The 72,089-nt window shown below is 38.7% G+C and overlaps 1 pseudogene; it reads right to left on the minus strand.

The window, feature by feature from the left end:
- Positions 1-20,686: 20,686 nt before the first annotated feature.
- LOC126011889 (centromere protein H-like) lies at positions 20,687-42,272 on the minus strand (annotated as a pseudogene).
- Between the last annotated feature and the right edge of the window lie 29,817 nt (positions 42,273-72,089).

Consider the following 72,089-nt stretch of genomic DNA (forward strand, 5'->3'; position numbering starts at 1 on the left):
CTTATTTATCATTTATTAATTTTTTTTGTTTTGGGGATACAACCAACAGTGCTCAGGGCTTACACCTGTGCCCAAAGATTACTCCTGGCATTGTTCAGGGGACCATATGTGGTGCCAGGGACCTGAAAGGCACATGACCAACTTGTTGAACTACCATTCTGGTCTCTACATCAATACTTTTTAATGACATTATTAACATTTTGGGATGAGATTGTTGGGGGCAGGTACAGAAGCAGAACTGCTCTGGGCTTTGTAGAATGTTAGCAGCATCCATGGTCTCTAACTACAGTTGCCAATAACATCTCTGTTAAATGAATTAAACATGGAGGTCACTAGGCTGAGGTGGTTCTAATGGCCTGGCAACCTTTATATAGCTAGGCAAATCAAGGATTAGTTTTTATAAATTATCAAGTTAAGAAATCAAAACCAAAGGATGATTGATTAAAATAGTCAATTAAGTGGTTGTCTTAAAAATCTAGAACCGATCACATCATTTCCCTGCACAGCTTCTTTGTCTTTTTTACAAAAGTTTTGCCTCTAGCTTTTGTTGGTAAATTCTCCTAACTACTTATAATTTCATACAACCCAATTCAGATAGATTTTTTTTTTTGATGTGTATTTGAGGGCATGCCTAGCAATGCTCAGGGCTTACTCATGGCTCTACTCCCAGGGATCACTCTTGGCTGGCTCTGGGGACCATCTGGAGTAACTGGGATTGAAGCCAGGTCTGCTAAATGCAAGGCAGGTGCTTTTCCTGCCTTACTATTGCTCCAGCTCCATACTATAAAATAGACTTTGAACATAAATATATATATCAGTTTGAAGGGGCTGGAGAAATAGTATAGAGGTTAAAGTGCTTAATATGCCCTCAGCTGACCCTTGGTTCATCCCTGAGTGATCCTTGTTGCTCCCTGAGTGATCCCTGAGCACAGAAACTTGAGAATCATTAGGTATAGCCGTCAAAGAAAAATAAAATAATTAAAAAATGATTGTTTGGGGCTGGAGCTGTGGTGCAAGCAGTAGGGCATTGGCCTTGTATGCTCTGATCTAGGATGAGCCACGGTTCCATCCCCTGGCGTCTCATATAATTTCCCAAGCCAGAAACAATTTCTGAGCATATAGCCAGGAGTAACCCCTGAGCATCACCTGGTGTGACCCAAAAAACAAATATATATATGTATATATGTATATGATTTTTTATCTTTTAGGTACTCCCACATTGTGACAATCAAAACATTCCTACTCATTGACCAATGCATTTGGCACAGTGTTGTCTGTGAGACTTAGCAAAGAAAAATATAGGATACCTAATTAAGAGTCTCAAGGAAACAGTGAATAATTTTTAGAATGTGTAGATTTTACTATATTTATTTTGGCAGCCTACTTAGGAGACAAAATCTGCTCCTAGTTTAGAACCATTCTTTCAGACACAAATTTGCTCACACCAGCAACACCTCATCCTTCTATTCTGCCCATACCACTTTTGTTTCCCATCTCTCTGCACAATTATAGTTCATATGATAAAAGATAAAACAGATGACATTGTGGATTTCCCCACAAGTTGTTGCTGGCATTAGACAAGAGAGCAAGTTGAGGGGAGGAGAGCTGCACTGCAGCTGTTATATATACAGTGATAAAAAGGGAGTGAGTCAGAAAACAAAAGGTTAAGGCAATTCAAAATGGTTCCATTTCAAACAAAATCTCTCCATTCCAGTGGTACAGGACTTACTCAGATAGGCCTTTGAGGAAAAGACACTATGTGCTTCTGGCAGACTCTTTGAAAGTCAAGTCCAGAACATTGTGTTTTTCTTTTTTGAGAAAGGTCAGAATCAACCAGGTGCAATGTGGCATGCAAATAAGGAGAAGGCACAGATTGTGCTGGTGGGTAAGAAGCAGGTTGTCCTTCCTTGGAGAGATTCTTGCTGATAACAGGTAGCAATTCTCAGGGCCTAATCAGGGTGCAGATGATAAGGAATACAGAAAGCCAGTAACAGATTGGGGGCTGGGGAGGCTTTTGTGTTATAAGTTATATGGAAGGGTGGGGAGAGAGTACATGAAGGAACTAAAAAACATGTTAGCAAGTCATAACAGTAGAATTACAGGAACACCAAAAGGGAAGGAAAAAGGAAAAAGGGAAGAACAAGCAGCGAGGGAGATAATAGCAGAGAACTTTCCCACATTCTGAAAAGAGGCTTTTATACAAATACAAAAGGCAAAAAGAGTGCCACGCAATAGACCCTAACAGAACATCAAGACGTTTAGTAATCCAAATGGCAAAAAACAAAGAGAGAGAGATGGACTCCTTAAATCAGTAAGGGAGAGGAAAACTCTCAAGTATAAAGGAAAGAACATAAGACTAAAACCAGATATTGTATTTGAAATAATCCAGGCAAGAAAAGAGTGGAATGACATATTCAAACTATTGAATGAAAAAAGCTTTTAACCTAGCGTCCACTACCCAGCAAAATTGCCATGCACATGGGAGGGAGGATTAAAACCATTCTTGGACAAAAACAGAACTCGTAATATTTGCATGAACCAAACCAACCCTAATGAACTACTCAAAGATCACTTACATAAACAAAACTCCCAATTGTAACAATAATGATTTTACACACTATCATGGCAAAACAGCTCTCTCTGTCAATAGTTTCCTTAAATGTCAATGGAGTAAACTTTTTCATCCAAAAGCATAGAGTAGCATGTTGGATCAGGAAACAAAGACCAGATATCTCCTGTCTGCAGGAAACACACTTAAAAGTTTAGAATAGACATAGGCTCAGAATAAGAAAATGGAAAACAATCATACAAGCCACTGGAAAACAAAAAAGCTGAACAGTTATACTTATATCAGACCAAATAGCATTCAACTTCAAGGAAGTACTTAGAGACAGGTTGATACAACATCCTGATGATGAGAAAACAGCAACAACTAAGAGCAGGTTGCCCTATCTCACCACCTAATGGAAAGATAAAATCAGAAGAAACTAAGTCCTTGGTATGCACAAAAATCAAGATCACTAATTACAGGTGTGTAACTTTGACAACCGCAACTGGGCAGAACTTTTCCGGGGTCCAATAAGAAAGCCTAGGCTTCAACCTAGGATTTGAACAAACACCAAGATCTCTAATTTCAGAGGTGTGCCTTTGACAACTATGACAGAGCAGAACTTCTGGAATGATAAGGAAAGGCTATATCCTAGGCTTTGTCCTAAAATCTTTGCAAAAACCAAGATCACTAATTACAGAAAACTGACTACAACAACTGTGATGGAGAAGAACTTCTAGAACCATAAAGAAAGCCTCTATCCTAGACTTCGTCCAAAGACCTGTGCAAATACCAAGATCTCTAATTACAGAGGACTGATTTTTTTTAGCCACAACTGAGCAGAACGTTTTCTGGCACCATAAAAAGACTTTGGGTTCGCTAATGAGCATATCTGGAGCCTGTAGTTGTTCCCATGATAGTATGTGTCAAGGGTGGAGAAACCCTGTATCTCTTAGGCTAAGGGAATTTTCTTTCAAATTTCCCCAATACTTACTGTGCCTATGCAAAAAAAAAAAAAAAAAAAAAAAAAAAAAAGGCACAAAACCTCACCACACCAGCCCTCCTTTCCCCCCCTCTTTTTTGTGTTTTTGTTTATTGTAGCTGTTGGGTATTTAATCATTATTTCTTCTTCTTCTTCTTCTTCTTCTTCTTCTTCTTCTTCTTCTTCTTCTTCTTCTTCTTCTTCTTCTTCTTCTTCTTCTTTTCTTCTTCTTCTTCTTCTTCTCTTCCTTCTTCTTTCCTTCTTCTTCTTCTTCTTCTTCTTCTTCTTCTTCTTCTTCTTCTTCTTCTTCTTCTTCTTCTTCTTCTTCTTCTTCTTCTTCTTCTTCTTCTCTTCTTTCTTCTTTTCTTCTTCTCCCTCTACTCCTTCTCCTCCCTGTCCTCCTCCTCCTCCTCCTCTTCTTCTCTCCCTCTCCTCCTTCTCCTCCCTCTCCTCCTCCTCCTCCTCTTCTTCTTCTCTCCCTCTCCTCCTCCTCCTCCTCCTCCTCCTCTTCTTCTTCTTCTTCTTCTTCTTCTTCTTCTTCTTCTTCTCCTTCTTCTCCCTCTCCTCCTCCTCCTCTTCTTCTTCTCCTCCCTCTCCTCCTCCTCCCTCTCCTCCTTCTCCTCCTCTTCTTCTTCTCCTTCTTCTCCTCCTTTTTCTTCTCCTTCTCCTTCTTTTCTTCTTCTCTTTTCTTCTTTCTTATTTTCTTCTTCTTTCCTTCTCCCTCTTCTCCTCCCTCTCCTCCTCCTCTTCTTCTCCTTCTTCTTCTCCCTCTCCTCCTCCTCCTCTTATTCTTCTCTTCCTCCTCCTTCTCCTCCTCCTTCCCCTCCTCCTCCTCCTTCTCCTTCTCCTTCTCCTTCTTCTCCTCCTCCTCCTCCTTCTTCTTCTTCTTCTTCTTCTTCTTCTTCTCCTTCTTCTTCTCCTCCTCCTCCTCCTCCTCCTCCTCCTCCTCCTTCTTCTTCTTCTTCTTCTTCTTCTTCTTCTTCTTCTTCTTCTTCTTCTCCTCTATTTTTTCACAATAGAACCACAGAACTTAAATCATTCTGATTTGCCTCATACATTAAGGGGCGGGGGAGAAAGTGGATGGCACCAGGAGCAAACAGCCACATAAACATTGAGTAGAAATAAATAATGATTGAGTCTAAATACAAACCCAAAGTTGATGACAACGGAATCAAGATCTACAACAAGTTATCTACAAAGGGGACTGGTTACACTAGCAGTCCAGGGGGTAAAGGAGGGAAGTGTGGGGTGCATTCTGGGAACAGAGGCAAAAGGAGGTCAACACTGGTGGTGGGGAATTGTCCTAATTAACTGTCACTATGTACCTTAAATATAACTGTGAAAGACTTGTAATTCACATGGGTCTCAATAATTTTTTATTTAAAAAAAGAATTTTACTTGTTAGTATTTAGAGACTTTTATAATATTTATTTTTGGTATATATTCCCTGCCTACTTTCCCACTCATGACTTTTCAGATAGGGGGCGCTGTTTAGGTCTGAATAAATAAGAGTTAAACTGGAGGCACAAAGTTCTTTAGTTGCTGGCTTGCGTGCTCTAGAATTTTGGAGCATCTAGCAGGTGGAAAAGCATTTGTTGTCCTGTCCTACCTTCCTGTCTCTTCTTACCTTTCTGTCTGTGTGTATTATTTACTGTGGATTTATACAACTGGAATAGCTTTTCCTGTCCCGGATGGACAGGGGAATGGGAAGTGCCTTCCCTCTCTGGGAGCTCTTTGGGAATCCAACGCCAACCGATCTCCCCAGAAAATGTGATCCAACATTATACCAAGCACTATATCAGATAGCAATACCACAGAGATCAAAAATGACTTTCAGGATTGAAGTGATGGTGCAGTGGTAGGGCATTTGTCTTGCACACTGCTGACCCAGGACAGACCTTAATTTGATCCCTGGCATCCCATATAGTCCCCCAAGCCAGGAGCGATTTCTAAGTGCGAGCCAGGAGTAACCCCTGCCCAAAAACCAAATAAAAAATAGACTGTCAAAAGAAGATGTGGAGAAAATATAATATCTAGAGACTAAACAACTGCTGCTCAACATGTGGATAAAAGAGGAAATAAAAAGAAATAAAGCGATTCCTTGAGACTAATGACAATGAAGGAAAAAAGTGCCAAAATCTATGGGACACAGCAAAAGCAATTAATTAGGGGGAAACTCATAGCAATACAGACCTACATTAGGAAAGAAGAAAAAGACAAAATTAACAACCTAAAGGGATACCTTAAATATTTGGAAAATCAACAGCAAAGGAACCCAAACACAAGCAGAAGAAAAATAATAAAAAGTAGAACAGAAATTAACAATATAGAAACAAAGAAAAGAATACGAATAATTAATGAGACCAGGAGCTGGTTTTTGAAAGAATAAACAAGATAGACAAACTACTGGCAAGACTCAGAAGTAAAAAATGGGTAAATCTTAAATAAATTGGATCAGAAATAAAAGGGGGGAGATATTACAACAGAAACCCAAGAAATCCAAGATAACATGAGAGTTTATTATGAACAACTGTACTCAGTTAAGCTAGAGAACTTAGAAGAAATGGCAGATTTCTGGAAAAATATCATCTACCAATACTTAATGAGGAAGAAGTGGAAATTCTTTTTTTTTTTTTTTTTTTTTTTGGGTTTTTGGGCCACACCCTGTGACGCTCAGGGGTTACTCCTGGCTATGCGCTCAGAAGTTGCTCCTGGCTTCTTGGGGGACCATATGGGGCGCCGGGGGATCGAACCGCGGTCCGTCCTAGGCTAGCGCAGGCAAGGCAGGCACCTTACCTCCAGCGCCACCGCCCGGCCCCTAGAAGTGGAAATTCTAAACAGGCCAATTACAAGTAAGGAAATTGAAACAGTAATTAAGAAACACCCCAAGAATAAAAATACAGAACCAGATAAGTTTACAGGTGAATTTTATCAAGCAGTTAGATAAGAGTTACTATCATTGATCCTCAGATTTTTTCAAAACATTAAAAAGACAGGAATCCTCCCTAATACCTTCTATGAAGCCAATATCACATTCATTCCTCAAGCTGACAAAGATACCACCAAAAAAGAAAACCACTGACCAGTCTTTCTAATGAACATAGATGAAAAACTCTTAACAAAATCTTAGCAAACAGAGTCCAACAACACATCAAAAAGATTATATTGGATTTCATCCCAGGAATGCAAGAATGGTTCAATATATGCAAATCAATCAATACCACACACCACATTAATAAAAGGAAGGATAAAAGCCACATGTTCATATCAATTGATGCAGAGAAAGCATTTGACAAAATTCAACACCCATTTATGATGAAAACCCTCAACACAATAAGTGTGGAAGGAATCTTCCTAAAGACAGTAACATCTATCTTTAAGAATCCCACAGCCAACATCATCCTTAAGAATCCCACAGCCACCATCATCCTTAATGATGGAAAGACTGAGCATTTCCACTAAGGTCTGGAATGAGGCAAAAAGTTCACTGTCTCCACTATTATTCAACATATTATTAGAAGTCCTAGAAATAGCAGACAAGATAAAGAAATCAAAGGAATACAAATTAGAAGAGGAAATCAGGCTATATTTGTAGGTGACATATTGATATACATCAAAGACCCTACACAGAAAAGCTTTTAGAAACAATAACTCGGGGCCGGCGAGGTGGCGCTAGATGTAATGTGTCTGCCTTGCAAGCGCTAGCCAAGGATCAGGACCATGGTTCAATCTCCTGGCATCCCATATGGTCCCCCCCAAGCCAGGGGCAATTTCTGAGCGCTTAGCCAGGAGTTACCCCTGAGCATCAAATGGGTGTGGCCCAAAAAAACAAAAAAAAAAAAAAGAAAGAAAGAAAGAAACAATAACTCAATACAATAAAGTGGCCTGCTACAAAGTCAATACTCAAAAGACAGTTGCATTCCTTTATACTAATAATGAGTCAGAGGAGAAAGAGAAAGAAGAGTCAATCCCTTTTAAATTAGGGTCCAAAACTATCAAGTACCTTTGAATCAATAAGAGAGCTGAGAGATCTATATCAAGGAAATTTCAAAACACTGTAGAAAGAAATTGAATAAGACCTAAGGAAAAGGAAGAACATTCCATGCTCATGGAGTGGAAGAATAAATATCATTAAAATGACCATCTTTCCTAAACTACTATATAAATTCAATGAAATCCCTACTCAAATTCAGACAACATTTTTTTCGTGTGAAACCATAAAAGAGCTAGGATAGTCAAATTAATATTGAAAAACAATAAACTGTTATTTAACAAGATAGGCATCTTGTTACCTAATTTGAAGCTCTACCACAAAGCCACAGTGATCAAAACAGCATGATATTAAAACAAAGACAGATTTTCAGACCAATGGGTCAGAATAGAATAGCCAGTAACAAACTCCCAAATATATAGTCAACTAATCTTTGACAAAGGAGCCAAGAATTTGAAACAGAACAAAGACAGTCTTTTCAACAAATGGTTTTGGAACAATTGGATAATCTCATATCAGAAACTAAAGATTGATCCATATCTCACACCTTACACAAAAGTCAATTCAAAGTTGACTAAAGGCTTTGAGATTAGACCTGAATCCATAAAGTTCATTGAGGAAAACAACACTCCAAGACTTATACCTCAAAGAAGTCTTTGATGATACAGTGCCACAATGCCAATGGCAAGAGTTATAGCATCAAATCTAAATAAACGGGACTATGTAAAGCTGTAAAGTTTTTGTATGGCAAAAGAAACATGAGTTAAAATTAGAAGGCAGCTAGCTGAATGGGAGAAAATTTTTGCGATTGACACATCAGATAAAGGTTTGATATCTAGGATATGCAAAGTACTCTCAAAGATTAACTCTACATAACCCAAAAACCCTCAAAAAATGGGGAGAAAAAATGAACAAGCACTTCCTTGAAGAAGATCAACAAATGGTCAACAGACACATAAAAAATTGCTCATCATCATTTATCATTAGGAAAATCCAAATCAAGACAACAATGAGATATTATCTTACATCAGGAAGGATGGCACAAGTAAAATATACTGGCAGGAATGTTGGCAGGAGATGGTGAGAAAGGAACTCTCCTCCATTGCTGTTGGGAATGCCGCATGATCCAATCTCTTTGAAAAACAGTATACATGGTTCTCACTAAACTCAAAATTGAATTTCCGTATGACCCAGTAATCCCCCTTTTGGGTATCTATCCCCATGAAAAACATTCATCCAAAAGAATTTATGCACACTGTTATTCATTGCAGTGCTGAATACAATAGCTAAGACTTGGAATCAATTTACAGTATTTTTCGGTGTATAAGACGACTTTATAACCTATGAAAAACTTCTTAAAAGTCTGGTCGTCTTACACACTAGTACAGGGCATGCTGAAACTTACTCCAGCTTCAGGGATGAGTGATCCACCTGCCTCTTACTGCTGCATTCCATCCAGCTGCCAGGTGTCATCACTTAGTCCTCTCCTTGTCCTGATTCATCTTTCAGGGCACACAGAGGAGGTGAGTTACCAAACACTGCATCCCATCCAGCTGCCAGGTGTCATTGCTGGTATGTGGCTTTCTGGTGCTCAGTTCTCTGCTTGTCTTGATTCATTTCTCAGGGCTCACAGAGGAGCTGAGTTACCAAGTGCTGCATCTCATCCAGCTTCTGGGTATCATCGCTGGTATGCGGTTTTCTGGTGCTCAGTCCTCTGTTCATCTTTTATGGGACACAGAGGAGGAACTCTGTCTCCCTCTAGTTGGCCTATTAGTCACTGCACCCCAGTCAGCTGCTCTTGGAGGAGCCCCTCTCCCTGCTCTCAATGTAGATCTCAATTAAAAATCACAGTCACTCACTAAAAATGACAAATGTAAAATTCTTGTTGGCACTCCAAAACATATACTGTTAACCTTTGAGGGTTCTACTCTTTTTCTCTTACATTTTTAAATTTCCATTTGGTGTGTGTTAAAAGAGAGGTAGTCCTAGACTGCGAATATAGCCCAAACCCTATATTTTAACAGGAAAAATAGGGGGTGTCTTATACTCCGGAAAATATGGTAGATGTCCAAAAACAGATGAGTGGATCACTAAGATGTGGTACATATATACAATGAAATACTAAATAACTGTAAGGAATGATGCAATAATGCAATTTGCAGCAACATGGGTGAAACTAGAAGATACTGTGTTAAATGAAGTAAGCCAGAAGATAAATACAGAATGATGTCATTTATATGTGTATTTAGAATAACTGCAAGGAGAAATACAATGGTCTAAATGGTATTTGTCTCAAGCATCATTGGCCTCAGTGTATATCTAGTAGGAGGGAAGGAACTGAGTGAAAGAGGAGAAACTCAAAAGCATATATTCTCTTCTATCCTTCAAAGAGAACTGCAGCAATGGATACAGCTGTTTAGATTGAGCAGATGTCCAATCAACTGCTCTTTATAGATGTCTATAGTAATTTCCTAAAGTTTTATCCACAGAAACAGGTACAGAATGTGTTTGGAAGCCATGGACTCCCACTACAGTGCTCACTGTAAGAATTTTTTCTGTCTTAATTTTAATATGTTTATAATAACTCCTTGATCTTTTTGTCCACAGTAGTTCTTGGAGATATAGGTTGTTTACCCTAGTTTCACATTGCAGTGCTATATTATATTAAACTCCAAAGATAGTGCTCATTAAGATAATGTCTTGACAAATATCCTAATCTATTCATTTTCCATTTGATTATGCCTGATAACATGATGTAATGTTTATGTCCATATATAACACCAGAACAGGCAACTGCATGCCATAGACTCCTGTTACAGTAGTGCTCATTCATTATGTTATTGCAATTTATTTTCAATTCAAGCTAATTTACTATTATATCATAATGCTCATGATTTCAGCTTGCTTTCAGGAAGGAGACCTGGATGTTCAAGACCCATTGGATGATACTCCATGGTGTAGTCTCCTTTTACAGTGCTCATTACCATATTGCTTAGTATTCTAGACTTGTAAATTATGATTGTTTTAAGAATGTATTATATAACCCAGGAGGTCTTCCTTCAGTAAAGTTTACCCTCAGCAATGATGATTTACCTAGAAAATGGAAAACCTTTACATCTGACTTGCAGGCTATATTTTTAAGCATTCTGACCCATTCCACATGGGTCAACCTTGCAACTGCAATCTATGGATCAATCAACATTGACTGTCTATGTGGGTGCATGAGTGTATATGTTGGCCATCTGTCTATTGTTCATCTGTAGTATACATAATGTCTATCTATGTTGTATATAGTCCTTCCACCTGTTATATATAACTCTACCTCCCCCCATCTGATTACCACTTTACAAATCCTTTTCTATCCCTATTTAACCTCCCCCATTTTTTTGTTTTTGGGTCATACCTGGCAGTACTCAGGGGTTACTCCTGGCTCTCTACTTAAAAATCGTTCCTGGCAGGCTTGGGGGACCATATGGGATTCGAACTATCATTCTTCTGCATGCAAGGCAAGCACACCACCTCCGTGCTATCTCTCCAGCCCCCCCTTTTTAACCCTTTTTATCTTCAGTTCTTAATTCCTTAGGAACTGGAAAGTTCCCTTCACTCCAACCAGCTGCCAACCAGCTCCCAAAGTGAAAATACAGATTCCCAGCCCACCTTGCCTCAGAACCAGACAAAACTTCCACCACCACTGCTTCTGATTCACTCTAGGTGGCCCCATTTCCTCCCACTTTCCTTTACTGTGGACTGTTGCTCACTACTGGACTCGGTTTTTGAGAAACCCCCAGCTCGAGGACATTTCCTGATTTGTGACTACTGGGAGCTGTATTTTAGATTCCACAAGACCATGTCGCAGGCTGAAGCTGTGCTCTGGATTTTATTACTGGCCCTTGACTATTTCAAAAGACTTTAAAGGGAATATGTATATTTCCTTTGTATATTTCTTAGATGTATTTCCTTAGTAGGTATAATTCTTATTTTGTATTTCCTTATGTAAAGATAGTTTTCCTCATTCTTTTTGGGGATCTTTTTAGTAGGAAATTGTAGTAGATAAATTTCTCTTTCTGAGTTCATGTTAGAACCAGGTTATAGGGATTATTTAGTTTATTATTTTTACCCCCATATGCACCAATAGTATCATGTAGCATTGTTCCTTTTTGCATAAGCATATTAAAATGGGGGAAATCTTACATAAAGAAAGAAGTTCTTATTTAATACAGATAGGAACTCATAAATTTTATATTGCAGTGGGTCTTTTCACCTTAAACATTTGGCATAGTGACTTGACATAGGCTTCAGTCAATTGGACATCAGCCATTTATTCCTGAACCTTGGTTCCCATCCTTGGAACTGGCACCAGAACCAGGAATCAGTCTTCTACCAGAGAAGGCCCTAATGCTGCCCTGGCATCGACTTGCTCCAGAGTGGGTTCATTTGATACCCTGATGACTTGGAAACAACAAAAAGTTGCTTTCAGGGCAGGGTTACCTGCATCAAACACCCAACAGTGAGATGAAATCAGAAGATGCTTTCTGACAACTTGATTTGTACATAGGATATGTGCAAAAGTCAAGACCTCTAATTACAGAAACCTGACTGTGACATCTGTAAATGAGAACTTTTATTGGGACCACAAAGAAAGACTTTGAGGTTAGACAACTTAGAATGCTTGGCGCCTCTTGTTGGTCTTAATGCAGGATGCTTCATGGGTAGGAACTCCCTGTCGTTTTTAAGCCAAAGGTCTGATGAAGCAGGGTAGCGATGGAAAAATAATACACCATGCAGTCAGAAAATTAATTGAAATTAGTCTGCTTTACTTCTTGGTCTTTCTCTGTCATGTCCTGCCTTTCAGCCATGTGCTCTCTCTATTTGTCATGTGCTCATGCTTCCAAGCCCAAAGCCAGACCCTTTTCTATATTCAAATGAACCCGCAAACCCCAGAGTGGGGGATGGTCTATTAATCCAGGTGGGCTTTCACATCTCAAAGGAAGAGGTTAGGGAAAAAGGAAGCAGGGGGAAGGGTTCACATTACAACTTCCCAGGAAAGTGACTCTCTAGGTTTTGTTTGAATCTCCCTGCCCATCATGGTAGAAGGTTGTCATGATTTATAACAATATTTTATAAAGATTGTGCATAGAGATGCTTTATTTGGATTAGGAGTAGTCTCTTTGATCACTTTTCCTTCTTTGCTATGGAGAGAATTGGCCCTCCAGAAATAAAGAGGGAGAGGGGTGTCATTCAACTTGCAAGGACCCTTTGTTGGCTAAAATGTGTCAGTGACTGCATTTCTTTGACCTGAATCTACTAGACTGAGGACTTTTTCATTAGGTTTTGCAATTCAGAGATTATGGATAGTTAAATATAATTTTTGAATTTGTATTAGAGAAAAGTCTGATTGGAAGCTTTTCTTTTCTTTTTTTTTGTTTTTTGTTTTTTTTTGGTTTTTGGGCCACACTCGGTGGTGCTCAGGGGTTACTCCTGGCTGTCTGCTCAGAAATAGCTTCTGGCAGGCACAGGGGACCATATGGGACACCAGGATTCGAACCAACCACCTTTGGTCCTGTATCAGCTGCTTGCAAGGCAAACGCCGCTGTGCCATCTCTCCGGGCCCCGAAGCTTTTCTTTTCTTTATTGATTCTAACCAATCCTTTGTTTTGGGATTAGAGTGTAATCACCAAGTGAGGCCTTAAATAGTAACTAAAGTATAGCAGGAGTTTTACATTCACATGGAAACCCCTGATTTCTCTTCTGGTCATCTGGTGAAGTCTAAGTCCATGCAGCCCCTTTGCTAGTAGGTGCAGCTGAGAATGTGATCATTGTATTCAGAGCACTGATTTCTGCTTCTCTTTTTGCTCTCAATCTACTTCTTACGACTTCTATAAGGTCATTTTCCAGTCACTAGTTTATTCGGTAATTTCAGATAGCTTGACTCACCTAATGCATTATGGATACCTTCCTCATGCTGAACAAAGATGACATTATTGTTGTCATTGATTTGATTGCCAGGGCATTTTGAGAAATGGGAGAAGAGTTAGAGGAAGGTAGGTACCAGAAAATTCTACTGCTGATTGCAAACTTACTTTAGGTGAAAATAACTGTTGGTTTCTTTCTTATAACTTCTCAGTGAATAGATGGCAGAGATTCAGGCTAGTTTGGGAGGTAAGAATACAGTATTTGAGTGGATTTGGAGTGTGGGAGAATATTTAACATTAATAGACTTAGAAGACTTTTCATATATGAAGTGTCTTCTCAAGAGGCAATGGTGGGTCGAATCTTCCAGTGGCAATGTACATAGAAACTTTCAGAGGAACTTGAAGATTTTCTCCTTTAATGGGAAGAGGAAAAATATCAATGAGCTAGTAGAGGAGCATAAAGATAAATAGGAAGAGAAAACTGGCATCACCATACTTGAACTTTTCTCAACTTTGTGTGGCTGCAGAAATTTTATACTGTCAGCACTTAGAATAGTGACCAGCACATAGTTGATGGTCAACAAGCTTTTGTTGAATGAGTGGAAGCCAAAGAATCTTTTAGGTTAAATGCAGAATCCAGGGTCTCCAAACTTGAGACAGAATTGGAATGAGTAAAGAATGGGACATGAGAAGGTTTGGAAATTGGAAATCACTAATGATCAAAAAATCTTTAATCTGGATTATAGGAACCTGTAAGGTGAAAGTGACCTTTCTTTGGGTTAATGGGAAACTTCAGTGATATAATCTTTAAAGGATGCTAATGATTTACCACACAGTAAGGAGTATTTTATATGAATCAGGCAGGACTGTAATATCTATGGCTAATACAGTGAACTTTATGAATACTATAGTTACCCTAGAATAACATACAAAGAACATAAAGTGGCAGGTCTGTGGAGAATTCACAGGACGGTGAACTAACAGTGCTAACAGTGGTAGATTGGCTGTTATCGGTGAGGAGGACAGATAAGGCCTCTTTAATGAAGGAATAATTACTAAAAGACTGAGTGATGAGAAGAGTCTATATTGATTTCTTATTCCCTTCTTCATTTTTACTTTGGGTTCTCCCACTTTCTAGTTCAGCTGTTCACCCTAACATACCATCCCACATCATCACTTCATTCTCATGCTCCAAGCTCTTCCACTGCCTCCTTGAGTGACTTTGCTAGTTGTTATCCGGACTCAGACAGAGAGAAAGTGCTGCTCCCACTTTACAAGCTGTTTTTGTGACTCCACATGGTGTTATAGAAAAGGCATCCTTGCCAGAGGCAAAGGCATTTACACCTTCCAGGGAGAGATATGATTAGAGAAAGCAGAGGAGGTGCAGAGGCAGGCACAGAGGAGGGGTTGGATAGGAGGCTATCAGAAAACTTAAATCTATTAGAAGAGGAAAGGCCTTTGAAAAGTAAATTAATGATATTAATAGCTTCACCAGGTAAGTAGCTACAAGAGCTTGCTGATAATGAGGTCAAGGGTGAAATCCCATATGGACCAGGAAGCTTCATGTGGAGAAGCCTCACCATTCACTGGCTATGAGAAATAAGTGAATACCTTGCTCCTCTATTTCTCAGTGTAAAATGGGGATTTCCATTTCACCAGCTTGTCAATAAGTACTGAACAAGTGAGAATGGGCAGCAAAGTGCTTTTTAAAATCGCAATTTGAAATGTTATTTATTATAATAACCACATTATTATTTTCATGGTGGTTGGAGTTTTCTCTGACTTCTGCTATGTATCATCTGGCTATCTCTCATGGTAGACACTCAACCACACAAAGAATGACTCCTATATCAATCAGGAATATTTTTTCCATGGAATGAAAATGAATACAATATACATTCTCAGGTTGCTGGTACTTGGAACTATTGTACCACTCATTTCATCTAAATATTTTTGTTTGTTTTTTTTTTTTTTTTTTTTTTTTTTTTGGTTTTTGGGTCACACCCGGCAATGCTCAGGGGTTACTCCTGGCTGTCTGCTCAGAAATAGCTCCTGGCAGGCACGGAGGACCATATGGGACACCAGGATTCGAACCAACCACCTTTGGTCCTGGATCGGCTGCTTGCAAGGCAAACGCCGCTGTGCTATCTCTCCGGGCCCTCATCTAAATATTTTTAATTCATTTCATTTTATCATTATTTTTCTTCTTCTTCTTCTTCTTCTTCTTCTTCTTCTTCTTCTTCTTCTTCTTCTTCTTCTTCTTCTTCTTCTTCTTCTTCTTATTATTATTATTATTATTATTATTATTATTATTATTATTATTATTTGGTTTTGGCCCATACCTGACAGCACTCAGAGATTACTCTTGGCTCTGCTCAGGAATTACTCCCAGGAATTACCCCCAACTGGGGGGCTGAACCCAGGTTGATTGTGGGCAAGGCAAGTGTCCTACCCACTGTACTATTGCTCTGGTACCTTGTTATTTATATTAATGTTTTCTATACTCAATATTTGTGGATTTCCTGTCTCTTTTGTGTGATTAAGTCCTAGGCCATATCACCTCTGATCTTTTTCCTTTTTACTGACTCTAGAAATTTCAACTAGAAATTAGGCCACGAGACATCCATACTTCTGATAACTACTATGTGACACACATATGCCTCCCCTTCTGTTTCCTGCCCACAGTGACCTTTTTGGTTGATTATTGCATATAATATATTGGTCTGCCTTAATAGTTCTGTTAGATATGGTAATTGATGGTCATCTGTGTCTATTGAGCTTTTGAGATGTGTATAGTTCAAATAGACATATACTATACAGGTAAAACACAAGTTTCTGAAGACCTAGCTAAGGAGAAATAAATGATCTCTGTAATATTTTGTATCAATTAGAAGTTGAAATGATAATTTTTGGTTAAATATGTTGGCGAAGTTAATTTTAGTTATTATTGTTACTATTTTTGTTTTGGTGCCAGTGCTCAGAGAACTTAGTTCTGTTTTTGGGGGTTTTCTCACCTTTGTGGTGGTATTTGGAGGACCATAATATGCCACTGAACTGGACCACTGACTGCACATAGTTCTCTCTCTAGCCCTCATTTATTTGTTTTCTATTTATTTATTTATTATAAATTATTTTACTTAAAGACCATATATACATAGTTACTCATAATGCATTTGTTTACAGGTAGTGGTAATGAAATTATCAAAATAAAAAAGGAAAAAGAAAATAGTCACAGCAACAGGAAGATTTGTAAAAATTGTTGTATCTCGCAAGGCAGTCATTAAGTTATTGTCAAAAGGTTTACTAAGCTCTTGTTGCTAGTTGATATTTCTGTTACTTGTTTTGTCTCTGAACATTAAGTGGCTTTGAATCTACCTTGATGTCTAAATTGGTGTGTTCCTATGGGGATGAGAGGATTGAAAAACTTGTAGACACAGCTGCATGGTTTGGGAATTCCTAGCTCTGTGGCTGATCTTGTAGCTTTTGTGAAGCCCAGTTTCAGCTGCCAGACCTTCTGAAAATACAAGAAGGTGTGGGGAGGTTGTTTGTTTTCCACAAAAGTCCTGGTGATGTGGGCCCAAATACCTGCTTAGCTGGAGTTTTGGTCAGTTTGATGTCTCTTCAGAGATCCATGGTTTCATGGTGAAGCTAGACCATTGGCAAAGAAGCAATTGTGGGTGGTGAATGCAACTGGTGTGACTTCATCAAGCCAAGTATGAACTTGGCCTGCTCTCCTTTTGAGATTGCCAGTTTTCAGCTGTGCAGTCAGTATACCCATAATTTTTTATGGATTGATTCACATCTCTTTCAAGAACAGAATGAGTCTATGGAACTGGCAGAATTCTTCTTTTATTTTTTAAGTAATTATTAGAAAGTCTAAAAATACTTAGTAACTTCCCTTTGGGTTCTCATGCACTGTACAGCATGGCTTCTTTTCAATCCTGAGTAGTTGCCAGTAAACCAAAAATGAAAGCATGGGAATAGGAGAGAGAATGACACATTCTGAGTTTTAGGATAAAGAGGATCCTTATGTCTCTCTAAATTAGTGGTAGCCAAAATATATCTGTGCAGAGGAAGTCCTAAAATTTTAATGTAATATTAAAGACTCCCAGGTTCTACCCTTCTAGAAAGTTTCGTTTATTGCTCTGAGATGGAGGCCCTGATTGTGTATTTTTTAAAATTTTATTTTATTGAAACCATTGTGATTTACAAAGTCCTTCATAGTTGGATTTCAGGCATACAATGAATCAGGGACAATCCCATCATCAGTGTCGAAGAATTCTCTCCACCAATGAATCCAAAGTGCTTCTTATACCACCACCCATTGACCTCTGCTTGCCAGTTTAACAGGCCCATTTTAAGTTTAGATTGTTATACTTTGGGTCTTTTGATTCTATTGTTGTTGAATTTGGCTTGAATATTTAGTCCTGTCTTTTTTTCATCTCCAACAATGGCCCTGAGACCGCTTGGCCCCTGGCCCCATCTTTTTTATTCTCCCCCCTCCCTTTCTTAATTTTATAGAAAAATGCAGAAATATGAGGTAAAACAAAATAATTTGTGCCCCAAGCATTCTATGAAAAAGGCGCCCCTATCTAAAAGATAAACAAAGAGGTGGCATTTTTTTTTGCATAGGAGCAGCAAAATGATGGTATATTTTTAATAAATCAGGATAAAATGAGCTAGGACGTTTTATTTTTAATTTCGATGAAGGCACTTTCCTAGGGGACAAGTTGCCATTGAGAGAATTAGAACTGGAGCGCACTCTTCTCCTGGATTATATTTTGTGCAACAGATTTTAAGAGTTTGGTACTACTGCCTTCAAAGAGTTTTCCAGAACTCCGGAAGGAGGAGGAACTCCAGAAGGAGGAGGCACTAAGATTTCAACAGAGGGCTTTCCTCCTGTTTGATTTGGAGGTTTGACTCAGCAGCCCCCTCTGCTGTCAGAAATTTCTAACATAGCCCAACACAGAGACATCGCAGGAAAAAGAACATAGGGGAATAGGCAGGGAAAGATAGAACATAAAGAAATTACAATGGGGGAAGCGCTTTGACGGTTTTGGTGGTCAGAGAGGAGTAGAAAATGTCCCTATTTAAGACTCTGAGAGCCAGCGACCTGTAGAGGAGAGGTTCCCACACTTATTTGGCCTACTGTCCTTTTTTCAGAAAAAATTATGCAGTGTTGTCACCTTGAAAACAAATGCAAAAGTGCTCCCCTCCCTGAATTGATCATTCTAGGTCTCCGTGGGGCTCAATATCACCCACTTTGGAAAAGAGTTCTGTAGAGGCTCTCTACCTGCCTGCCTCCAGGTCAGGAGAGGGAATTTGGACAAATCATTTCACTTCTTTGAGGATCAAGTTCCTCTTCTTAACGATGTGAATAATGACAGTCTCTGTATATCACCCTCCTCCAATGGAAGCTAGGCGACAGTTTTGTAGAATAATGGGAGTGTTGTTCCCACTATTTTGATGCAGGGACCCACTAGTTAGACTTACAGACAAACTTTGAACTCTAGTCTCACATGTGATTGAGGGTATTGAACAATGTCAGGGAACAAAGAGATGCTTCCAGAGAGATGGGACGGGAAAGGCATACAAAGAAGGCTGAAGCTGGTCACATGTTTGGGCGAATTACAGCCAGGTAGTTAGCAATTACATGCTCATTCATTCCTTATTTGTTCAACTTAGATTTATTGAGCACCTCTTAGATAGTAAAAACTGTGTAAGAAGCATTGTTATTAAGTCAAGTTAGGTATAGTTTTTGTTTTTGTTCCGTCTCCCTGAGTACTTCCTCTGTCAGAAATATCTGCAGCTAGCTTTCACGGTAAGCATGTAATGTGACTGGGAAAGTACAAGTGCTGCTGCTTTGGGAGTTAGTCATGTGTCAGGCACAATTCTAAGCACATTCCATGAAATACCCCAGAGCTCAGAACTCAGTGAAAGCTATGGTGTTTCCAGAGGGAAAGGGGAGAGGCTGGGAGTAATGTATATGTAGAGGAGTGAAGTTAGAACCTTGAAATTCTTTTCAAAAGACTGTAAACCAATGATAGCTAATGGAGAAATTATAAAGACTATAATAATTACACAAAGATACTACAAAATAACTATATTTAGTGAGTTAGTAAATTTTTAAAACGGCAGTATCAGAAGTACCCAAATCAACCATTTGCTTATTTGTTTTGGTTTTGGATCACACTTGAAGATGCTCAAGGTTTACTCCTGTCTTTGCACTACGAATTACTTCTGGCAATGCAAAGGGGCCATATAGAATTCCAGAGATTAAACCTGGGTTGCATGTAAGGCAAGCACTTTACCCACTGTACTATGGCTCCGTACCCCACAGTGAAAACTTTAAACTCTTTAAACCACAATGAAAACTTCCTTGAAAAGTTTGTCCTTCTGATAATTGAGTTAGGTGACTCTAAGGCCTCAGGCAAAATGCATATTTATTTTTTACATGTTCATCCAAGTGCTTTTGATAGCAGAAAGAAATAAAATACTTAAAATGAGAATAAGACAGCTATAACTATTTTGAAGAATATGCCATTGATGATATGTTACTTAATTCTGAAAAGGTAGAAATCCAAAATTAATTTGTAAAGCAACCACAACCATAAAAAAATAGAAATACAGAAAAAAATACAGGACACTATTATTTTCTGTATTATTGGTGAAAGAATCTTGTTTTTTTTTTCTTTTAAAATTTTTCTATACATTTCACATTTTTAAAATTTAATCTCATGCCAGGGATCTTTTAAAATTATTTTTGTTTATTTGTTTAAAGAAATGCTTTTCTAATATTTTGGCAAACAAATTAATGAATATGAGTATTCCAAATGAGAGCTGATATAGATAGGAATGTTGTAGAAAATATGTCCATATCAGTAGGAAACTAAGCAAAATGTTCTTTAGGACTCTTCAAAGGCTAAGAATTTCAGATTCTTTTAGAGCATGCTCGTCTCTTTAACAACTGTATTTAAAGCAATCATGTTTATAATGCTGTGTTATATTACAGTGCTAACTCAAGCTAAAAAAGTCAACTCTGCAGCACTACATTTCTTCTAAACACACTAATAAAAAACCCAACTACTTCATTTAAAATTTGCTGTTTAAGTTACATATCAAAGGCCAAAAGAGTCAAAATAACAAGATAGAATTTTGGCAGGGAGAAGAGGTTTGGACCACACCTGTGGTGCCGAGCAAGGCCAATCTGGATTCTGCATTCTGTGAACAGTGCATGATCTCATTCTGGTATTCCTATTTGATCTCAGCGAGGTTCCTCTCAAGTTGAAGAACAATTTCCTTCAGGGCAGGATCCTTTGCCCAACTGATTTTACTCCCCCAAATAAGGTTTTGGAACACATGCTGAATAACTGTAATAATGTGTATCTCCATCTGTAGGTTTTGATGTATGGTCTTCATCTTGTCTGAATTTTTCAAATGGTCCAAATCTTCTTTCTGTTTGTTCTTTTCTGTCTGTATTTCTAAAAACTTACTTTCTGAGGATTGTTTTAATTGCAACATCTTCTTTCTAACATTCAACAGTTTTTCCTACAAATCCAAAGATTCCTGTTGTAATTTCATTATTAAATGATTTAGTCTTAATATGTACTTCATATTATCCACAAGCACACTTGTCTTGGTATTAGATTTCTCCAGGTATTTTTTGAGTGCAGTTGAAAGTTGTATCCTGTTTAATACAAGTGTTTTTTGTTTGCAGATCAAGTTTTACCTCTTCAATTTTATTTCCAGGTCTTCAATTTTAGTTTTGATTTGCTTTCCTTTGTGATTTGTTCCAGAGTTTTTTCTTTATTTGCATCAACCATTGATTTTTATTCCAAAAGTTGTTTTGTCTGTGCTCTCAGCTTAGAATGGGCATAAGAGGTAGGAGTAATAATATAGCAGGTAGGGTGTCTTGCATGAGGCTGAACCTGGTTCCATCTCCGGTAACACATGTGGTCCCTCAATCTCCTTCAGGAGTGATTCCTGAGCAGCAGAGACAAGTTGTCTTTCTCAGAGGCTGCGGGAGTGTCGGCCTCCAACCTCAGCCCATTGTCTCCTTCGACATCTATGGGTTCGTTCTGGAGCCGCTGGCTTTTCAAACTGCTTTTCCATTCTGGGAGTGACACAGAAGAGCAGGAAACTCCCAGACAGGGTGGCCTTCCTGCCACAAAAAAACCCCTCCTGGGGATTTTATTGTAATTTTCAGATTTCTAGAAAATTTGGAGTAATTTTACAGTGATTACTCATTAACCTGCCACTTTTATTCTGCAATTTTATTGCTTTGTTTTTTTTATCATTTATCCTCTTTTTTTAATCATTTGTTCCTCTTTTTTCTAAAATTTCCTTATCTTTTATGCGGGGGGGGGGGGGAGCCACACCTGGAAGTGCTCATGGCTTATTTTTGGCTTTGTGTTCAGGCATCACCTCTGGTGGGATTCAGAGATGCCAAGGTTCAAACCTGGGTCAGTCATGTGCAAAAAAATAACCTACCAGCTGTACTATCACTGAAGCCCGTCTAACTTATTTTTTGATGCACTTCAAGATCAACAAATTATTTCGAAGTATACTTAATTACATATATTATTAAAATCAAGTGTTTATTTTGACTTCATTTTTAAATCTGAGGAAAATTTGCATACAGTGAAATAAATGCACCCTATACCCCATCCAGCGGCTTCTGACAGATGCAGAACTGGTCACACATTCTTGTCAATATGAAGAAAATTGCCATTTCCCCCAAATTTCTTTACTCCAGTTCATTTCTGTCCTCAAAATGACTCCTGTTCTAATTTCTTTGCAGTATATATTAGCTTTGTATATCAAAAGTTTCATGTAAGTGCAATCACACACCCTGTACACAAATCTTTTGTTTGAGTCTACTTTCAGTCCACATGCTGTTACAGGTTTGCAGATTGTTTTCTTTCTGTTTCTGGGACAGAGATATTTATTCCACTGTTTGTATTTCCATTTTCCCTTTGAGGAACAACTGGAGCTATTTCAAGTCTTTAGTTATAAATAAAGCTGTTACAAACATTGTTTTACCAGTCGTGTTTGTCTCTTGTGTAAGTACTTGAGTGTTAAGGTTTTTTTGGGTAGGGGCCAGAGTGATGGTGCAAGTGGTAAGCCTTGCCCATGCTAGCCTAGAACAGACTGTGGTTTTATCCCCTGGCGTCCCATATGGTCCTTCAAGCCAGGAGCGATTTCTGAGTGCATAGCCAGGAGTAACCCTTGAGCATCACCAGGTGTGGCCCAAAAACAAAAACAAAAAACAAAGATTTTTTTGAGTTATAGGTAGGATGTATATTTAGCTTTATAAGAAACTTCCCAGCATGCATTCCATACCTCTACCCTTAGCCCCGTGGCCTACAAGTATAACAGGTCTATTTTAACTTTAGATTGTGATAGTTTGGGTCTCTTAATTCTATTGTCATTGATTCATTGACTTTGGCTTGGGTATTTCTGACTTTTTTCCACCAATGCATGTGAGACCACTTGGCCCTTGTGCCCCATACACTATTTTTTTTTCCTTTTCTCAATTTGTAGAAAGATGCAGAAATATAAGGTAAAATGAAATAATTCCTGTCCAAGGTTCTATGAAAAATGGGAACCCCTATCTAGAATATACAAATAAAATTTAAAAGGGTGGGCAGTGGCAGGTTATTTTTTTGTTGTTGCATAGGCACAACAAATGTTGGGGAAATTAGAAAGAAAATACCCTTGGCCTAAGAAAACAGGATGTCTCTTCCCATGAAGTATATTGTCATAAGACTGACTACAGGTTCCAGGGATACTAATTGTCCAACCCCAAGGTCTTTCTTATGGTCCCAGGAGAAGTTCTACTCAGTTGCAGTTGTTGTAGTCAGTCTTCTGTAATTAGAGGTCTTGTTTTTAGCACAGATCCTAGGTTGAAGCCAGGATGTCATGGAGCATCTTCTGATTTCATTTCACTGCTAGGTGATGAGTCAGGGAAACTTGCTCTTAGAGCAAGTTGTTGCTGATTCCTGGTCATCAGGGTGTCATATGAACCTACCCTGGAGCAAGTTGGTGCCAGGGCAGCATTAGGCCAATTGTCTGGGAAGAGTTTGATTCCTGATGCTGGTGCAGAAAACCATGCAGGTTCCAATGATGGAATCCAAGGTCTGGGGTTGGATGGTCAATGTCTGTTCAACTGAGGCCCAAGTTGAGTCACTATGACAAATGTTTAGGGTGAAAGGCACTCCTGCACTATAAAATTTATGAATTCCTATCCCTATTAAATAATGACTTCTTTCTATATGTAAGATTTCCCCATTTTAGTGTGCTTATGCAAAAAGCAACAATGCCACATGATACTCTTGGTGCTTATGGGGGTAAAAATTTCATTTAATATTTCAGGTACATAAAGTGATAATTAATACTTCCCTAAAAAATAACAAGCTAAACTATCTCTATAACCTGGTTATAACCTGAACTCAGATCCCAAGATAGACTTATCTATTAGAATTTCCTACTTGGAAGATCCAAAGAATGAATGGGGAAAGCTACCTCTACATATGGAAATATACACTAAGAATTATAACTATTAAGGAAATATGTGTACAGAAATATACAAAGGAAATATAAATATCCCCTTTAAGTCTTTTGAGATAGTCTAGGGGGCAGTTTCATCCTGCACTGTGGTCTTGTGAATTCTGAGAAATGGATCAGGTAATATCCTTGAATTGAGGGTCTTCTAGAGCTGAATCTGGTTGCAAGCAACAGTCCACAGTTAGGGGAGATGGGAGAAAAGGGGCCACATAGAATGAGTCAGCAGGAGCAGTGGCATAGGTCTCATTTTTAAAACAGTTATTCTGATGAGTATACAGTAATATTTTATTGTGGATATATCTTATTATAATCAAGAAATGATTTATGGACTGGGGCTATAGTACAGTGGTAGAGTACTTGCCTTGCATGTGGCTAACTGGGATTAGATCCCTGGCATCCCATATGGTCCCCTGTGCACCATCAGGAATTATTCCTGAGCACAGAGTCAGGAGTAACTAACCCCTGAGCACTTCCAGGTGTGGTCCCAAAGCAAGCAAGCAAACAAACAAACTCCAAAGAAATGATTTATGGGGCCAGGAGATAAAATAGCAAATAGGGAGCATACCTGGAATGTGCTGATCTGGATTTGATTCCTAGCATCACCTGGTCTCTTGAGCACCACCAGGTGCAGTTGTGGAGGTCCCCAGCACCACAGCGCTTGCGTAGCATTGGCACTCAGCAGAAGGACCAGTCACCTGGGACAGGGACAAGTTTCAAAGTTGAATCAGCAGAGGTTAGAAACATGCACACCCGGTTCCTTGTCTGGAAGACTCAGTTCTCCTTTTCAACACTGACTTTAACAAGATCTAATAGACAAAACCCCCATGTTGTCGGTCTGCTTCGTTTCATCCTGCAGCCTATGGTTTCATTTAACTTTGATTTTTCTCAAGTTTAGGCACCTACTTCCCTAGAAGGTATGTCTTGTCCACCAAGAGATTTTCTGTATATTCATTTAATCTCTGAGAAGCCCCCCTTGGTCTTGGGCTTTTGCCAAGAGACTGGCTGTCTCTCAACTATGATTTTCTGCCATGTTCCTAAAAGGAAAAAATATGTTCCTATCATATTGATTTGTCCTGATCTGCTTCTTGACTATTGACTGGATAGCATTACCTTGCTTTTTTTATTTAGTTTCAGAAAAAAATTAAAAACTTAACCCTTTCCTTGAAAGTCATACACACATTTATTTTGGGAGAGTATACCAAGTGGGATCAGGGGTTACTCTTGGTTCTGTGCCCAAAATCACTTCTAGTAGGCTTAGGGAACCATATTGGATGTTGGGGATTGAACCTGGGTTGGCCACGGGCAATGTATTATGGATCCAGTCCAAGTCTTCTTATATATATATATATATATATATATATATATATATATATATATATATATATATATATATATATATATATATATATTATACATTATACTGCCCAGTCTTCTTATATTTTATGTCTATGTAGCTGGAGTCTGGCAGTTTTTTGAATGGATTTACTGAGAAAAACAAAAAGGAAAGATAAACCAGGGATCTTTTTTTTTTTTTTTTTTGGTTTTTGGTTTTTGGGTCACACCTGGCGGTGCTCAGGGGTTACTCCTGGCTGTCTGCTCAGAAATAGCTCCTGGCAGGCACGGGGGACCATATGGGACACCGGGATTCGAACCAACCACCTTTTGTCCTGGATCAGCTGTTTGCAAGGCAAACGCTGCTGTACTATCTCTCCGGGCCCAGGGATCTTTTTTTTAAATTTTATTTAAACACCTTGATTACATACATGATTGTGTTTGGGTTCAGTCATGTAAAGAACACCACCCATCACCAGTGCAACATTCCCATCACCAATGTCCCAAATCTCCCTCCTCCCCACCCAACCCCCGCCTGTACTCTAGACAGGCTTTCCATTTCCCTCATACATTCTCATTATTAGGACAGTTCAAAATGTAGTTATTTCTAACTAAACTCATCACTCTTTGTGGTGAGCTTCCTGAGGTGAGCTGGAACTTCCAGCTCTTTTCTTTTTTGCGTCTGAAAATTATTATTGCAAGAATGTCTTTCATTTTTCTTAAAACCCATAGATGAGTGAGACCATTCTGCGTTTTTCTCTCTTTCTCTGACTTATTTCACTCAGCATAATAGATTCTGTGTACATCCATGTATAGGAAAATTTCATGACTTCATCTCTTCTGACAGCTGCATAATATTCCATTGTGTATATGTACCACAGTTTCTTTTTTTTTTTTAATTTTTTTATTTTTAATTATGAGAACAAGGATGCAAAGAAAGAGGACAAGGTAAAGTTACAGTGGAAGGACAATTACCCATAACATAATTCTCAGAAGTTCCCTTGTTGATATCTTAACTTTGAAATTTCAGCCAAAGAACATTAAGATAAATAAGACAGAATCCATGTACAATTACTTTGTCCCTCAAGTCCCCAGATTGTAACACATTATATTTCTTAACAGCACACAAGGCAATCTAAAGCCATAAAACTTACGTAACTCCTTAAACATTATAGGCATAGTATTTTTTTTACATTTCCATATACAGGCATATTTGCTTAAGTTAACCTCAAATTTTAAGTGGGCTCTTTTTAAGGATTAGAGTCAAAGGAGCACAGTAAAAATGGTGTTAGAGTGGCAATTGTTGTTTGCATAGGCCCACCAAAATATGAGGGACATGGAAAGAAATAACCTTGGCCTAAATACAAAGAGACCCGACCCCTGAAGTTTCCTGGCACAAGACCAACTCTAGGCTCCAGGCAAGCTAGATCGTCCAATCCAAGACATTGTCTGTAGTGCCAACACACTTTTGTTTTTCACACAATCTCTGTTGTTGGTATCATGTTTCTGTATTAAAGATCCTGGAATCTGCATATCCTACATTGAAGTCAGGATGGTACCACCGTTTCTTTAGCCATTCGTCTGTTGAAGGGCATCTTGGTTGTTTCCAGAGTCTTGCTATGGTAAATAGTGCTGCAATGAATATAGGTGTAAGGAAGGGGTTTTTGTATTGTATTTTTGTGTTCCTAGGGTATATTCCTAGGAGTGTAAACCAGGGATCTTTCAGAAGCTTCTAGTGTACCTGAATCTCTCTCTCTCTCTCTCTCTCTCTCTCTCTCTCTCTCTCTCTCTCTCTCACACACACACACACACACACACACACACAATTTTGGAACACATCCAGTGGCGATCAGGGCTTAATCCTGATCTCAGTAATCCCAGGGCTCAGGGATTACTACTGGTGTACTCAGGGGACCATATGGGATGCTTGAGATCCAACTTAGATCAGCTGTGTGCACAGCAAGTTTCCTATCTGCTATACTATCATTCTGGTCCTGACCTGAGTCTCTCTTAAAATCTGCTTTGCAACCACACCCCTCCCAGATTTTATGAGTGGGATCTTGTTAATCAGCATTCTGTACTGCAGTTCTGAGACAGGCAGGAATCTATCCAGGGAAGGTTATTTTCACAGGAGAATTCTTACCCACCTCTCCTAGGAAATTTCTAGTAAGTTTTCTGGGATGCTGTGTGATAGTGAGAATAGTGAAGAACTTTGGGAAACTCCGAAGACTAATTCTGATTTCATCTTTCCTGATATATTTTTTTTTTGTTTGTTTTTGGGCCACACCCGGAGATGCTCAAGGGTTACTCCTGGCTATGCGTTCAGAAATCGTTCCTGGTTTGGAGGACCATATGGGATGCCGGAGGATCAAACCGAGGTCCGACCTAAGCTAGCGCGGGCAAGGCAGACTTACAACTTGTGCTACCGCTCTGGCTCCGTTTCCTGATATATTTTTAAGGATCAGGATTAATTTCATGTTAGAAGGTGCCATTTCTACCAAACTACTTCAATGCAAGGCATATAAAACAAAGAATACCTATTTATATATTCTTGTATTTTCCTTTTGTTTTGTTTTGTTTTTGTTTTTGGGCCACACCTGGTGACGCTCAGAGGTTACTCCTGGCTATGCGCTCAGAAATCACTCCTGGCTTGGGGACGCTGGGACGCTGGGGTTCGACTGTGGTCCATCTTAGGTTAGTGCATGCAAGGCCTTACCATGTATTATTGGATTTTCCAATAAATTGATTTCAAGAGTTCTTGCTAATATACAGAGATTTTTGAAAGGAAAATATCAGAAGACTTTGTTTATAGAAAAGTCCTTTATTCCCCATGTTAAAGGCTCCTGTTCATTTGCTTTCTTCACTCTCATTTTGACTTGCTTTATATGATAAGGACAATATTGTACTCCACTCATTGGCACTCACCATAGTAGAGAAGATGAAGTTGTAACTTATGGCCCCAAAGGTAAAGTGGTGCAATGGAGGGGAAAGTTCTAGAAGCTAGTCTGCTGGAACCAGTTCAGCCTGATTTTGCTGATGACTTCTCAGGTATCAGTGTTACCATTTTATATAAAAAAAAAGTTTTCCATATCATACTGCAGACAAGACATTTAACACAGACTCTGCACTGAGTAAAATCTAGCTGGAGTTAGTGTGAAAGTTTTCCCCACTGATTATTTTATTTCTTATAGTTGGTGTATGTGGTAGGGGTTTCTAGATACTCCAAAAGGAAAGAAATGGCTCTAAAAAGGGGAGGGAGCTGGATTTAGGAAGAACTGTACACTATATTTTGGAAACAGATATTGGATAGTCTCCCCAAGGGCTGTCTTTAGATGTGAGCCAGTGTCTGATGTAGACGACTTTGAACAAGAAAGATTTGGGATCTAGCTTCCAGTTCTTTAATTTCAGTTGTACATTATTGTGTCAGATACTTAAAAACATCTATCATGGGTTTGGTAAAGTGCCCAATGTTTTCTGAGCTCTTCAAGTCTGCTATACCTGATCTGGAGAAAACTAGACCAGAGCACTGGAATGATTCTATTCTCTGTGTGAAACCAGCCCTGAAGAAGCAATTAAGGCAACCTGAAGGTGTTGGCAGAAGCCTAATAAACCTTACAGTATGTTGTTGGGGGTTTCTAACCTTCTTAACAATTGGCCTCTTCTAGTCACAGATTAGCACCAATAATAAGCCCCATTGAAGAGAATGGCTCTAATTGGTTCCTCTTTGTTGCTTTGGAATAAAACTTGACCATGTATTTTGAGAATGGTCTGTTGGAGGCCACATTTACAGTTTGCCTGAATGAACTGATAAACAAGTGAAAAATTCAATCTACAGCTATGTGTTTGGTCTGTGAAAAGTCAATCTGAGAAGTCTGGCTGGGTTTCACCTATTAGCCATGGCTTACTTTAGCTCCAAGTAATATCTAATTTTGTACATAGGTATGTGCATATGCATACATGTGTGAGTATATGTGTACATTAGATATAGACAATGTATACAAATATGAGTTTAAGACTATGAATATGAGTTGTGGAGATAGTATAGGGGTGTAGGTTTTGCATGCAGCAAATCCTGGTTCATCTTCAGGCCTCACACTCAACTAATGCTAAGAATTATAAGGATGGACTTTTGGACCTTCCGAGCACTGCTTGGGTGGTTCTCTAAATAAAAGTAAATAAAGCTCTGAGTATAAGTTATACCTTATTTCTGTTGGGAGTTATCACAAGAAGTAGTATTCTCTAATTTATTATTAATTTATTCATTTAATAAACCATTTAATGCTTATTAATTAAATACTGATCAGAAACTCTGCTGAGGATGGTGTTCATGAGGCTGAATAGAGAATAATGGCTCCCAAAGATTTGCATATCTCATTTCTGAAACCTGAGACTATGTGACTTTTCATGACAGAGGCAACTCTGACATATTATTAAGAAAAGGTCTTGAAATAAGGAGATTATCCTATGTCATCTGTGTTACCCCAACATAATTACAAGGGCACTAAAATAGAAAAGGTGGGGGTGAATCAAAAAAGTGGAGATGACAGAACAGAACAATGGGAATGAGGTCCCTGAACCAGGAAATGTGAATTGTCTTTAGAAGCTGATATTTCTTCTGCCTCTGAACTTGCAGAAGGTTCACAGCAACCCTGGCATAATCCCATAAATTCATTTTGGACTCTGATTTCCAGAATGGTAGGAAAATATGTTGATGTGGTTTTAATCCTATAGATTTCCAATAGTTTATTTTTGCAATAGTATTAAGAAAATACATTTGTCTTTTTACTTAGCCAGTTTTTTGGGGGGTACCCAGGAGTCCTTTTTTTGGGGGGGGGGAAGTCCCTAGTTTGGGGCTACCTTTTAGTGGTACTCAGGGGAGTACCTGAACACAAAGTGTCAGGAATTGAACTCTGGCCTCCATGCAAAGCATAGCCTTATTTTAATTTTATTTTTTTTTATCAAGCTATGAGATAAGTTTTGCTTAGTCAGTTTTAAGTTTTGGGATTTATTCATGTTAAATTTTGCTTTGTCAATTCAGATAACAAAGTGTGAAAGTGTGAAATTTTGCCAGAATGCAAAATTAATTGTATTTGCTCTAAAGGTCAAGACTGTCTCATGTCACTAGGGCTAGGTCTGGAAAATCAATGAAAGACTATAACTTGCATCTAACTCTATCTAACTACTATTTTTCCCCCTGTGCTACACCTAGTGATGCTCAGGGGTTACTCCTGGCTTTGTACTAAATGATTCCATTGCCATTGGACTGCTAGAGATTGAACCTGGATCAGTCTTGTGTAAGGCAAGGAATTTATCCAGTTATCTCTCCAATACTATTATCGCTCCAATACCAATACCTGGTACTTTATATTTCTTAATTTCAATCTAGAAGACACCCTACATTTGGTTTAGACTCTGTATGCAAATAGGGAAAGTTTCAGAAGACTTCCCCCCCATGCCTTTTAGAGGAGTACCGTTTGCCTATAGTGAATACTGTATTCACATGAACTGAGCACTAAACTATAAACTGATTTGGGGGTAGGTTGCCCTACCCTACAGAGGGTTGGGCAGTTGCATTGCACTTGATTGACCTGGGTTCAATAAGACACTGTCAGGACTAACCCCTGAGCATCTGAAGGGATGATTCCCTTGCCTCCACCCCAAAAAAAGATAACCCCCCCTTTTTAAGACCCAAGTAAAAGAAATAAATGTTCTCTCTTTTTTATTTTTTTTGATATTTGGGGTCCATCCTGCTGCACTCAGGGGTTACTCCTGACTCTGTGCTCAGAAATTGCTGCTGGCTGGCACCATATGAGATGCCAGGATTTAAACCACTGTCAGTCCTGGACTGGTTGTGTGCAAGGCAAATGCCCTACCTATCTCTCCAGCCCCAGAGATAAATGTTCTTTGCAGTAGTCTTTTTACTCTTAAAATAAAATCTTTTTTTTTTTTAGGCTAGTCAAGTGTAGCAGTGGGAGTGGAGAAAGAACAAAGAAATCTGTAACTGGCTGTGATCAATTAATTGTAAACATCACTGCACTAAGACCAGCCAAAATAAAATCTTAAGACCTGGGTTGTAGCTTGTCAGTAGAGCATCTTACTTGCATTAATGGGGGAGGGGGATGGTATGCAGTCCAAAACCCAGAGAAAAGAAAGAAGAAAGGAAAGAACAAAGGAAGGAAGAAAATGTTGGTTTTGGTTAAGGATATAACTCAGTGGTAGGGCCCTGACCTTGATCCTGACTCCACAAATGAAATCTGTAAATTAAAATAATTAAAAAATAAGCTTTGTCAATTCTAAACTCTCAATACTTACTAACTCAAGCTTGTCTAAAGCCCCTATTGTTATTATTTTTGCTGAATAATTACCTCTAGAGAATGGAAAATGGTTTTCACAAACCAAACCATTCTGTGACCTTCCTCTTCAATATGCTGGGTACTGAGAAGTCAGAGGTGAGTACAGGGAAGAAAATCTATGAACCAGTGATGGGATATTCCATGTTCTGTGCCTTTATCACCTGAGGCCAGAATAGGTGAACTGCAAAGACTTTCAGAGAGCCTTAATAAAAAGATATCCAAGATACCAGTAGAACACAGTTGTTCTGTATCAGAAATGAAACTTAAGAACTAGAATATTGAAACTATTTTGGGGGGTGGGTTTTGGGCCACTTCCAGTGGTCCTTGGTTACTCCCAGCTCTGTGCTCAGGAATTACTTCTGGTAAGCTTGGGAGACCATATGGGATGCCAGGGATTTAACCTAAGTTGGCTGCATGCAAGGCAAATATTCTATCTGCTATACTATGGCTTTGGTTCCTTGGACCTATTTTAGTGATTTACAAATTCTTTCTGACTTAGTTGATACTTTTCCCATCAAACTTATCTCTCATGGTATTCAAATAATTCTGACTTTGTCAGTTCATCTAATGTTCTGAGTCTATGTGGTGCCAGGAAGGAACCCTAGCCGGTCATGTGCAAGGCAAGCATCCTGCCTGCTGTATTATCTCTTGGCCCCATAACTCTTAACACTGTATCATTGATGCCCTTTTACTTGCCTTTTTCCCTGAACAATCAACTCCAAGAAAATGTATGATACAGAGGAGTGTGCCTTTTCTGTTCATTGTTTTCCCTTCATCACTGGCACTTCTTTCCAGCAGACTGGCACTCTGCCCACAGGCCAAATATACCTCAGTCAGCCTTTTATGTGCCACCATTTGTTTTAATTGCACAGTTGTACTTGGCCGAGCAAACGGCAGACGGGTACCTGTAATCAAACAGTTCGGAGATTTTAAGCACTTTTGTCATTTCTATAGTGGTCACTGAGCCTTGGCAGTGGCCAATTTAAATTCTGGACAACGAGTTTTCAAGTTGCTTCAATGGCTCCATTTTGAGAATAGCGGAAAACCCCCGACCCTTTGATAATTAGACTGAATCAGTTTTCATAATTCTACTTTATGCACTAGAATGGTTAGCAAACTTCATTATCAGCAGCCTGATGAGAAAGCTCTTAACTTCTAATAAAGATCTTGTGAGTAATTTCCATTTGCAACTAAACTACCGTAGCTCTTCACAACACTGTTTCTCCGACCAGACAATCTTATCATTTCATCATTATAAATAATTTCAAAGTAGGTGCAGGAAAAAGCATACAATTAGCATCTTGTCCGCATCCGTTTCACCCAGAGAAAGGACAGCTGCCTGCCACAGTTGAAAGCAGCCTCCACAAACCCCTGTAACCCAGAAAGTCTGCATTTGCTGAGCTTGAAAAGTGATATCTTTTCTTTTGCTCTGCATACCTGGAACACTGCCAGAATTTAAAAGACTCTTTCTGATTAAGGGGAGTGTATCTTTTAAGAAATTTCCAGAGAAGATGTGTGTGACATTATCTGACAAGATCTCAAAGCATCCCGGGCTTCCCCTTTTGTAGCACTCATAAATTACTCCTTCAGTGTCTTTTTAACCTACAGGAGCCTGAAAGCTTCATCAAGGCACAACCCATTACTGTCTGTGCCACTGATCCCTCACATACGAAGCAGACATGTCATAAATATTTGTCGGGTGAATCGATGAATGGCATGGAAGAGTGAACTTCAGTAGTAAAAAATATATATACATATATACACACATCATGTATATATATATATTTTAAAGCATTTTAATCTTTGGCAGATCAAGCTAACCATGTTCTGAGTCAGAACTCTATAGCTTATTTGGAAGATTGCTTTCCATCCTGTTTCAGGTTTTTTTATGGCTATGTAGTAAATCACCAAAATTTACTGCTTGCTCCTCAACAACATTTATTTTGCTCACAAACTTGCAGTCTGAACAGGGATTGATAGGGGAAAGATCATCTTTGGTGGGGTTGACTGACTTGGAAGGGCCGAGAAAGAGCTTGCTGGAAAGTCGTTTCTTGCCTAGACTAGAAAATTTGATCTGCTAGGGTTGGCCAGTCAGGCTCTTTATACAGCTCTCCACCTCTGCATACTCTCTGTATATTTTCTCCTACATGGTAGTTTAAGGGTAGTTGGATTTGTTACATAAAAAATCTGGGTTCCAGAGACATGTGTTTTAAGGAGGAAGCAAAAGTTTTATTGCTATTTGAAGATGTCTTTATATATCTCACATAGCTCCTCACTCCCCCCTTTGTCCATTTGAAGAAATCATATAGACCAGCCATACCTCCATGATTGTATGAGACCCAACCTTTTATAGGAGAAATGTCAATGAACTGGAAAGCATGTTTTAAAACCATCACTTACCCAATCAGTCACCGTTCTGCAAAATCAATAGTCAAAATCAATAGACTTGAGCACTTACTCTGAATAAGACAAGAGCTCCTACAGAGAGGTGAAACTCACTATAAATGTCACTTTTTACACACAGGGTTAAGGGGAGGGGAGCTTGAATATTTACCCCTCCTTTTTCTGAGAGAAGGCAGATCATTCTATTTCCTCTAAAGAGTAAAATTTTGTGATGTATTTCTCCTCCTCCTCCTCCTCCTCCTCCTCTCCTCTTTCTCCTCCCCTTCTCTTTCTCCTTCTCCACATCCTCCTCTTCTTCCTCCTTCTCTTCCTCTTTCCTTTTTCTTCATCTCCTCCCCCAGCTCCTGGTGATACTTGCCAACTAGACTGCACTGCACAGTACTAGGCCCTGAGGTTTCTGGGATGAGTTTCTCCTCTTTAAATATGTTAAAAAGAAAACAAAAAGATGGAGAGATAGCTTTATGGGCTGAGTGCATCTCTGTACGTAGTAGGCCTGTGTTTCATTGCTAGCTTATGGTCCCCTGAGCTCATCCTCATGATTCTCTGGGGCAGTACTGGGGGAGAATCCCAGGAGTAGCCTCTGAATACTGCTGGGTGCTACTCATATCCCCCGAACCAAAAAAAAAAAAGAAAGAAAGAAAAAGAAAAAGAAGAAATCTATAGTCCTAAAATGAGGCCTTATTCTAAGCCCACAAGATTTCATTTCACAACTGGTCAATGCAGAGTTCAGGGCCACTGCTCATCTTTTCTACCCTAAAAAAAGATGAGATCATCTGTCACAGATCTTTTTCCATTCACCATACATAGGCAGGTAGCATTAGCCTGAAATAATTTGTTTTCCCCAAAATTTGATCCTTTTTTATTTTTGGTTTGGTAAAAACCTTTCATTTTGGGAGTTAGAGAGCTAGTAAAAGAGGTAAGGATTTACCCCATTTTGAATCTCCACTACCACATATGGTCCCCTGAGTATGGCCATAGGTAACTCCCGAACACAGAGGTAGTTCCTGAAATAGCTCCTGAGATTTCCAGGCATGACCCAAATGCCACCCAACACCAACAAATACCTCTTTTAAAATTTTAAAATTTTTTTAATACCTTTCATTTTGTATATCTTTCTGGAGCAACTTTCTACTTGCTAGATGGAATGCTACTCAATCCATAAATCATGTAATAATGCTATATAGATCTTTACAATGAACTTGGTTGGGTTTTTGTTCTTTTAAAAAATTTTTTTTGGTTTTGGGCCACACCCAGAAGTGCACAGGGCTTATTAGTGGCTCTGTGCTCAGAAAATAAATACTCCTGGCGGGCTTGGGGACCTCATGAAAACCTGGTTCAGCATGCAAGCAAACGTCCTATCCTTTGTACTATTGCTCAGTCCATGATTTTTTGTCCTTTAATGGTGTGAGGAGGACTCTTCCAAAGAAAGGGAGTGCCAATTTAGAGCTTAGTTATATAGATTATTTTGTATCTTATTGACTTCCTAACTTTTGATTTATCTCCTACCCTCTCCCTGGAGTTAGGTTTCAGAAACTCTCCTTAAGGGCTTTCCCCTGATCCTCCCTTCTCTTTATCAGACTTTGTCTTTTCCAGTTCCCTCACAACTACCAGGTATTATTTCTATAACAAACATAATAAAAGTTATCTTATACAATGCTGATTCCTGTCCTGTTACCTGATTGAATTTTGATGGATAGAAAAGAAATCAGCATCATATTACTTTACAAAAAGTTCTTATTTTTTGGTGAAATAAAACTTGAGTAGTCACTTGTTATTTGCAATGTTAAAACTCAGTTTTACTAGATAGCAGTGATAGCACATGTGAATGCACACACACACACACACACACACACACACACACACGGAACCTTTAACAATTTAATGATGTTCTCAGAATAATTTATATTGACCTTATGAAAGCATTACCTCTAACTGGATAAAGTAAAATTAGTAATATGCCATATAACACATAGCTTTCTTCTGGTAGGCCAGGTTCTGACAAACGTTTCTGAAACTTTTTCTTAGGCTCTAAGGATTATTATGGCAACAACTTGACTGTACTCTTATAATACAAAAAATGGCCATAGACAATATGTGATTGAGTAAAGATGGTGCATTCCAATAATCCTTTATTACAAACACAGGGCTTGGATGGGATCTGAGGGCTTTAGTGTGTTGACTGGTGATCAGAAGGTAATATTCTATAAATGTTGACCTTCTGAAGGAGAAAAGCTCCAAAACATAAAAATGATTTTCTGCAAGAGCAGAATAGATGAGAAAAAGTGTATAAAACTAATACAAAATGATATGCTTAATGTATGAAGTGTGCAGAAGGAAAGAGATCAGTGAACCAAGAGGAGAAAAAGCAGGGAAAGGACACTATAAAAGAAATTGAGATGTAAAGAAAATGAAGTATGTGGCTCCACTGTGGTAGTGGGAAAAATATTCTGTAGAAGTTATACTTGCTTCATGAAATGGGGGAAAGTAATGCCAAAACTTTTTTTTTTTTGGTTTTTGGGTCACACCCGGCAGTGCTCAGGGGTTACTCCTGGCTGTCTGCTCAGAAATAGCTCCTGGCAGGCACGGGGGACCCTATGGGACACCGGGATTCGAACCAACCACCTTAGGTCCTGGATCGGCTGCTTGCAAGGCAAACGCCGCTGTGCTATCTCTCCGGGCCCCCGAAAACTTTAATAATTCTGAAAAGATCCAACTTGTCAGTTTCCCCTCCTACATACACAGAGTCACAAGCTCTTCAATACCAGCAATTTGTGTATATTGGTATGTGTGTATAGCTCCCTTTTCTAGTTTGGTTGGATGTCCATCTCTTATGCAGTTTATGAAGTGGTGGCAGTTTCTGGCGCCCAAATTCAAGGTGATCATTGTGGGTGGGATTCAGGTTCCCTGAGCGTTAAGTATTAGCACTGAGGATTCAGGACTCAGTCACTCCTGCACATCTGAGGATCTAGGCATGAGAGCTCTCCACTCCATACCAGCAAGTCTGTAAAATACTACCTCATATCACCATCAAAGTACCAAAACTCCAAGGACAAGAAACCCCATTAATTGTAATTTAACGGAATGTTTTGCTCTTACTTAAATCTAGGGTTCATCTCTCCCCCAGGACCTAATTTGGGCAAGATCTTCAAAAAGGCCTACCATGATTTGGGATTGTATTCAGGGCCTGTGTATTGTATCCAGGAATTTCTGTAATCTCAGAACAAATGTACCCTAGGAAAAAATAAAAACCTAGAGAAATATCATGGTACAGTATTATACTCCAATGAGTTCTCAACAAGTCATCCCTACATATATAAAATACCTTTTGCTGTTAAAAGAAGCTCATGAGAATCAAAGGAAGTCATAGTGGGATATTATGACTTTTTTTATTTCCCCATAGAAGTGAGACATATATTTTCTGGATGAAGGTGATGTTCACAGAGTGAGAGGGGATACTGAGGCAATGGCTCCTCCAACAGCTCTGGGTGTTTGCTGACTTGTTATTTAATTTAATTTACCTATTTTAATTTCCAAACTTCCATATATGGAAAGTTTCTTCTGAGTCCTTGAAAATGGGTCATCTGTTTGAGAAGTATTTAAAGAACGGAAGGGAACATTTCTAAGTTCTGATGAGCTCCTCCACAGAAAGCCTGAAGGAGCTGCTGGATTTACACCAAAGGTATCTGATTCATAAGCCCAGAACTTAAAATAACCAATAAAGAAGAGCTGGAATATTTGAGATTAAGAACCTGGAGTATACCCCGCTACAATCTGTACATTCTCCATCTGTAGAGTGCAGAATACAGAAGCATCAAAGAATGTGGGTGTTAGAGGAAATTTCCCTTTTGGCTCTTTTTTATTCACGGAGTAAATTTTGTTTAAGGTTTTTCTGTCCTTAAGCCTCAGAATTCTTATCCCTAAGATAAAAAAAAGGTTTTCACAAAGTCCATCTTACAGATTTGGGAGTGCTATGAAATCATGGCTAAGAACTTGGATGATAAGTCAGAAGCCTGGGTTACACACTACTGGCTATGCTGCCTGGAACCATGGATGAGCTTGGGCAGTTTTTTGACCTCTCTGGGGCCAATGTCCCCAAAGGAGAATGAAGTCAACAATAGGATCTAGTCTAAGGTAGCGATACCAACACAGAAATTTAAGAGAAACAAATTCTAGCACTAGGTAAATTGTCCTTTCCTTTGCTGCAATGCGATAGAGAAAGAAAATTGGGGATCCTATGTCAAGGGGTCTAAGTGGGTCTCTGTTAGCTGATGAACATTGTAATGGGTCAGTCCTATGTCACCCCTGTTTTTTGTCTCAAGACATTTTTTGGACAGTTATTTATAGCCTCTTTTTGAACTGATGCTCAGAGTCCAATCATTAAAGGATATAGCATCTCAAAACAGTATATTGTTATTCTCTTCACTATTTAAAGATTGCCTCCAAAGCAATGATTTAAAAGAACCAAACTTGATTTTTTTTCATGATCTTTTGATTTTGGGTTTATTGGCAATTTTACGTTACACAGTGTTGAGGTGGTTCTGCAGTTATGTGGGGGTTCACTTGGGTGGGATATTGTGCAGCAGGTAGTCATTGCTGGCTGTTGGCTGGAGTACTGCTGGACTGCCAAATAGAGCATCTTTGTTCTCCACAATTGCTTTTCATGTTTCTCTCTTTGCTTGTAGCCTGTATTAATAAGAGGAGGAAGAAGGAGCAGAGGGACGATAGTGGAGGGAAGGAGAGAGAGGAAGTGGGAGAAGAGATGGAGAGATTTCAAAGTACCGTATTTTTTGGTAAATAAGATAACCCTGCAACACATGAAAAACTTCCTGAAAGTTTTAAAAGTAAGTTACTTCTTAAAAGTAAGAGGGGGTGGATCACTCTTCTCTGAATTTGGAATAAGTTTAGCATGCTGTATACCATCATATAAAACGACTCCTGGCTTTTAGGAATTTTTTCATGAGTTGAAGAGTAGGAGCTGTGATCATTTTATACTCTTTGTCTTGATGTGAGTTATTATCGCTTTTGGTACACTATTTGTTATATTGACCAACTCTGGTACAGTGTGGGAAGGACCAACAGATGGATATGGATTGAGCTTTACTAAAGGTCATCTTATTTATTTTTAACTCTTATTGTAGTTTTGGTGACAATGCTGCAATAGTGTTACTACTTATGGTGTTGATGTACAAAGTTACTGCACTACCACTAGAGTACCCTATACCTGCCACCACTGTCCTGGGTCTCTTCTAGTACTCATCTTCTCCCACCTCCACAAACTTTCCCTGCACTGCTTGATAGTTCAGTTTTGAAATCAAAGACCAAGGGTTTGTCCTCATTCACCAGTGCCTATTCTCTTGTTTTCTTTCTTTGCATAACAGAAATAAGTGAAATCATATGGTATTTATACTTTTCTCTCTGACTTAATCCCCTTACCTTAATGCCTTAGTAAAGGTCATTTTAGAGACTTTCTTCTTCACTGCTACAGAGGTGCCATGTGATACCAGAGACCAAACCCAGGGCTACACATATAAGGTTGTGCTTTATAATGTGCCATCTCCTACACTCCCAAGAGATTTTTCTTGCATGGCTGGATTTCTGTCTTGCAAATGAAAACATTGTGGTGTATTGAGTTCTTCCCCCCAAACCCTGTCAATGTTAGCTGTTATCTAGAAACACAGAATAGGAGAGATAGTTCAGGAGTTAAGTTTGACCAAGATTCACTCCTTGACACTGTGCATGGTCTTCTGAGCAGCACTCAGAGTCATGAGTAGCCCTTAGATACCTCCATGTATAGTCCCTCAATCACAGACAACAGTAGTTAGATAAAAGAGCAAAGCAAATAAATGCTTGGGTGATTTGGTGATGGGACGTTTCCATTTCTTTTTCCTTTTTTATGAACCACACCCAGTGGTAATTAGGGGTTATTCCTGGCTTTGCACTCAGGAATTACTCTTGTGGTCCTATTGGGGGACCATATGGGATGCCAGAGATTGAACCCAGGCTAGACACATTCAAGGTAAGTGCCCTAAAGTTGTATTACTGCTCTGGACCATATTTCATTTCTTATACGGAGCCTCTTCCTTGGTCTCTGAGATTCCCATGTATGCTTTTTTAAAAATTGATTTTGATTGACATCTGGCAGTGTTCAGGGCTTGTTCTAGACTCTGTGCTCAGGGCTCACTCTTGGCAATATTCAGGAAACCATATATAGTGCTGGGGATCAAACACAGGTTGACTACATTACAAGGCCTTCCTCTCTGTTTTATCTTTTTGGCCCACCCAAGGATGCTTATAATAGGCGCTCCAGTCCTCCCTTCTTTTAAATTTTAGCTAGCTCTTATAGGTTTGTTATTTGTTTTTGTATTTGTTTGTTTGTTTTTGGGTCACACCTGGAAGCACTCAGGGCTTACTCCTGGATCTACACTCAGAAATAACTCCTGGCAGGCTCGGGGGTCCTTATGGGATGCTGGGATTTTTACTCACCATCCTTCTGCATGCAAGGCAAAACACCCTGCCTCAATGATATCTCTCCAGCCCCTTATTTGGGTATTAATACAGTTCATTTCTATATGAACTGTGACTATACACTTGACTAACTGAGTTTAGATATTGGAAGAGATAGTTGTTGCTGAAGACCAGTTATTGAACAGTGATGCATGGCACTCAAGTGATGGGAATGCTGAGGAGAAATTTCTTTCTCCACCTGATGGTGCTAGAAAAGATAGAGGAATAATCTCTATCTTTGAAGGATAGCCAGAGTTTACTGGGAAGGGCATTGGTCTAAGTCCATATGGCCAGGTGGAGTGTAAAGGCAGAAGAGAGAGCAAGCCCAGAGGTAATTTGATGTCAGAGAAGTCAAGGGTTTCTTATGCCATGCTAAATGTAATGAGGCATATTTTCAAAAGAGAAAGGAAGATAATCTCAGAACATAATTTGGAAGCAATTGGCTTGGAATATCTTCTCATCATGGATTCATTTGCTATGCACTGGTAACGGAACTGGTTCTTGGAAATGCATTTGGAATTCAAATGACTTGCAGACACACCTATAAGGTTTGGCCTTTAGAGGAAGCAATTGAAAAGCATCCATAATCTTTCATGCTGGTTGTAATATTTCAGTGGCATGTGAAAAACATTACAACAGAAGACTTCACACAACATGCTTGGCTCAGGCAGATGTTAATTAGAAACAAAAGCAATTTGTATTTAATTTAATGGTTTGCGAGATGCAGTAGATATTGCTCTCACGCCATACAAACTGCTATGAAGGTAGATTTCCATATTGTTTTATTTCTATTCTTTGTCTTTCACAGTCACTCATAGATGCATATCCTAGGAATCTGATGTTTTATTTTTATCTCTCATTTAACCTTTTTCTGTAGAGTGGCTCTTACATTTGGAATTTGATTCTTTTTTGTTTCTAAGGTTTTGTTAGTAAAGCAAACATACTTCACGGGATAATTTGCTTCTCTTTGTGGGGCATGGCACAGTCAGAAACCCATGATCATTAGTGAACAATGAGGTAGTTAGAACCAACTCACAGACCCTCCCTGGAAGTGCATTCTAGTCTTTGTATTGCCATCACTAGGAATGAGATAATAGAGTAAATATAGGAGCAAAAGCATGCGGGTTTATTGTGCCAGGAATCTTACTTATCTTATTACACTTCACTTTCATAAAAAACTAGTGAAATAGGAAAATTACTATCTCTCTGTTATATACCAGGGAAGCTGAGTCAGACATAGATGATGCTGTTTGTCCAGGGTTACAAGGCTGGGAACTGGCAGGCATCCATCTCTGGATAATTTGTTCAGAACTGCAATTGCCTAGTTTTGCTGCACCTCAGCTTCTTCTTTTAAAAGCAGCACTCATGATTTTATGATTTCTTTGACTGGTTGTTTACCTCCTTATAGGTGAGGATCAAATGAGAACGTGAAAGGGGAGATGTTTGAAGATAATAAGGTAGCAGAAAAATGCAATTACAAAGATGGACAAGCTGAAAGAGAGAAGAGAGCAAAGACTCCCTGGTGTGAGAAGGAGAGTTTGACCTTCAGGCTGCCATCATTGTGCTGACAACCCAAGCTGGGAACCAGGGTCCCATCTTCCACAGCTGTCAGAATGGCAGGGGCAGGGGACAGATGCCAGACCTGGGCAACCAGGCGTGAGTGGCAAGGCCTCTTCACCATAGGCGCTGGGCAGACTCACTCAGAACTTGACCTTTCGAATGTAAAACACTTGTCAACTTGCCAAGTGCCAACAGGTCAGGGAATAGATTCCGGCAGGAAAAGAACATTCCTGTGGCTATTCTCTGACTGGACCCAGGGGTCTTTTCTAAGGAGAAATGGCTTCTTCTGAGCTCAGGATACACGTAGAGACAGGACTCTTCCCAATGTCTATTTAGTATTTCCTAAATTTTAAAAGCCATGTCTTCATTTTATAACTGTGATGTTCTCTATAATTTGTATTATAAAATATTATGTATTTTTTATTTTCTAGACATAAAATTGTGTGGTCTATTTAAATGTTTTCAAATACGCAATCCTATCCGAATTCTGGCAAGTCTCTCTGAGTGGGGTTTGGGAGAGGGAATGCTTTTTCCTTTGGGAATCATTGATATAAATAGTGTGTTTATAGAAATGTTTCAGGCGACCCCTTTGGACAAGAGAGTTCTGTGAGAAGCAAAACTGTGGACTGTTCTATAAACTAGGTATTGGTCAAAAAGCTTTCCTTTAAGAATCAAACCTAATGAGAGCTTAGTAATTTAAGTTATATATTTCAGGTCACCAATTACCTAAAATATGAATTCATATCATTGTTTAAAGGTTTGCAGTTATGCAGATTAGAAATGACCACAAAAAACAAAACAAACAAACAAAAAGAAATGACCACAAATTCCTCCTGATCTGAAATGCACTTTTCTTTGCCATGTATTCACTTGTCTTTCCTTCACCATGTGGCATCTATTCCTCCACCTTAAATCTAGAGTCTGACTCTGTGACCTGCTCTTGTGAAAGGGATACTATGAAATGTGAGGTGGGCAGAATCTTGAAAACTGCACAGGGCTTGCTCTCTCTCCTGCTTTTGGACCGCTTTGGTCACTGCAAGTGGAAGCCCAGATCAGAGAAAATAACCAGCCAGGGTCCAAAGATCTGAACATTCCTGCTCTGTACAGGCAGTTGAGTGAAACCACCCTTGCTGCTGGAATAAAATATCCTAAACTGGGTGCTTAAAAACAGCAGAAATATCTGAGTTTTGAACACTGGTAAATTCAAACTGCCTATAGATTCGAAGTTTCAAATAGCCTTAAAAGGGCACGGCAAAGAGAAATATGCTTGGCCACTATGCCACAAGACATGTCGTTATGTTCCTAGACCTCTAGGTTGACCATGAAGGAAATAGGAAGCATCATATTTGTGTTCCTTGTAGATGTGAAAGCTGACTTGTCCCAGATCTGATGGGCTATGAGGTACTACTATGTTGACATTGTGTTCCTAAGGACACACCTTCATCAGGCCTGATGTGGATAGAGGGCATGTTTCCTACTGGGTCCTTATTATGATGCTTTGGTTATTGCTGACAAATAGGGATCATGTAAACTAAGTTTAGTTCTCACTAGACCATTTCCCACCATAATAAAATGCTATAACTATCTACTTGCCAAGCTATAATTTCTATTAATGTGTCTGGATTTTCTCTTGAGTTTTCAAATAATCATATAATATGTAAGTAACTCTACATTTATTTTTTTATTCTGTTTCTTAGCATTCTAACTTATTTTTATCTTTCTGTATTGGCTCAGACCTTCACAATTAAATGGAACATGGAAATAATATTAGTAGATTCCTATTTTAGCTTTGATTTTTAAAAAGAATGATTCTAGGAGAGACCCAAACTACAACAAGCTATACACAAAAGGGATCTATTACACTAGCAGTCCAGGGGGCTAAGGGTGGAGGGATGCATGCTGGGAACAGGGGCAGAGGGAGGTCAACACTGCTGGCGGGAATGACCCTAATTCATTGTCACTATGTACCTGAAATACAACTGTGAGAGATTGTAATTCATATTGGTCTCAATAAATATTATTAAAAAAGTAAAAAATAAAGAATGATTCTAGAGTTTTTCATCTAGAATGATTGTTCTAGATAATTTTATCTTTTTGTTAGGTCATCATTCTTTGAATCCTTCCTTACTTTTGGGAACAAAATTATTTTACATATTTATTTTGTTTTTCCCATATCCAGTTCTCAGTGATTAATTTTTCCAAAGAGCTTTGGCATGAAGGATGGGGTTTAGAAATCAAGGTCTAGAAGCTGGATTCTCACTGGTATGGCTGGTATGGCATGCCAATCTCCTGGTAAACAGAATAGATATCTACATATAATCTACCTATATTAAAACCACAAACTGACAGCAATACCTTCAGTTCCAGTCCAGTCTCATCAAGGGTTTGTTCTTGCCTTTTCATTTTCCTTATACGCCATTCTCCTTTATTTCCAATGAGGAACCTACTTTTCCTTATCCTCAATGTATTTAATTGTTTGCTCAGTTTTTCCTGTATATATGCTTGAATCAGAATTGAATAAAGGCATACATTGTGGTTGGTTTATGCCTCTTAGGTCTTTTTATATATTCCATTTTCTCATCTTATTGAACTCAGGGGTCTATATGGGATGCTGGAGATCTAACCCAGGTTGGCCGTGTGCAAAATTAGCACTCTTTCCAGTAATATTGTTCCAGCCCCCATCAACCATTTTCTATCTCTCAATCTACCATTTCTGTTTTTCTATGAGGAATGAATTTGTTAGTTTGCTACTGTTTGGCTTTTGCTGATTGTGTTCTTGTGGTGTAGATTAATGGATTAAATTATATTTCCCATAAATAGATGTTGAAATTTGGAGGTTGGATCAGTTTTAGACGGTATTGTCTTTTGGGAGAGGGCCCTTGGTCGGCTTGCATTTTTAACAGAAAGTGCTTTAATCCCCGATGGTGACTCGGTTAGTGATTTTAGCAGATTTCAGTGTCCACTGCCTAGCTCTATTAAATCATGGCAAGTAGTAAAATATTAAATCTATCATCCCTTCAGTAATTTGCCAGAATATGTCTTCAAAATTGTCTTCTGATTTATTGTTATAAACTTCTAATTCAATTACATTGTGGTTAGAGATGGTTTTTTATGAGTTTTGTTCTTGAAATTTATTAGAGGTTTTTTTTTTTTGGTGTGGTTTTATATTCATATTTCTATTGTTTTTCCTATAGGACATCCAGGTAGAATTTCACTTGAACAAATGTTTTTGTAGCAATAAGAGTCGTTTAAAAGGTTCTAAAATAAGTCAGAGGAATTCACATCTGAGAGGAATTTTGGCATTAGAAATATCACTTCGGGTATTTGAAGTCATACCCTTTGGGTAGTTACAGTGTTCCTTTAGGTCTTAAAAGAAAAATAAAAGTGTTACCCACTGCCTTGGTTAGTGCACTCAACATGCTCTTTTTGTTAGCCATCATTGATATATATATCACATATATAATATATATCACATATATTATATATGTATATATTCATTTGTTAGCTTATTCTCTAAGTGTTTAAAGTCTTTTTGTTCTGAGGAGGCCCATTCCTCAAAACTCAGTCAACTGCAGAAGCAAGACCCCAGGTTTTTCTGTAGTGCGTGTGTGGTGTGTATGTATGTGTGTGTAGGGACAACAAGGAAAGAATCAATAGCTGAGAACTTGATACATAATAGAGAAATAACAGGGTGATGTGTAGGGGAGTCCCATAGGGAATGGTTCTGAAGGGACATAGTTCCTTGTAGAAACCTGGGCTTTGTTTCTGGTGTTTCTTGGTATTCCTGGGAACCATTAACAGGAGTTGCTATTTAATATGAGTTGCTTTAACAGGATTAAAGAAGTAGCCCCTTTCTTTGTGTTCTGTCCCTATCTCTGTGGATTCAACCTATATCCTGACATGATTTATTTATTTAAAAGTATATTTATATATTTATAAGTATATTTATATAATTTATATTTAAAAGTATATTTAATATTATATATTAAAAAGTATATTTATTAAAAGTATAAATATAGATATTTATATCTATAAATATATACAGTTAATTTATATCCCCCACCCTTTGGTTGTTGTTTCTTCAATGACCAGATATTTCACACACTTTGTTGTGGTGCCAGGGATCCCAAACAGCAGAGGTGCTGGATCTTTCAGGTCTATGACTTATGAAATTTGGGGTTTTAACTCTTGGTCTCATGAACCTCAAGGGTCTCACCCTCTGCAAAGCATACACATTATTAGTGAAGTGTTCCCAGGTCTTCTTTCCCCTGCTTCCACTTGCTTAAATTATCACAATCACTTTATGTAAAAAGGAAAACAGAGCTGAGAGATTATAACAAAAGTTGCATGGATGGCTAACTTTAGAGACTGTGCTTTTATTACTTTAAAGCACCATTAAAAACATCCAGTTATCTAACTTCCTAATCTTAACATTTTTTTAAATGAACAATGCTACTGTGAATATCCCAGAATATACATTGTTTTTGAATCCTCAAAAATCTTAGCCCTTAGGCCCCTGCAATTATTTTCTTTCTGAAGTATGGAGGAGGTGGATGTTCTTATAAAATAAGGAGTAATCTGTACTCAGCAATATGTCTGTAAAGCCAAGCCAGTGAAGATTTGGGAGTTTTGCTGGTTGGGTATTCTATTTTGGGCAAGTGATTCAGTAGCAGAAGTGACTACAATCACCATAAGACAGACCCTTATAACCTGCCTATGTGTCAAGGAATGAGTTATGTTTGTTTCCTTAGTATTATTTAATTTTTTTTTCATTTATTGATTGATGATTGCCTCTTGGGCCACATTCAGCAGTGCTCAGGATTCACTCCTGGCTCTGCACTCAGAAATTGCCCCTGGCTGGCTAGGGGACCATATGGGATGTCGGGAATCAAACTGGGTTCTTCCTGGGTTGGCCACATGCAAGGCAAACGTCTTACAGCTGTGCTATCTCTCCATCCCTGCTTTCTTAATAATTTTTGTTAAATTTGCAATAACTCTAGTTTGGTATCAGATCACAGCCAACTTCCACTGGAAGCATGGGTCAGCTTCCATGCTTTCATACATCTTTTTCAAAACAGACCAGACCACTTTAGTTATAACTTGTCTAAAATCACTGCATCCTTTCAACAAAACAGAGCTTGAACTGCTGAACTAATCCCAATGCACAGCACTGCCATTTGCTGAGCATTATTCTCAATTACACTCCCATAGGTCCAATCATGGGTTGCTAATGATCAGAGCACATTCTTAGAAATGCCTTGTTAGGTGATGCTATTGTTGAGTGTCCATCAGAATGTAATTATGTAACCTACACTGTATGATATGGCTTATGAGGAGTCTTATCATATGTCCCTCATTTATGCACAATAGCCTTGTGAAAAGATGTCCTTATTCTCTGCATTTGATATACGAGGTGACTGAGAGGAAGCTAATAAGTGGTAAGGTCAAGAAAGTACTATCTTACCTGCAGGCACTTGCCTGGTTGCCACAGAATATGATCTCCTAGAAAGATGCCTAGGGGCAGGTGTGTTGAGGTTGGTCAGTAAGTGACCCCAGGAAAGTTGGAAATTGGCTAAGTAAGTTACTTCCCAAAACTTTTCAAAATTTCAGAGTTCCATGTACAGGAACATTTAGATGAAAATCTACCAAACATTAATTATCATCTCCACAAACATATCCAGTAATGTTAATTGATATTTCAGTGACTTATATAAAAGGTGAGAAAGACCTTGCTATGTGCTAGTTTACATTAAAGTCTCTTTCACACATTCCTATTTTTTGAATTGAATTTATGTTAGCCTAAATCATGCAGAAGTCCCAACCCTGGGTAGCTGTGAATGAGACCTTACTGAGAAACAGATGTAATCAGTCCTTAAGGTGATGAGAGAGGGTGATGGTATGTGAGGAAGAGACTCAAAAGGAAAGCACAAGGAACCATAGAGACAGAGTTTAGTGACAAAACTGCAGGTTCAAGACATCAAGATTTGTCTCCTTCCCTAGAAATTAGGAAGAGACAAGACAGAAAGACAGCACTCTGCATCATCCCAGAGAGAGTGTTGCCTTGGGACATCTTGGAACTGGGGACAATTTGTTTTCATTATTTTAAGTCTCTTGGCTGTGGTACTCTGTCATATAGCTCTTGGAAATTAATACAACCTCCCATTCTGTTTGTTTGCTTGTTCATTTCATATTGAGTTATATTGACACATGACTCTAAGTAGTTTTAGAGGTGGTTTATTGATTTGATACTTTCATATGCTGTGTCATAAGATTACCTCTGCAGTGTTAGCTAGTGACTCCATTCATCACTTAACCTTTCTTTTCTGATTATGAAACAGTTAAGATGTAGACTTCTAGAAACTTTAAAGTTTATAATATAACATCATTGATTATAATTATGCATTTAGTCTCTAGAATTTATCTACTAGCCATAAGTTTGGATCTTAAATATCCTACCTACAACCACTGACATCCACTTTTATTCTTTGTATAAATTATAAGATGTGTTTTGGAATCAGTACAGTGTCACTAACCTTACCAAAAACTGAGACTTAATTGAATAGAATGGAAAATATCACATACTAAGAGTATTGTTTTATAACATTTTTTACTTCAATTATATGTACGTCTATAGCTGGTCTGATATAAAATAAATTGGTTTCTTACTGTGGCTTCCAGTTAAAGAAGTCTAAAAATTTCTGCATGAAAACCATTATTGTAAAGCACAGAATCTCAGTCAATAATAAATTAAAAAGAAACAACTCTCTGCTCTTAATCACAAGTTTTTTCCTCTTTCATTATATTCCATGTTTGGACTTTTATACATGTAGGCTGTTTTTGCTGTTTCTGCATTCTTAAATACAGAGAAGTTCTTCTCATCATAAAAGTTCACAAATCATAAATTCCCTGAAGAACAACACTTTTTTTTTTTTGCCTCATCACAGCCATCGTTGACTGACCCTATGTGCCTTCTTTTCAAAATTTGACTGGTGAGTACTGAATTTGGTACAGTATGTCTTTGAAGTTCTCTTCACAATCCACTGGTGCATAGTTCTTCTTAGTTACTAAATGACAAAAGTGCATATTTAATTAGCACTTTAATAGGTGGGAGCCCACGTAGGTCCCATTCATCACAAATAGGCTGATTGTGCTCATTTGTCATCTATAGGCACCCACATCAGAAGGGGAGCCTCAGGGGGTGACATCTTACCCTCCTTCCTCCCTGTTTGGAGTACAGAAGGAGCAGAGGTCCCCAGGCAGTCTCCGTGAAGGACCCTGAGACATGCAGATGATAATTTCACATGGTAAATGTGGTTCTTTTTTTCTCACGTCAGTAGTCATCCACAGTAGTCCTCTGGGGACCCTTTCAAAAGCCAGCTTGAAAATTTTTCCTTAAAACACAAATTTTTATTAATAATGAAAGTACATTTAAAATGCCAAGTGGTGGGTGGAAATGGCTAACAGGAGCCTTTTAATAAACTGGTGTGAATTATAACTTAAATCTACAAAATAGAATTAGGGTTTAAACTTGCTATTATTTATTTTAAATGCAAACGTTGCCTCTTATTGAAATGTGGAAGGAAAATGTGCTACAAATTCTAAGTGCTGAGCTCTGATCGTGTAGGGATGCTTGTAGAAATTGCTATGGAAGCACAGACTTGTAAAATACTGTCTAATGTTGAGAAGATACAGGAATAGTTTGATGCCCAAGCATCTTCAGGAAGTTATTTAACTGAAAAACAACTTTGGGTTCTTAGAATACACTTTTTTAAATTAATATCTTTATTTAAACACCTTGATTACAAACATGATTGTGTTTGGGTTTCAGTCATGTAAAGTACATTCCCCTTCACCAGTGCAATGTTCCCATCACCAATGTCCCAAATCTCCCTCCTCCCCACCCCACCCTCTACTTCCCTTGTTCATTGTCATTGTTAGGATAGTTCTCAATGTAGTTATTTCTCTAACTATACTCATCACTCTTCATTTTATGAAGTGAGCTGGACCTTCCAGCCCTCCTCTCTTTTGTCTCTGAAAATTATTGCAAGAATGTCTTTCATTTTTCTTAAAACCCATATATGAGTGAGACTATTCGGTGTCTTTCTCCCTTCCTCTGACTTATTTCACTCAGCATAATAGATTCCATGTGCATCTATGAATAAAAAAATTTATGACTTCATCTCTCCTGACAGCTGCATAATATTCCATTGTGTATATGTACCACAGTTTCTTTAGCCATTCATTTGTTGAAGGGCATCTTGGTTGTTTCTATAGTCTGGCTATGGTAAATAGTGTTGCAATGGATATAGGTGTAAGGAAGGGATTTTTGTATTGTATTTTTGTGTTCCTAGGGTATATCCCTAGGAGTGGTATAGCTGGATCGTATGGGAGCTGAATTTCCAGATTTTGGAGAAATCTCCAGATCGCTTTCCATAAAGGTTGGACTAGACGGCATTCCCACCAGCAGTGAATAAGAGTTTCTTTCTCTCCACATCCCTGCCAACACTGCTTGTTCTAATTCTTTGTGATGTGTGCCAATCTATGTGGTGTAAGGTGGTACCTCATAGTTGTTTTGTTTGCATTTCTCTGATGATTAGTATGTGGAGCATTTTTTCATGTTTCTTTTGGCCATTTGTATTTCTTTTTTGCCAAATTGCCTGTCCATTTCTTCTTCCTATTTTTTGATGGACTTAGGATACATTTAAAGCAAGTCTGTGGATATTTTATATGTTAATGATAGAAAATTAGAACCCTAATGTCTGTTAAACAGGGAATAAACCAGTTTTGCTAGAATCACATTACAATTTGGTAGTATAAAGTTGTTAAAAAGAAAGGGCTACTTTTTCAGGAAATTCATTAGAAAACAGCATACAGGGGCTGGAGAAATAGCACAGCAGTAAAGTGTTTGCCTTGCATGCAGCTGATTTGAACAGATGGTGGTTCGAATCCCAGCGTCCCATATGGTCCTCCGAGCCTGCCAGGAACGACTTCTGAGTGCAGAGCCAGGAGTAACCCCTGAGTGCTACCTGGTCTGACCCCAAAACCAAAATCAAAACAAAACAAAAAAAGAAAAGAAAAGAGCACACAGGATGCTGCAGATTTTGTCTGATTTGCTGTTTCATTATCAACATTATCCTGAACAGTACCTAGCCTATAGTATTTGAAAATATGGAATGAATTTTGATTTAGTAGCATTTAATATAAACACAGGGATTATCTACATAAATTAGGGGGTATGTACATATCCACACAACTTGATATCTAACATACACTTTTTTGAAGTGTGGTGTTCAGGGAGCCATGTGGTATTGGGAATCTACTCAGGGCTTGTTTTGCACTCAGCCCATTGAGCTACCCGGCAGTGCTCAGGGATTACTCCTGGCTGTCTGCTCAGAAATAGCTCCTGGCAGACACGGGGGACCATATGGGACACCGGGATTCGAACCAACCACCTTTGGTCCTGGATCGGCTGCTTGCAAGGCAAATGCCGCTGTGCTATCTCTCCGGGCCTAGTTACATTACATTTTTTGTTTGTTTGTTCCTCAGTGCCAGGGATCAGATCCAGGCTTTCTTTGTTTGTAAGTCAAGCGCTCTGTTGCTCTGTTTCTGAGCCACATCCCTGCCCAGGAAAGAGGAGTTGTGGGAAAGCAACATCTTATTTAAGTCTGAGTGCCTGTTAAGAGCACCAAGTGTTTGATTTACACTTAATATATTAACTGTTCAGCGAGAATAAGAAAATAGTAGTAAGATTTATGGGGCCGGAGAGATAGCACAGCGGTAAGGTGTTTGCCTTAGATGCAGAAGGACGGTGGTTCGAATCCCCGTATCCCATATGGTCCCCGAGCCTGCCAGGAGCGATTTCTGAGCATAGAGCCAGGAGTAACCCCTGAGTGCTGCCGGGTGTGACCCAAAAACAAAAACAAACAAAAAAAAGAAAACAGTAGTAAGATTTAGTGTTTTTGAATGACTTGCTGAGTGCTATTCTCTATACAGAGGGACTTTTATATAAACTATTGATCAGTTTAAATAAAGGAGTAAACTGAGGCAAGATTGAACACTAGAAATGGAGTATTTGGGACTAACAAAATAATTGTAATGTAGAGAACTTAAGTGCTTCGTGGGATCCCTTGAAGTTTGGGTGCGGGTTATATTGATGAGCAAGGATTACACAGAGAGTACAGTCTGACCAGAGTCCAGTCAGTCCATTGACTTGAGGCTGGGGAGAAGTTCTCAGGGTATAGTCCATTGGTTAGGAGAGATATTAATTTCTTTTGTGAATCAGGAATTTATAGGAAATGAGTCTCCATATCCCCAAGTCCCATTCTTATGAAGTTTATTTATGAGACTGTCCATTTCATGCTCTCAAATGCTATTTTAGATGACAACCTTTTCGATGTGTTGTTCCCTTGTCTGTCACCACAGCAATTCTTTAAGTAGTCTTTTTAATCTGTGGTTTCACTTTTCCTGATTTAGTACAAATATTACCTACAATAATGACAGAAAGAAAATGATTAATTTTAGGCTACTAATCACGGTATGTTTTTAAACTGTCCTTTTAATTTTAAGCTATTGCTCATCTCTTCCTGTGTGTAATTTATAGATTAGGCTTATTCAAATGTTTGTAGAGGAAAAATAGTATAATAGAGTTCAGCACTTATATAGATTCAGGCATCCTCAAGAGCCTGGACATGTCTTTCCTATAGAGATTATATTAGTATAGATTTGAATTATTATACATCATAAATCTTTTTTAACTCCCAGTTGAAATGTTGAGGTTGCAAAGTTTGTAGGTAACTTCTCTAGTGACATACATAGAACTAAACTAGTTAGTGATGAAAAACAGGTGGCATCTGACTCTGGTGCTTGAGTTCTTAGTCACTAAACATGATGCCTGGAATTCCTTACTCATTTTTGTATTTCATACACTGTTCAACAGGCTGCCTTAAACATCAGTAGTTATATTCATTTCATCAAACATTGGCATACTTCTCTATGGTCATTCACCTCCCATTTTACATGGGAATTAAACTCTTAGTTTTCTCTTCCTCCTATTCCTTCGTTTGATGCCATGAGTTGGGAATATACCGATGGAAAAGAATCAGCTGTCTCTCATTGTGCTGCAATTAGCAGTGTATATGTCTGGTTTTACTTCAGCACAGCAGCATAGAAGAAGCTATAAAATCAATGACAAAAGCATTAACAGTAAAAATGTAATTAAGACAGTGTTTCTTTGTTGAATAAACTCTCATTGTATGTGGCACATATGTGCCTGTGTGGGTTATACCACACAATGACAGCCAGAGCAATTGTTTCCAGTGTTGATTCGCTGGTAGCAGCCCAGGCTGTTTTGTTCTGCTAGTGAACATGTGTGAGAGGAGGAGTGATGAGAATCATTGTATTCATCAAAGATCCATTTTACTATAATGCTGGGAAATGTCCAAACAAGAATAGTAGCTAAATATAGTAGCAAGGGACCATATGTTGATTATTGGAACTCCCATTAGGTAAGAGGTGGACATCTTCTTAATAGAAATTACTGTGAATAGATCTAGGAGTCATGGGGCAATCAACTAAACAAGGATTTAGCATGTTTGTAGAAAGAAAAAGCAACAAAACAAAATGCCTACTACATTAGGACCTAAAGAGAAGTGAATGGCAATTGCTGAGAATCCATGGGCCAAGAACAGAGCTCTATGGGAAATTATATTACAAGGAAATTATCAAGAGAACACTCATGTTCACTGGTTCTTGTAGACTGGTTCTTTAACTTGAGTTGGATTATTTTCCAAGAAATCATCTTTACTTATCTGAACCTTCTGTGCTTGAATCATCTTGCTGATACATCTTGGCAGGAAGTGATCTCCTAGAAGTCCTTGGAGAATGTTCTGCTATTCTTTCTGGATGCTGGGTCTGAAATGTGACTTGGCTTGAGAGCCTGGAATTTTAAAATGTAAGCAATAGTGCCACCCGATGGTGTCTCAGCAGCTTTCTTATGGAAAAGAAAATGGAACTGAACTGCATGAATCTCTGTGCTCAAATGTGACTTCAAGCTCTCAGTGAAGATCCTGGACTCTGATTTACCTTTGTGAAACGTTGTGATGGGCAGAATTCTCTGGTCACATATTGCTCCTGAAAATGGGGAGATTATATATTTCTTTTCCTTTGAAGATTAGGCTTCCTCACGTTTGGAAACTTAAAGAATCTAGTTTTAAATATAAAACATTGATTTGGTGTTGTCCCATAAAACCAACTTATTTTGAGTGACCTGACTTTTTTTTTAAATTTATTTAAACACCTTAATTACATACATGATTGTGTTTGGGTTTCAGTCATGTAAAGAACACCACCCATTACCAGTGCAACATTCCCATTACCAATGTCCCAAGTCTCCCTTCGCCCCACCCGACCCCCACCTGTACTCTAGACAGGCTCTCCATTTTCCTCATACATTCTCATTATTAGGACAGTTCAAAATGTAGTTATTTCCCTAACTAAACTCATCACTCTTTGTGGTGAGCTTCCTGAGGTGAGCTGGAACTTCCAGCTCTTTTCTCTTTTGTGTCTGAAAATTATTATTGCAAGAATGTCTTTCATTTTTCTTAAAACCCATAGATGAGTGAGACCATTCTGCGTTTTTCTCTCTCTCTCTCTCTGACTTATTTCACTCAGCATAATAGATTCCGTGTACATCCATGTATAGGAAAATTTCATGACTTCATCTCTCCTGACAGCTGCATAATATTCCATTGTGTATATGTACCACAGTTTCTTTAGCCATTCGTCTGTTGAAGGGCATCTTGGTTGTTTCCAGAGTCTTGCTATGGTAAATAGTGCTGCAATGAATATAGGTGTAAGGAAGGGGTTTTTGTATTGTATTTTTGTGTTCCTAAGGTATATTCCTAGGAGTGGTATAGCTGGATCGTATGGGGGCTCGATTTCCAGTTTTTGGAGGAATCTCCATATCGCTTTCCATAAAGGTTGAACTAGACGGCATTCCCACCAGCAGTGGATAAGAGTTCCTTTCTCTCCACATCCCCGCCAACACTGTTTATTCTCATTCTTTGTGATGTGTGCCATTCTCTGGGGTGTGAGGTGGTATCTCATCGTTGTTTTGATTTGCATCTCCCTGATGATTAGTGATGTGGAACATTTTTTCATGTGTCTTTTGGCCATGTGTATTTCTTCTTTGTCAAAGTGTCTGTTCATTTCTTCTCCCCATTTTTTGATGGGGTTAGATGTTTTTTTCTTGTAAAGTTCTGTCAGTGCCTTGTATATTTTGGAGATTAGCCCTTTATCTGATGGGTATTGGGTGAATAGTTTCTCCCACTCAGTGGGTGGCTCTTGTATCCTGGGCAATATTTCCTTTGAGGTGCAGAAGCTTCTCAGCTTAATATATTCCCATCTGTTAATCTCTGCTTTCACTTGTTTGGAGAGTGCAGTTTCCTCCTTGAAGATGCCTGTAATGTCCTGGAGTGTTTTGCCTATGTGCTGTTCTATATATCTTATGGTTTTGGGGCTGATATCGAGGTCTTTAATCCATTTGGATTTTACCTTCATACATGACGTTAGCTGGGGGTCTAAGTTCAATTTTTTGCAAGTGGCTATCCAATTGTGCCAACACCACTTGTTGAAGAGGCTTTCCTTGCTCCATTTAGGATTTCCTGCTCCTTTATCAAAAATTAGGTGGTTGTATGTCTGGGGAACATTTTCTGAGTATTCAAGCCTATTCCACTGATCTGAGGACCTATCCTTATTCCAATACCATGCTGTTTTGATAACTGTTGCTTTGTAGTACAGTTTAAAGTTGGGGAAAGTAATTCCTCCCATATTCTTTTTTTTTTTTTTTTGTTTTTGGGCCACACCCAGCGTTGCTCAGGGGTTACTCCTGGCTGTCTGCTCAGAAATAGCTCCTGGCAGGCACGGGGGACCATATGGGACACCGGGATTCGAACCAACCACCTTTGGTCCTGGATCGGCTGCTTGCAAGGCAAAAGCCACTGTGCTATCTCTCCGGGCCCTCCTCCAATATTCTTTTTCCCAATGATTGCTTTAGCTATTTGAGGGTGTTTATTGTTCCAAATGAATTTCAAAAGTGTCTGATCCACTTCTTTGAAGAATGTCATGGGTATCTTTAGAGGGATGGCATTAAATCTGTATAATGCCTTGGGGAGTATTGCCATTTTGATGATGTTAATCCTGCCAATCCATGAGCAGGGTATGCATTTCCATTTCCGTGTGTCCTCTCTTATTTCTTGGAGCAGAGTTTTATAGTTTTCTTTGTATAGGTCCTTCACATATTTAGTCAAGTTGATTCCAAGATATTTGAGTTTGTGTGGCACTATTGTGAATGGGGTTGTTTTCTTAATGTCCATTTCATCCTTATTACTATTGGTGTATAGAAAGGCCATTGATTTTTGTGTGTTAATTTTGTAACCTGCCACCTTGCTATATGAGTCTATTGTTTCTAGAAGCTTTTTGATAGAGTCTTTAGGGTTTTCTAGGTAGAGTATCATGTCATCTGCAAACAGTGAGAGCTTGACTTCTTCCTTTCCTATCTGGATTCCCTTGATATCCTTTTCTTGCCTAATCGCTATAGCAAGTACTTCCAGTGCTATGTTGAATAGGAGTGGTGAGAGAGGACAGCCTTGTCTTGTGCCAGAATTTAGAGGGAAGGCTTTCAGTTTTTCTCCATTGAGGATAATATTTGCCACTGGCTTGTGGTAGATGGCCTTCACTATATTGAGAAAGGTTCCCTCCATTTCCATCTTGTTGAGAGTTTTGATCAAGAATGGGTGTTGGACCTTATCAAATGCTTTCTCTGCATCTATTGATATGATCATGTGGTTTTTATTTTTCTTGTTATTGATGTTGTGTATTATGTTGATAGATTTATGGATGTTAAACCAGCCTTGCATTCCTGGGATGAAACCTACTTGATCGTAGTGGATGATCTTTTTAACGAGGCATTGAATCCTATTTGCCAGGATTTTGTTGAGGATCTTTGCATCTGCATTCATCAGTGATATTGGTCTGTAATTTTCTTTTTTGGTAGCGTCTCTGTCTGGTTTAGGTATCAAGGTGATGTTGGCTTCATAAAAGCTATTTGGAAGTGTTTCTGTTTGTTCAATTTCATGAAAGAGTCTTGCCAAGATTGGCAGTAGTTCCTCTTGGAAAGTTTGATAGAATTCATTAGTGAATCCATCTGGACCTGGGCTTTTGTTTTTCGGCAGACATTTGATTACTGTTTTAATTTCATCAATGGTGATGGGGGTGTTTAGATATGCTACATCCTCTTCCTTCAACCGTGGAAGATTATAAGAGTCCAAGAATTTATCCATTTCTTCCAGGTTCTCATTTTTAGTGGCGTAGAGTTTTTCAAAGTAGTTTCTGATTACCCTTTGAATCTCTGTCATATCAGTAGTGATCTCTCCTTTTTCATTCCTGATATGAGTTATCAAGTTTCTCTCTCTTTCTTTGTTAGGTTTGCCAGTGGTCTATCAATCTTGTTTATTTTTTCAAAGAACCAACTTCTGCTTTCGTTGATCTTTCGGATTGTTTTTTGAGTTTCCACTTCGTTGATTTCTGCTCTCAGCTTTGTTATTTCCTTCTGTCTTCCTATTCTTGGGTCCTTTTGTTGAGCATTTTCTAGTTCTATTAGCTGTGTCATTAAGCTACTCAGGTAAGCTCCTTCTTCCTTCCTGATGTGTGCTTGCAAAGCTATAAATTTTCCTCTCAGTACTGCTTTTGCTGTGTCCCATAAGTTCTGATAGTTTGTGTCTTTATTGTCATTTGTTTCTAGGAACCTTTTGATTTCCTCCTTGATTTCATCTCGGACCCACTGGTTATTGAGCCTGAGGCTGTTTAACTTCCAGGTGTTAAAGTGTTTCTTCTGAGTCCCTTTGGAGTTCACAAATAATTTCAGAGCCTTGTGGTCAGTGAAGGTAGTCTGCAAAATTTCTATCCTCTTGATCTTATGGAGGTATGTTTTATGTGCCAGCATGTAGTCTATCCTGGAGAATGTCCCATGTACATTGGAGAAGAATGTGTATCCAGGTTTCTGGGGATGGAGTGTCCTATATATATCCACTAGGCCTCTTTCTTCCATTTCTCTCCTCAGGTCTAGTATATTCTTGTTGGGTTTCAGTCTGGTTGACCTATCCAGTGTTGACAAAGCCGTGTTAAGGTCCCCCACAATTATTGTGTTGTTGTTGATATTATTTTTCAGATTTGTCAACAGTTGTATTAAATATTTTGCTGGCCCCTCATTCGGAGCATATATGTTTAGGAGAGTGAATTCTTCCTGCTCTACGTACCCCTTGATTAATATAAAATGTCCATCTTTGTCCCTTACAACCTTCCTGAGTATAAAGTTTGCATTATCTGATATTAGTATGGGCACTCCAGCTTTTTTATGGGTGTTGTTTGCTTGGATAATTTTTCTCCAGCCTTTTATTTAGAGTCTATGTTTGTTCTGACTATTCAGGTGCGTTTCTTGTAGGCAGCAGAAGGTTGGATTGAGTTTTTTGATCCATTTAGCCACTCTGTGTCTCTTAACTGGTGCATTTAGTCCATTGACGTTGAGAGAAAGAATTGTCCTGGGATTTAACGCCATCTTTATTTCAAAATTTGGTGTGTCTTTTGGGTAGTCTTGTCTTAGATTAGGTCTTTCAGTTTTTCTCTTAAGACTGGTTTTGTGTCTGTGAAGTTTCTGAGCTGTTTTTTGTCTGTGAAGCCATGTATTCTTCCGTCAAACCGGAAAGTGAGTTTTGCTGGGTATAGCATTCTGGGTGAAGCATTCATTTCATTCAGTCTTGTCACAATATCCCACCACTGCTTTCTGGCATTGAGTGTTTCTGGTGACAGGTTTGCTGTAAATCTCAGGGAAGCTTGCTTGAACGTGATTTCCCCTTTTGATCTTGCTGTTTTCAGAATTCTGTCTCTATCTATGGGATTTGTCATTGTGACTAGGATGTGTCTTGGGGTGGTTTTTCTGGGGTCTCTTTTGGTTGGTACTCTTCGGGCATGCAGGATTTGATCACATATATTCTTTAGCTCTGGAAGTTTCTCTTTAATGATGTTCTTGACCTTTGATTCTTCCTGGAAATTTTCTTCCTGGGTCTCTGGGACTCCAATGATTCTTAAGTTGTTTCTGTTGATCTTATCATAGACTTCTATTTTCATCTGTTCCCATTCTTTGAGTAATTTTTCCATTGTCTGCTCATCTGCTTTAAGTTTTTTGTCTAATCTCTCCTGCTGTATGGAATTGTTATGTATTTCATCTTCCACAGCACCAAGTCTATTCTCAGCTTCTGATACCCTGTCCCAGAGCTTATCCATTTTGTCATTCACTTCGTTTACTGACTTTTTCAGTCCTGTTAGTTGACATGTTATTTCAGTTTGGAGTTTTGTGATTTCTGTCTTCATATTTTCTTGGTTCTTATTAGTGTTCTGTTCAACTTGATCCATGGTTTCTTGGAGTCCGTTGAGCATCTTCCATATTGCTAGTCTAAAGTCCTTATCTGAGAGGTTGATTAGTTGGTTGGTCATTATCTGGTCCTCAGAATTGTCGTCTTCATTCTCTATGTCTGATGCTGGCCTGCGTTGTTTCCCCATTGTCACACTTGTATTGTGGGTTTTTCTACGTGTTGTGGTGGTATTCATTGTCTATATGATGCAGGCAGCACACTCCTCTGGCTCCTCCCTTTCTGGATGGGCTGACTTGCCTCTAAGGGAGGGGAGTCCTCCGTGGATGAAGCCTCACACTGGGTCAAATCTTAGGCCCGAGCATGCAACAGAGAAGACAGTCCAGAGAGAAATGTTTGCTTCTGTGATATAGCACCGTTCTTAGTGTAATTTTTCCTTCTTGTTGCAATGGTGTTCTTTCCTTAGAAAGAGTGCACGGCCGCGTAGCGAAGCGGAGGGCCTCTTTTTGCCCCACTCGCAAGAGTTTCATGCAAGAGGACAGTAGACAGACATAGACAGGTCACACTCACAGTTTTTCACAGTTGGGCCCCACTGGGCCGGTGTACTTTCACGGATTTTCCCCGCCTGGTGTTGCATACAGGGAGCCGGCTTTTGCAAAGCTTAGCCAGTTTTCATGCTCTGTAGTCCCTCCCTGAAAATGGCATCTGGGCGAGCGAGGTTTCTGGAGCCTCTTTTTGCCCCACTCGCAAGAGTTTCATGCAAGAGGACAGTAGACAGACATAGACAGGTCACACTCACAGTTTTTCACAGTTTGGCCCCACTGGGCCGGTGTACTTTCGCGGATTTTCCCCGCCTGGTGTCACACACAGGGAGCCGGCTTTTGCAAAGCTTAGCCGGTTTTAATGCTCTGTAGTCCCTCCCTGAAAATGGCGTCTGGGCGAGCGAGGTTTCTGGAGCCTCTTTTTGCCCCACTCGCAAGAGTTTCACGCAAGAGGACAGTAGACAGACATAGACAGGTCACACTCACAGTTTTTCACAGTTCGGCCCTACTGGGCCGGTGTACTTTCGCGGATTTTCCCCACCTGGTGTCACACACAGGGAGCCGGCTTTTTGAGTGACCTGACTTTTTAAGAGCCACCATCAAAAACTCCTTTTTACAAATCAGAAACTAATTGTTTTGAGACCTATACATATTACTAATTAAAATCCAGACCCAATAGACCTGTAGTTAGCTGGTGTTTCATGCTATTCCCTGAGATCTTTGCAGAACCCCTATTCCAGAAAACATTAATAAGATGAATATTTTTGCTGAAAATTTAGAATGAAGATTTTTGTTATAGACCAAACTGCAGAAAACTAATAGAGCTCGCAGCCCTGGTTTTTCACTCATAGGGTACCTCATCATTCTTCCTCTTACCTTCTGAAACTTTGCTTATCCAGACAATTTTGCCTGTATATCTACCCTAACTTCTAGACATTCTTCAGCAGAATAAAACCTGGAAATTAATATTAGAGTGGCCATCAAATGTCTCTTGGAGGCTGCTCCCCCATTAATGCTTCTAATTTGGTTTATTCAATGAAAAAGTTTTAGATGCAATTTCTTGCTGAATAATTTTTGCTATGTTGTTCCATAAGATATTTCCTAGCTACTTCCAGAAATTACTGTTGCTCCTCAAGATAGTTAGATTAATGTGAAAATAGAATAGATAATTCATAATCCAAGATCAGATTTTATTCAGTTTGTTACTGATTATCCTATTAATTTCTGAACCCACATTAAGCATTCATCAGCATTCCAAGAGAAGATTTTTGCTCACTTCATTTTTCTACAACCTCTTGACAGTTCCCTTCCTGCATTTTTGTCTGTTCAGTTAACTTTATTTTTTCTGCACGTTCCTTTTGAGATTCCCTTCCACTCCATAAATTTTCTCTCTCTTTCTCTCTCACTTGCTGTTATCCTTGAGAGGTGTTAATGAATGACAATGAAGCAAGGTGTCAGGACTAATTGCTCTGGTTGGGAACTCTAACTACATAGTTTGATACTAAAGACAGAATTTTCTTTTTTTTTTTTTTCTTTTTTAGGAAAATCAGTTTTGGAGGCAGTCCAATATGGCAAGACCAACATTGTACACGACGCTCCTTCACTTGAGTGAAGTCTAGTTGAACTGTGTGATATGGATGGGTGAGTAGGGACTCACTCACTATACACCAAAAAGACACATCTGATATTATAGAACTGTATGCATACATATGAATGCAGGGAACAACAAACATTGTTATACCTTTAATAGTCCTTTTTACTATTTTATCCCTAGTGCTCTGTGAAAAAAACTGCCAATGTAGTATAATATAAGACATATTTATATATATGTAATACCTGGTGAGTCTGGAGGTAAGTGCCATGAAATTATTATAGTCAACATATGTATCATTTCCAGGAGTTTTCTTCAACATTTTACATTTTCTTGTTAATTTTTGTGATAAGAACTTATGACAAAAGAAGTGTCCAGCAGACATGTGAAAAGAAGGTGTTTATCACTGGTCATTTGGGAAGTGCAAATCAAAATAGCAATGAAATATTATCTCATATTTGTGAGAATGGCTATTGTCCAAAAGACTAGAAAGATCAAGGTCAAGAGGATGTATGCTGTAGAAAAAACAACTTGTTTTCACTGTTGGTGGAAATGTTATATTAAAAATACTCAGTTTGAAAAGGATGAAATATTTTTATTTGCAACTCTATGGATGAACTTGGAGGGGCTTGTGCTTAGTAAAATACAAGACATGGAGAAAGGCATACCAACTAATTTCACTTATATGTGGAAAATACAAACACAAAACCAATGAACAGATAAAACAGATGAATCTTTTAGATTCTAACAATGGGATGCTAATTACTAGAGAGGAAAGAAGGAGGCAGCGATGGGGTGGGAGTTTAAAGCAGGTTAATTATACAGTAGCATAGAAGTCTGACCATAATATCATGCATTTGGAAAATAAGGTTGTATATTCCTAAGTAATAATAAAAATGCCCTACATTCTTGAAAATTAAAAAAAAGATACAACCCAATATTATTTGACATAGGCTCTATAGCAGAGGCGGTGAACAGGACTTTTACCCTCATTCAAAATGGCAAAATGCAATATATGTTTAATATATTATTGTTAAAAATTATATTCTTTTGTGTGAGTGATTGTCTATTTTGGCAGGTCACTGCGTGGTGTGGCTCTCTGACTCTCAGAGTTTAAAATTTTGGCTCTTTGTGTTGAACTTGTTCGCCACCCCTGCTCTATAGTATACTGTAGATTTCTTGGACTTAGTTCTCTTGCATTACTGAAACTTAGTACCCCTGGCTAATACCTCCTTATGTTCCTTACTCCCTTTTGTTTTGAACAGTGCCATAATAAATACTCAGTAATTCTGTAAGTGAATGAGTAAACACATAGGTATATAAATTATTTTACTAATGCATTGCCTAAACCAGTATTTTTCAGGATGGAATTCACTTGGAATAATTCAGGGTCAGTTGGGTGTTGCTTTCTATTCTTTTGTTTAAAGAGGTAGATTTTCAGGGGGTGGTGAGAAAATTTTTCTGAAATGGCTGTGGTAAGCTAAATAAGGTTTTGGGAACTTTTGTGCTAAATTCTTTTTCATAATCAGGGATTCTAAAGCATCGACCTTGTGTGATTTCCTAACCTGAAAATGCCTACAAATTCTAGGATTTTTTTTCTTAGTCTTGAAAGACAAATGGCATATGTAGTTCTCTTTTGAAACCAGAAGGGATGATACTTTATGATCTCAGTGGTTTCTTTCTTGCTGCTAGAGTATGTTGTTATATTGAGCCTGAATTCTACACAGTCCTCAGAGCTAGTTCTCCCAATACTGTGGCAATAGTTCTTCATGGAGCAGGGCATTTTCCTGCTCCAAGGTCAGAGTGAGTGGATGTATGGAGCTTCATTTCCCCCACTCTAGTAGGTCTGAGTTCTTCCTTGTGTTCTTTGGCATCTCTAAAGGAAAAGCCCATCCTAGGGTCTGGAACAAACCTTATTGTTATCATTGACTTCACAGGCAGAAATATCCAACTGTCTTCCAGGGAGGCTCTCTCAGGGGTTTTAAGGATCACAGCCAACCTTTAAATATTATGCCATGGCTGGAAAATTCTTTTTGTCAAATAGTAGTGATGTTAGAGGTAACACCAGTATTGTCAGAAGCTATATATACCCTTAGAACCTCCTCACATACTTATTAAAAATGTGATCCACACAATTATCTTGTGAGATTACTATTCTCACTTACCCCATTATATTGAAGTACCAAGATGCTATAATTTGCTTGTGTTACACTTTATTAAAAAGTGTCCCAAGGATCATGAGTTAGGCTGCTGAACACTCCAGTCATCCTCTCAGCTCTTAGGAGTTAGGTACTAGTATTAGTTACATTTAACTTATGAGGATACCACCAAGGTTTAGATGTTTATTTCCTAATTTTTATTAAAAATTGTGATTTACCTAGTTGTTCATAGCACAGTTGTTTTAGGCATTAAATGTTCAACTGGTAGTTTCATCAACAGCGAGATCTTCCCTTTACTAGTGTCTCCAGTTTTTCATCCACCACTCTAGCTTGATTCTATGCAGGCACAAATAAATTTATTTCATATTGCTTATTACAACATAAAGGCAGGTGGAATAATCAAAACAGATAAAAATGGATCAATTTGAAATGGCTGTTATATCTCTCCATGGTGTTACAAAGTCAATGTTTAAGGATTTACCAGGCTGTGGTAGGTGCTAGTTGGTTCTTCTGTGTTATTGTTTAGACTCAATTAGCTTGATAGATTATTTTTTATTTTTATTTCTTTTGGGTTTTTGGGTCACACCCAGCAGCGCTCAGGGGTTACTCCTGGCTCTACATTCAGAAATCGCTCCTGGCAGGCTCAAGGGACCACATGGGATGCCAGGATTCAAACCACCGTCCTTCTGCATAAAAGGCAAACGCCTTACCTCCATGCTATCTCTCCGGCCCTCTTTTTGTTTTTGTTGTTTTTTTGGGGGGAGGTTTAGCTTGATAGATTATTACGTAACATTACTATGCAACAAAATTCTTGTGATACTACTGGGCTGCACTATCATAAAATAGTGAAGAAATGTGCAAACAAATTTGGTGTCTTGGAAGTTTAATAAGATTAAATCATGGAGCTGGACTGTTACTGTTTGAAGGTGTAGGAGGTGGTATTGTGTTCTGTACCAACTGGGTTCATTCAGACTCCCTTTTCTGAGATACTGCTACAGAGGTACTAAGCAGGACCACAATACCTAGAAAGCCAATTAGCTTGGTGGAGTTGAGCCATTTTTTCTCAGGTTATGTTTTTTTTCATTTTTTATTTTTATTTTTTATTTTTGGGCCACACCCGTTTGATGCTCAGGGGTTACTCCTGGCTAAGTGCTCAGAAATTGCCCCTGGCTTGGGGGAACCATATGGGATGCCGGGGGATAGAATCGCGGTCTTTCCTTGCAAGGCAGACATCTTACTTCTAGCGCCACCTCACCGGCCCCTTTCTCAGGTTATTATTACACACTCTGACAACACTCTGCTCTGTGGCAGCAAGAAAAAGTCATATGGTTATTCTTCTGGTGGTTCTGATCTTCAGAACTCTTGCTCCCCCCAAGTAAGTCACTAGTGTTTATTCCTTTAGATTATAACAATAGAGTGGAACTAGTATTATCAATCTTTATTGTGAGATACTCCAGCTATAAATAATTGCTATTATTTTAACCTTTCTTCCTTCCTCCCTCCCTCCTTCCTTCTTTCCTTCTTTCCTTCCTTCTCTTCCTTCCTTCCTTCCTTCCTTCCTTCCTTCCTTCCTTCCTTCCTTCCTTCCTTCCTTCCTTCCTTCCTTCCTACCCACCTACTCTTCCTTCCTTCCTTCCCTCCTTCTCTTCCTTCCTTCCCTCCTTCTCTTCCTTCCTTCCTTCCCTCCTTCCTTCCCTCCTTCTCTTCCTTCCTTCCCTCCTTCCTTCCCTCCTTCTCTTCCTTCCTTCCCTCCCTCCCTCCTTCCTTCCTTCTCTTTCTTCCCTCCTTCCTTCCTTCCCTCCCTCCTTCCTTCCTTCTCTTCCTTCCCTCCTTCCTTCCTTCCCTCCCTCCTTCCTTCCTTTCCTCCCCCTTCCTTCCCTCCCTCCCTCCTTCCTTCCCTACCTCCTTCCTTCCTTTCCTCCCCCTTCCTTCCCTCCCTCCCTCCTTCCTTCCCTCCCTCCCTCCTTCCTTCTCTTCGTCCTTCCTTCCTTTCTTTTTAAATTTTTTATGTTTTAATATACTATTTAAGCACCATGGTTACAAACATCTTTATAGTTGGGTTTCAGTCTTAAAAATACAGCCCCTACACAAGTGCAATGTTCCCACAAACAATGCCCTCGATCTTCCTCCTTTCCCACATTCTGCCTGTCTTTGAGAGAAGCATTCTATTTCTCTCACTCACTATTGTCATGATAGTTGTTGGTGTAGTTATTTCTCTAACTGCACTCATCAATCTTTGCGGTACGATTCATATCATAAGCTGATAACTTCCAGACCTCATCTCTATTGTCTTAAGTATTATGATCATGCTGTATTTTTTTTATTAAAACCCACAGATGAGTGAGACTATTCTGTGTCTATCTCTCACCCTCTGAATTATTATAACAGTTTCCATGTTCATCCACATAGAGGAAATTTCATGACTTCATGTCTCCTGAGGGCTGCATAATATTCCATTGTGTGAATGTACAACGGGTTTTTTTTTAGCCATTCATCTGTTGTTGGGCATCTGGATTGTTTCCAGATTCTGGCTATTGTAAATAATGAATGAATATGCAATGAATGTGGGTGTGAGTAAGGCATTTTTGTATAGTATTTTTGTGTTCCTAGGGTATATCCCTGGGAGTGGTATTGTTAAATCAGATGGGAGCTGAATGTCCAGTTTTTTGAGGAATCTCCATATTGTTTTCTATAAAGGCTGGACTAGTCGGCATTTCCAACAGCAATGAATGAGAGTTTCATTCTCTCCACATCCCCACAAGCATTGACTCTTATTGTTCATTGTCACATGTGCCATTCTCTGTGGCGTGAGATGGAACCTCGTTGTTTTGATTTGCATCTCCCTGATGATTAGTGATGTGGAGATTTTTTCATGTGCCTTTTGGCCATTTGTATTTTTTCTTTGAGAAAGTGTCTGTTCATTTCTTCTCCCCATTTTTTAATGGGGTTATGATTGTTTTCTTGTTAAGTTCTGTCAGCACCTTGTGTATCTTAGATATTAGCCCCTTATCTGATGGGTATTGGGTAAATAGTTTCTCCCATTCTGTGGGTGTCCTTTGTATCCTAGTCTCTACTTCCTTTGAAGTACAGAAGAGTGATGCTTCCCATATTTTTTTTTTCCTAAGGGTTACTTTAGCTATTGTGGGTGTTTATTGTTCCAAATGAATTTCAGGAGTGTGTGTTTCATTTCTTTGAATAATGTAATGTGTATCCTTAGAGAAAATGTATTAAATCAGTACAATGCTTTGGGGAGTATTGCCATTTTAATGATGTTAATCCTCCCAATCTATGAACAGGGTATGCATTTCCATTTCCTTGTGCTCTCTTTATTTCTTGAAGTGGGGTTTTGTAGCTTTCTTTGTATAGGTCTTTCACCTCTTTACTTAAGTTGACTACAAGGTATTTGAGTTTGGGTGGAACTATTGTGAATAAAATTATTTTTAAAATAATATTTTTATTTAAGCACCTTGTTACTGACATAATTGTAGTTGGGTATCAGTTATATAAAGAACACCCCCTTCACACCCCAACACCAATGCCCCCCTATCTCTCATCTCCCTCCATCCCAGCCTGTATTTGAGACTTCTCTCACTCATTGACATTGTTATGGTAATTGTCAGTGTAGTTATTTCTCTAAATGTGCTCACCACTCTTTTTGGTGAGCTTCATAGTGATGAAATTGTATTTTTAATGTCCATTGTTTCTCTATCATTATTTGTGTATAAGACTGACTTTTGCATGATAATTTTGTAGCCTGCCACTTTGCTATAAAAATTCATTGTTTCTAAAAACTTTTTGGTAGCATATTTAGGGTTTTCAAAATATAGTATCATACCATCTGCAAACAGTGAGAGATTGACATCTTCCTTTCCTATCTGGATGCCCTTGATACCTTTTTCTTGCTTGATTGCTATGGCAAGTACTTCTAGTGCAATGCTAAATTGGAAGTGGCAAAAGTGGGCAGCCTTGTCTTGTACCAGAATTTAGAGAAAAGGCTTTTAGTTTGTCTCCATTAAGTATAGTATTTGCCATAGGCTTGTGGTAAATGGCCTTGACTATATTGAGAAAAAATTCCTTTCATTCCTATCTTGTTGAAAATTTTTATTGTGAATGGGTGATGGACCATATCAAATGCTTTCTCAACATCTATTGATATATTCATATGGTTTTTATTTTTCTTCTGTTGATATGGTATATATGTTAATTGATTTATGTATGTTAAAACATCCTTGCATTCCTGGAATGAAATATACTTGGTCATGGGGTATAGCATTTTTGATGAAGCATTGGATTCTATTTTCTAGGATTTTGTTGAGGATCGTTGCATGTGTGTTCTTCAAGGATATTTGTCTGTAGTTTTCTTTTTTTGCTGCATCTCTGTCTGGTTTTGGTATCAGGGTGATGTTAGTTTTATATAAATCTTTTGGGAGTGTTTCCATTTCTTCAGTTTCTTGGAAGAGCCTGTAAACAATTGGTAGTAGTTTCTCTTGAAAGGTTTGAAAAAATTTATTAGAAAAAATTTATTGAAAAAAAGAATTCATTGTAAGAATTAATCTGGGCCTGGGCTTTTGTTTTTGGAAGACTTTTGAATACCATTTTAATTTACTCAATAGTGATGGGTCTGTTTAGATATGCTAGATCATATTAATTCAACTGTGGAAGATAGTAAGAGTCCAAGACTTTATCCATTTCTTTCAGGTTCTCATATTTTGTGGCATAGAGTTTCTCAAGTAGTCTCTGATTAACCTTTGAATCTCTATAGTATCTGTAGTGATCTCTCCCTTTTCACTTCTAATCTGGTTTATTAAATTTTTCTCTCTCCCTTTCTTTGTGAGTTTTGCTAGTGGTTTATCTATGTTGTTGATTTTTTCAAAGAATCAACTTTAACTTTCATTGATCTTTTTACTTGCCTTTTTTTTGATTTCCACTTCATTAATTTCTGCTGTAAGCTTTATTTAATTTTCCTATATTTTTGTTCATTTTATTTATCACTTTCTAATTTTATAATGTGTCATTGAGTTATTTATGTAGGCCCATTTGTTTTCCCTGTTGAGTGCTTGCAAAACTATAATTTTTCCTCTTAGTACTTCTTTTGCTGTGCCCCACAAATTTTAATAATTTGTGTCTTCATTCACATTTTTTTCCAGAAATCTTTTGATTTCCTCTTTCTTTTAATCTCTGACCCATTGGTTGTTCAGTAGTGAGACGTTTAATTTCCAGGTGTTAACGTTTTTCTTCTGTGTCTCTTTGTAGTTCACTTCTAATTTCAGTGCATTGTGATCTGAGAATGTGCTTGTACAATTTCTATCCTCTTGATTTTGTGGAGGTATGTTTTATGGGCTAGCAAGTGGTCTATCCTGGACAATGACCCATGTGCATTGGAGAAGAATGTGTATTTAGTTTTCTGGGGGTTGATATATAAATGATATACATATGTGTGTATATATACATGCATATAAATGTACATATATATACATGCATATAAATGTACATATCTCTACTAGGCCATTTTCTTCTATTTCTCCTTTCAGAGCTAGTATATTGCTTGGTTTCAGCCTGGTTGACCTATCAAGGGGTAACAGGATAGTGTTGAGGTCTCCCACTATTATTGTGTTGCTATTGATGTCTTCTTTCATATTTGTAAAAAGTTGTATTAAACATTTTTCTGGTCCCTTATTAGGTGTGTAGATGATTAGGAGTGTTATTTCTTCCTGTTGAACATATCCCTTGATTATTATGAAATGTCCATATTTGTACCTTATAACATTTTAAGTCTAAAGTGTGTGTGATCTGATATTAATATGACCACTCCAGCCTTTTTTTTTTTTTTTTTTTTTTTTTGGTTTTTGGGTCACACCAGGCTGTGCTCAGGGGTTATTCCTGGCTCCAGGCTCAGAAATTGCTCCTGGCAGGCACGGGGGACCATATGGGACGCCGGGATTTGAACTGATGACCTCCTGCATGAAAGGCAAACGCTTTACCTCCACGCTATCTCTCCGGCCCCACTCCAGCCTTTTTTTAAAACTTTACTTATTTATTGATTGATTCGTTGTTGGGCCACACCCAGCAGTGCTCAGGGGTCATTTCTGGCTCTATACTCAGAAATCACCACTGGCAGGCTGTGGGACCATATGGGTGCCAGGAATCAAATCTGATTCTTCCCAGGTTGGCTGCATGCAAGGCAAATGCTGTACCACTGTGATATCTCTCTGGCCCCACTCCAGTCTTTTTAAGGGAGTTGCTTGGTTGAATAATTATCCTCCAACCTTTGATTTTGAGTCTATGTTTGTTCTGACTACTCATATGTAATTCTTGTAGACAGCAGATTGTTGGATTCAGCTTTTTGATCCATTTTGCCATTATATGTCTCTTAACTGGTGCATTTGTTCCATTGATGTTGAGAGAGAGAGAACTGTAATAGGATTTAGTATTATCTTTATATAGGACTTTGGTGTGTCTGTTGGTCTGTCTGGTCTTAAAGTACACATTTCAGTTTTTCTTTTAAGGCTCATTTTGAGTCTGTAAAGTTTCTGAGCTGCAGTTTATCCACAAAGCTGTGTATTCTTCTTTCAAACCTGAATGAATGTCTGGCTGAGTGAAATATTCTAGGTAAAGCATTCATTTCATTGAGTTTTGCCACTATATCCCACCACTACCTTCGGACTTTGAGGATTTCTTGTGACAGGTCTGCTGTTGTATTAATATTAATTCTAAAGTCCTGGTTGTGCATAGATGAATGGATGGTGAGGCCTTTCTCGGCCAGCCTGGCCTCTTTAGGTATCAGGGTTATGGTGAGGAAATGACCCACAGTAGTCAAATGAAGTTCAGGAGCTTTATTACAAGACCCTAACTACCATGTACATTTTTCTCACATGGCATTTAAACTAAGCAGCCTTTCTGCACCCAACCTGTGTCTTTCCTCTTCATGCTGCTTCTTCCTGCTGAGTTGCTCTCCCACCCCTCCCCAGGCCACTTTAATTAGCAACCACAGACCCCTCCCAGCTGTGGGCTTGTCTGACCATCAGGTAAAATTTTGTTTGGTCCTGGGAAGGGGTAATATGCTGTAAATTTTAAGAATGCTCCTTTGAATGTAATATCCCTTTTTGATTTTGCTGCTTTCAGTATTCTGTTCCTATCTGTGGGATTCATCACTGTGACTAGGATATGCCTGGGATATGTACTAGGATATGTACTAGGATATGTACTTTTCTTTGGATCCCTTTCAGCTGGTACTCTTTAGGCATGCTGGATTTGGTTGCATGCAGTCTTTAGCTCTGGGAGGTTCTCTACAATTATGTCCTTGACTGTTGATTCTTCATGGCAATTTTATTCCTGGGTCTCTGGACTCCAATGATTCGTATGTTATTTCTGTTGAGTTTATCAAAGACTTCTCTTCTCTGTTCTCATTCCTTGAGAATTTTTCCATTGTCTGATCATTTTTAAGGCTCTTTTCCAATTTCTTCTGTTGTATGGAGTTTTTCTACATCTCATCTTGCAGCTCACTGATTCTGTCCTCCACCACTGTTACTCTGTTTGAGAGGCTTTTTAGTTAGGTTTTCATTTTGCCTATGAAGTTTTCAGTCCTGTTATTTCAGTTTGGAGTTTTCTTATTTCTATCTTCATATTCTCTTGATACTTTTTTTTTGGGTTTTGGACCACACCCAGTGATGCTCTGGGGTTACTCCTGGCTATGTGCTCAAAAATTTCTCCTGGCTTAGGGGACCACATGGAATGCCGGGGATTGAACCCAGGTCTATTCTGGGTCAGCTGCGTTCAAGGCAAGCATCCTACCTCTGTGTTCTGGCCCTTCTCTTGATTCTTATTTGTGATTCATTTAGTTTGTTTCATGCTTTCTTTGATTTCTATGAGGATCCTACATATTGCTTTTCTAAATATCTTATCTGAGAGGCTAAATAAATGGTCAGCAATTTTTAGGTTATCAGAACTGCCATCGTCATTCTCCATGCATGGTGTAGGCCTGCATTTTCCCCCCATTGTCATGTGGTGTTTTCTCTGTGTTGTGCTGGAGTTCATTGACTAGGAAATGTGCACAGATCTGAAACCAAGAGGAGTGGCCAGGCTCCTCTGGCTTTGCCCTTTTGAGCGAGGTTACCAACCTCTGATGATGTGCTATCAGTGAGTTCTTTTCTTTTTCTTCCTTCCTTCCTTCCTTCCTTCCTTCCTTCCTTCCTTCCTTCCTTCCTTCCTTCCTTCCTTCCTTCC

This window comes from Suncus etruscus, chromosome 6 (genome assembly GCF_024139225.1).
Source record: "Suncus etruscus isolate mSunEtr1 chromosome 6, mSunEtr1.pri.cur, whole genome shotgun sequence".
NCBI classification, from domain to species: domain Eukaryota; kingdom Metazoa; phylum Chordata; class Mammalia; order Eulipotyphla; family Soricidae; genus Suncus; species Suncus etruscus.